Genomic DNA, 63,542 nt, shown 5'->3' on the forward strand with positions numbered 1-63,542 from the left:
TCATAGGTCGAAGTGTGCACTTTGATATGCACAGCAGAGCCTCCAGTGACATGTTCCTCACTATACAGTTTATTAAATGGAACAACAATATTATCTACAGATTTTATTTCTTCAAATACTCTCACTTGTGCTTATTTCTGCCTCACTGCACACAAGAAAGTCCCTTTGCTCTGTTTCTCTTAAACAGAGAATGGAGTTAAAAAGGGAATCTGTGGCTTCTGTTGTTTACTGTATTCCAGTAAAGTTCTCCTTTGAATTGGCAAGTGAAATTTAGTTACTGCTTGTTTTTGCCCAACCCCAACTCTAGCCCTAGGTACAGCAGCACAACCCTCAAGCCTGCACTGAGTTCTTAAAACTGTACACATTCCATAGCAAAACGATCCAGTGATCATTTTACCTAGTGATACATTACATTGTAATCTGTTAAAATTATAAGGCTATTGTGAGAGTAGTTTGAGACAACTGATCTGTAGTGATGAACTATACTTCTGCAACATTTAAATCCTTCAGCACCCTTCAAACATTCAAAAAACTAAAGGACACTAATGGTGTAGGCATCACTTTAAGCTTAAAAACCTTTTTATGCAAGAAATTAAGTCCTCATCAAGAAAATAACTGTTGAAATCTTAATACCTTTCAATGACAGCCGCATTTGAAGAGCAATTTTATAGCATAATGATCCTTGTTGCATAATTTGGGCAGACTATTGTTCTCATTTTAATTTCCCATACACTGCTTGCTTTAAGATCTCTCCTTCCCACACCAATTGAAGGGGAGAGATCAAAAGTCAGGAAAGAAAACACTAAGATTTGGGTCTGGAGTTAAACTTCTAAATGTTTCAGAACAGCTGAAACATGCCATGGTTATCTGACTGAAGCATTGGGTGCTTCATAGAAGACTGGGACAGCTGCATTCCACCTGAGATCCCACTGTAGACACAAGTCCAAAATAGCAACTTTACAATCCCCACTGCACTTTGACATGGGTGAGAGTGGGGGCTTTAGACAAAGTTTACTAGAGAAGCCCTCCCGTTGAGTCACAAAGTGCAAAAAGGACCCCCTTGCTCTCTAAACTCCTTCTTAGAGAAGAGCCTGGGTCCAGCTGGATCCAGTCTTAGACCCAGACTTTGTCAAAAGTTTAAGTACAACTTTTTCCTGCAGGATTATAGATGGCAAACTGGATATATTTATATAAAACAAATTATTTATTATGACAAATGATTAGACAAAGGATCATAATTGGAATTATTTACTACACAATACAAAAGCTGTAACTACTAGTAGTGTATAGTACAGTACAGTATAGTGCAGTATACCAAAGCAACTACTTACACAGATTTGAGAAAAGGAAACTAAAATAAACTAAAATTCCTATTACTTGGGTTTTATCCTGAAGTTTTAGGATTCACAAGATATCACGAGGAGACAGTTAATGGAAAAAAAAAAATCAATTTCACATTTATCTAGCAGGAAGATTATGAAAGGGATGTACTGAAAAAAAGAGCTTGTATTAAGTGCAATTTAAAAAGAAAATGGAGGGTGAGAAGCAAGAGGAAGAGATGTTATTTTTTCTTCTGAGTGCCACTATAGACCCTTGATTCAGACTTGGTTAGAGGAAAGTATTGTGATTTGGAGGGGTTTTGTCTGATAGCAACATTAAATCTATGGTACTGCATCCTTCTTCTCATTTTTTCTTTTTTTTTTTCTTCTGAAAGCAAAACCAGCATTCTCTTAAAAAGCCCTAAAAATTCTCCAGAAATAGTATGTCCAGTTCAGCAATTGTTCCCTCTGAAGACTAGAGGTTCCCTCTGAGAACCAGTTGTTGAGATGAATCCTATCCTCAGAGTGCCCTTTTAGAGTGATTACTTAAAACAGCACAATGACTATTATCTGTGCAGCACTAAGGAACTGCACAGTAATATATACAATACAATGCAATATATTGAAATCCATATTTAAGGAGTTTGGCCATGTATAGGGCCACAGAAATGATCATGGGGCTGCAGCACCTCTCCTGCAAAGACAGGCTGAAAGAGCTGAGGTTGTTCAGCCTGGAGAAGAGAAGGCTCCAGGGAGACCTTATTGCAGCCTTCCAGTACCTAAAGGGGGCTTATAAAAAAGAGGGAGAACAACTTTTTACATGGGCAAATAGTGATAGGAACTGTTTTAAATTAAAAGAGGAGAGATTTAGATTAAATGTTAGGAAGAAATTCTTTATTCTGAGGGTGGAGAGGCACTGGAACAGGGTGCCCAGAAAAGTTGTGAATGCCCCATCACTGGAAGTGTTCAAGGCCAGGTTCAATGTGTGGCACTGTGAGATTCTGGATTACTATATTAATTATTGGCTCGGACCAGCTTAAATGTGTGTGTCAGATTGGCTGGCACACCAGAAGTCCTGCCTCGGGGTAGGGGCAGATTGTCCCAGAGGGCCAGAGCAGATAAAAACAGCATCATGCAGCCATTGTGTGATTGTGATCCTGCCATCTCCTGGACTCCTGGTAGCTGGATCTACACTGGATCTGGGGTAATAGCTGTAATTGTCTCTTTTTCTCTCTCTTTCTTCTTCTCCTAATCTCCTTTCTTGATATTTGGGTAACTAAAAGCTGGATGGGTTGGATTTTGCTAAGCTGTATGGGCTAGCAGGTGTTAAGACAATGCTTTGTGAAATGCTTTATTTTGGTTGAATGTTGTCCTTTAAACTTTTGCCAAGTTCCCTTTTTTTCTAAAGTTTCCCAGTAAAAGTGTGTTATTTGACCTCTTGAGAAACATGTGCAGCATCTTCTCCCATGAGCTCTCTCAAGGTATGAAAGACCTGAAGGCTTTTAATAGATCTGGCGAGCAGATTTTTGGAGCTTTCTGTATTTTTAAACCGAAACCCCTTTGATGAGCTCATAGCTCGAACCTGGGATCTTACAGGCTCTGAGCAATCTGATCCAGTCACTGGCATCCCTAACCATGGTGAAGGGGTTGAAACTAGATGAATTTTAAGATTCCATCCAACCCAGGTCTTTCTATGATTCTATGAATTACTATTTTGCTCTGCCCTGAAGACCTCGCTTGAGACTGAATAAGCTATTGTTGTCCCTGTGTTTAGAGAACAAGCAGACTTGCAGTAGATACCTTGAGACCATGCTGGGGAGATCTGCAATCTTTGCTGATGCACAAAGAGATGCAGCAGTAGCTAATACCCAGATTTCCAAACAAGCTTATATCTCTGCAAGATACAAACACACAAAGCATTTCTGTACACTAGTGGCAGGGCAACTGTCATTATCCTACCTATATCCCTAGACTATGTTTGTAGATAATAGGTCTCGTAAGACCAACTGGTATAGGTAGGGAAAAAACAACCAGATAAGCCTTTAACCACTTAGACACTTTTTCAAGTCTAAAATAAAAATACTGGCTATAAAAGCTAGTCCCCCTTCACACCCCCCCTGCATCAACACACACTAAACCAAAACAACAACAAATCTGAAACAGAAGCTAGAATTTGTTTTAGGCTATTATTAAATAAATCTATCAAACCAGGATTTAAAACTGGTTTTACTTTGTGTTTCTTGGAAGCAAAAACCTAAACAGAGAATTGTTATTCTGAATAGAAACAAAAGACTGCTATGAGTATCTTCTCTGAGAAATGGAGCACCCTAAGAAAAACGAATGAGGGTAAAAGATGATCCACCCTGTGAGGACAGGTATGCTCTATACTGCTGTCATTTGATAAATGTTCCAAAATTTCATTAGAAAAACTTATTTGACTACAGCACTAGTACATATAAAAAGTAAATTCAATTACTGCTTTTCACAAAATCCAAAAGGTCTTAGAATATTTCAGACATAATACTGATGATTCTTAGCATGGAATATTTAAACCCGAATGAGCTAGCTTTGATAATCTGTTCCTGTGAAATCTGTATATGGAGCAAGCCCAGGTACAAAGCTAAAAATTTATACAATTGATACTAAGGTTTTAAGATCATCATATCTAGTTTTCTGCAACAGTCTCTTCAAAAACCTGAAACTTACCATCCTGAAACAGGTAAGCTGAGACTAATTCATAACCCAAGTGAAACTTGGGTTAAATAGGATTATTCTATCCTCAACCCATGGTTCAGAGGAAACTCATCTTGAACGTCAGTTTAGAGGACTCTCTCTCTAACCTTATTTCCTTACTTCAAATACACTTTAAATCCTCTTCCTTGATCTGTAAATAGTTTTCATCATGCTAGTCACAGAAGTAAGGGATATAGTTAACTTTAAATGTTGATGGTATTCAGCATATCCAGATTGTTTTGCCTCTGACATAATTCAGAACAGTTGCAAGTAGGGACAACATTGCATATGTCTGATCCCCTCTCAGTGCTTTCAGTCACGGGCCAAATTCTTTACTGAAGACAAGACAAAGCAGCAGGGAAAGTGGAAGACAGAAAAGGAACATAACTAACAGAAGTGCAGGCTGAACAACATGGAAAGATGACAGCGGGGAGTTGGAATAAATAATTCCTCATTAAGAGAGAAAGCCAGGAAGAAACAAGAATGAGTAAGGGTGTTCCGAATAAACTCTGCTAGTAGTCAAACTCTGAGGACATCAATGCGTAAACATGCCTTGTGCAGCTACTTTTCACAGTTTCTTCTGAATGGTATGGTCTGACTTTCTCCTCTCATGATTTTTATTTTTATGATATTTCTTCCCTCAGCTTGTTTGAAGAAGTAAGGCAAAACAAGCCATTGTACTGCCAGAACGAGGGATACTTGTACTCCTTCCCACCTTCCTGAGTTTGTTCAGGGAGGGGTACTTCAGATTAAGGTCTGGTTTTCGTACTCCTCATGTTTCCCTGCTTGTTGGAGTAGCTTGGTTTTGCTTATCTGGCTGATTTTCTGATTGGTTTGACCACTAACTGTTCTGAGTGGTTATCGAAATGAGACTATTAGTAAACATTTGACTTCTCTTTCAAAGGCCTCATTTCTGGTGTAGCTTCCACAATTCACAAAATGCCACGCTAAATGGCATGTAGGTGCTCATGTTTTGGTCTTTTTAGTTCCAAAATGTAAACATATACCTATATATGAATAATGCAAAGAGTCTCTGTGTCTGTATGTGTACAAATACATTTGTGTATTACAAGTAAAAAGAAGTGTAAGCCTGGCCCTCCTGATGACAAAAGAGAGTTATGTAATTTACTTCGCTCAGGGCAGGATTTCACACAGAGATGCTTAAAATTAGAACTATTTAAAATGCCAGAAGCTTGGCATATCAGTTCTGAGACAATCTGGGGTGAGGGGAGTGCAGGGGGGAAGAAGAAAAATAGCTGTTTTTTTTTTTTTTAACTCAATTTCAAACTAGTGTAATAGATTTGAGTTGGGATGCTACAACTGGTTCCAAAATTATAGTTCTTATTTTCAAAGTAATTTTTCCTCCTCTAGTCTCTATTCGCAAATAAAACAAATATATTAAAATAGTCACCTAAAGATATTAAAATATTTGACAAATGTTTTTAACAAAATTAATAGCTAATACTGTCACTTTAACTATCCTCTGCAAGATATAAAAAGATTATCTCCATCACTTTTTTTTGGTAAAAAAATGCAGCACATACTATAATAATGTGTTTTTTTCTTACATGAATATTGAACAGAAAATACTTGACTTGAAAACTTTTGATATTTTTATCAGATCACAGCTCCCTCTTGTGTAATTAATTCATCATTACTACAAAAAACTAAGTAGAATAGAGATTATTTAAATTAAATTCTATGGTACCTATTTACTTTATTCCTTCATTTTTATTTTTTTCTCATCAGTGATATTTCAGGTTTTGAAATTTCATATTTTCATGTCATTTCAATGCCAGGACAGATGGTAATACCTACAGTAAGTAAATACTTAAGTAGATACTTACGTTTTTTGCATTAAAGCTACATTTAGAGGAATATTACTTTTGCTCAGTGACTTGTGACATTCATAATCAAAATCCTGGAGGCTTACTTGAGAAAATTCATATCTAATCTGTTATTTATTCTTGCTGCTAGGTCTTTTTAGGTTTGGGGGTTTTTTGCTATTTATATTTTGATGACTTTGGGAAAAATTCTAGCTATTCTCTTTTTATTCTCTAGTTTTTGTGTCCGTAAGTGTTCAGAGCACTGTAACAAGCTTATTGTCATTCTATTGTCTAAACTTTGTGGTAATGTCTGTGTCTCAGTGAAGTAAGACTCAGTAACAAAACATGCATAAGGGAAAAGCTGGAAAGCTTATTTTCAGTACAGCACTTTTTTCTGACTCTACACAGAAAGACTGCACTTGATTGATTGGAGTGTTATTGGAACAGAAAATTAAAAAAAAAAGAAGCAGCAGCTCTTTCTATAACAACATAGTGCAAACCCCAAAATGACCCTTCAGGAATAGGTGTATGAGATCATTGTATGGAACAGGCAAGGAACCCCAAATTTAGAAACTCCAAACAAACCTGGCACTAATGGTTTAACTGCCACTTAAATTTAGGAGTGTAGTTTTGTCAAAAGAAAATGATGAGTCCCCTCAGAGGGACCTGCACAGACCCCGAGGCTGATGCAGGGCAAAGCGGTGTCTCTGACTGAAACACATGGGAAGAATCTCGACCTTTTTCATATGCCAATACACAACACCGTTGCAGTCAGGTTCGCTGGAAGAATCCAACTTACTCACAAAACTTTGGTGTGCTGTTTTAAATTGAAACACTCGCAGAGAGACACACTTATTTCCAAGTAACCAACCAACTGAACCATCCCCGAACTCGGCACCGTTGGCCCGACACCTCTGGGAGCGAGCGGCGGGCACGTGGTGGGGCTGGGGAATGAAGGATGCGGGATGGCGGATGGCGGACGCGAGATGCGGGACGGGGGACGCGGAATAGGGGACGCGGGGTGCATCCGGTCCCGCTGTTCCGCTCCCCCTGGCCTTTAGGTAGCCAGTACGATCGCCCGAAAGCGGCGAGCGGGAGCCCTGGGCTGGGTGAGACTAAGAGGCGGCGCGGGTGGCAGGCGCGGCGGGGCAGCCCTGGTGGGCCGTTGGGCGGGCGGGTCCTGATTTCGAACGCAAACGGCCCAATGGGAGGCGCGGGCGGGGCCGCGCGCGGTTCGAGCGGGCGGTGATGGTGCTGTGCGGGGTCTGAGGGGGGACGGGACGGGACGGGACAGGGGGGAGAGAGGGCGGGGGGCGCCGGGATGGCGGAGCAGAGGCGGCGGCTGGTGCGGCTGGCCGTGCTGGAGGAGCTCCGGGTCTCGTACGGGATCAAAGTGAAGAGCGGGAGCTGCCTGGCGGCGGCCAAGGAACCGGCAGCAGCGGCGGCGACGGCGGCGGAGGTGAGCAGGGTGGGGGTGCGGGTGCGCAGAGGGGCCGGGCAGAGCCAAAGCTCACGCGGGTCTGGGGCTTGCCTTGTCCCCGGCGAGGCCGCGGGCGCCGGTTCTGGCACCAGTTCCGTTCCCGTAATGCTGCGGCTCCCGCCGGCCGTGGCGGGGCATTAGTTCCCGCCGCGGGGAGGCCTCTTTCGTTTGCAATGGGGGAAATCGCTTTTTACCCTTTTCCCCAGGGAGCAATTGCTCCCGACAGTCGCCAGACAGCCGTGTTGTGATCCAGGAAGGTAATGGCTCAGTGATACTGGTGCCCTCGCCCCCAGCAGTTCAGGACTTGCGTGTTGCCAGGCGGGCCAGATGGTGGAGGGGATGTGTTCCTCTTTTGTTCGTATACTTGAGGATCTCTGAAATACCCACGCTTGCCTCTGATCTGTGCAAGATTTTTTTGCTTAAAGAGCATTATTTGCATGGTTTCCTAGTATAAGACATAACTATAGGTATTTTGGTGCCGACACCTCTGGCCTTGATTTGCCGGTGGTCCGAGGAATGAAATCTGTCCCATTATCTTAAATACCTATTTTGAATTTGTTGAAGGGAAAAAAAGTGTGTTTTCTGTCTCAGGACTCTTATTTAAAACTAAAGTATCATATGAGTGGCAGCACTGAAGTCCATTTCAGAGGTCTGATCTTCAGGTAGACTCTTAATTTATGAAGTGTGGACCACTGTCAAGTCCTAAACAAGATCCCTGTGCCAGTGATATGGCACAGAACTGAACATCCTCAGACAGAGCTTTCTGTTAGGCTGAGAAGGTATTACACAATGCTGCAGTAATCCTTGGTCAATATAGGCCAAAGAAGTTGTAAAACTCATTCTGGAGTTGGGTTGTTTGGAAAGGGACAAAGCAAGAGTTAATTTAGAATTAGTTTTCTCCCCTTTGTCAATATCAAGCCTACGGTTCTAGACTCTTCTTTTTTTTTTCATTTGAAGGGAAGGTAATACGAACTGTGAGTAATACATGCATATCTTAATAAAATATGTCTATGTTGCTGTCTGTAATACTTAAATTGTATGCAAGGAAGAAAATGTATATTTAAATAACTACTGAGTAAGGCAGGAAAAGCTACAGAATAGCATTTGTTTTGCTGGGGGCATTTTATTTCTGTTGTGAGGGAACAGACATGATTTTATTAACTTTATTGTTTGTCAACTATGAATTTAAGTCACAACTTCAGATACTTCACACAAAACCTAGAGAAGTGAGCAAATCAGTTAGGAATTGTAAATGTTGAATTACAAACCACTGGAATTCTCTATTATGCTATTGTGTAAATACAGGAAAAAAATATTATCTCTTGGAGATAATTTTCTTTTTTCTAGTTTTGGTAGCAACCTGGAACACAATGGCAGGTGTGTTGCTTCTCTTTCCTTATCGTGTTATGTTTGTTTTCTGTAGGACAGATAGGCCCAAAGTGGCCTAATGGGCTAGTTACTGATTAACTATTTTTCTAACATGGTCAGCACTTCAAGTTTCAAGTATAAATGACCAAGAGGTTGCATCCATCTCTAATAACAAGTTGGGCATGATCCCAATCCTCTTCTGGTTGGGAGAGGGACTGGCTTGCATGTTTTGTGAATAGAAATGAAAAAGAGGTGAGGTAAGGAAGTAAAAGTACAAGTTGAAATGTGGGCTTTTATAACTGACACAACTGTGTAGCAGCCCCAGAAATAAACCCGCATTTAAAAAACGCTGGAGGTGAACATCAGTAGTAATGACTGAAGAGATTGCTAATTTTCTAATATGTAACAGATACTTTAATGTCTGGCTAAAATGCTAAATATGAGAGTTCAGAACATTTTTCTAGATTATTCTCTTGAGTTTAATCCTCCCTGAAACAGCAGTTGTGAGTGTCTGAGATGAAAAAAAAAAAATACTTTAAAAAAAAAGAAGTTATTGTGATTGTCTTATGTTGATTTTAAGAAAAATGGGCTTTAGTTAATTTGAAAAGCTAAGGTGAGATTACAAAACAATCTGGTTAGTATCCTTACTGATTTGGGAGCCCTATAAGAAAACTGACTTCTTGTAAAATTAAAAGTGTAAAACATACTCCAGAAAACCTTTGTGCTCTTTCACAATCATCTAGGGTGTTACCTGTAACTAGAATCAGCATAGTCTTTGATATCTAGATGACAGTGCTTTTCCAGACAATACCATCTTATCTGAAAGGCACTGTGTTTTGTCTTAACTACCTTTATATTTGTGCTTGTGGAATGTGTGCTTTTTTGTAATATGCAGTTGATAATTATATCAACTTTTGAGTAATATTAATTGAATTTTATATTTTAGGGTAAAATCTTTGGGATATCTTTTTATGCGCTGCCACGATCACTTGTGCCAGAATATGGTTATATTCCAAGGTAAATTAACAATGTATATTTAGACTTTACACCTACTTTGCTCTCTTTGTAGTACTGAACCCTTGTCAGAAGAAGGAATGCAATATTTCTTCCAGGTCTGCTAAAGCTTATGGTGGATATAAGAATAGTTTCAACTGGGGAAGGAGGGATGCTGAAGTTAGATGGGGAATTCAGAGCCACAGCTCTCATTCAGTTGTATTTCTTTATACTTCTTGTCACTGGCGGAAATTATTCTATATATTAAGTTTATAACAAAACTATGAAATAGTTTATCTGGAAAAAACAAGCTTTATTCTGAGCATTGAATTATGTTACTGTTCTATTCTCAGCTTTCTGGTTGATACTTGTGAATATTTGGAAGAACATGTTCATACTGAGGGACTCTTCAGAAAGTCTGGATCTCTTGTTCGTTTAAAGGCTTTAAAGGTATTCTGTAAAGCTGCTCTTGTTTTTCTTAATAAGCTGCATTTCACTTGATCATCTGCATGTTTTAATATTTGGACTCTCTTCAGTCGTATTCAAGTTTTAATATTGGAAGTAGATTGGTAACATTACATGCTTTAGAAATGAGAGGAGATCTTGTCCAAAAACTGACAGGCTTCCCTTTATTTTTAAAATATTTTGGCCTTGTGACTGAACAAGCTAATTAACAGTTGGGCACACTGGATGCTGTGAGAATATTTGTTTAGCAGTGTTCTCCTAGAGGGTGTGTACATGGGAAACATGTAAATTACACATGTGGTCTGACAACATTGCCTGTGTCTCACTGTAGGTACTGTAGTTGGGTAACACATGACAAGGCTGAAACTAACTGTGGGGAAGATGTGATTGTCTTTTCTGACTTGGGCTAGAGGATTAATGCCTAAACTTAAAATGTGATGATCTGTTGAAGACTTAAAATCATGTTTCTTATGAAAAATTTCAGAGTAAACTGGATCAGGGTGAGAACTGCCTCTCAGCTGCACTGCCATGTGATGTTGCAGGGCTTCTCAAACAGTTCTTTAGAGAGCTGCCAGAACCCATCCTTCCACCTCACCTGCAGGAAGGCCTTGTCAAAGCTCAGCAGCTCGGAAATGAGAAGAAAACTGCAACTGTGCTGCTGTCGTGTTTGATGGCCGACAGAATAATTGAAACTTTGAGATACTTTTTCAACTTCCTGAGAACTGTGTCATTAAGGTGAGTGTGAAGAGAGTGGTTGTAAACAGGCCTAATTCCTTTAACAACTTCTCTTTCCAGGCAAGTGCTGTAACTTTCTGTGAGCAGTTTGAACTTTATTATCTGCAGACATTCATTAGAATTCAGTCATAGTCTTTTATTTCATAAATCTCCAAGCTGGAGACTTGACTTTGTTCAAGCTGTATTTCTCATTCTTCTTTGGAAAGCAAAATTACCATAATCTAACTGATACTTTGCATTCCCCAAAACTGAAGGGGGCCTATAACCTCTATCCTCTTGATTTCAGTGACATAGTTGTGCAGTTACCTGGCCTGGTATGCATAAATCTACACATTAATCTTGTCTTGTTATGTAAGCACTTGAGTAAATAAGTCCATTTTTATTTTTTTAACTGCATTTGTCTTATTTGGTCTTTTCACTGCTGATATCCTGATAACTTGTATAAAAAACCTTTTCTTGTTAAGATCCAGTGAAAACAGAATGGATAGCAGTAATCTGGCAGTGATTTTTGCTCCCAACCTCTTGCACTCAAATGAAAATGAAAAGATGTCAGCTAATATGGAAAAAAAAATTCGCTTGCAAGCTGCCGTTGTGGAAACACTTATTGACCATGCAGCAGAAATCGGTAAGTTGATAAATGTTTAGCAAAATGTCTCACTGCACCAACTCGTATGCAGCTTTTCTTTTCATCTTTTAAGAATAATTTAAAAAAATATTTCTTAACTAATCCAGGACAAGTACCAGAATTTATCTTGGAAAAGATTCCTGCAATGTTGGGTGTTGATGTCTTTCAATCTACTCCCTCACTGTGGGGCCAGGAAGACAGTGAAAATGAATCTCCCAGTGAATGTCAGAGGAGGAGGCACCGAAGTGTTGGGGGTAGGTATGTTGTGTGAAAGTTTCAAAACCAAAAAAAGAATTGAAACTTCAGGTATCCTGATCCTAAATGCTTGCTTTGTCCAAAAGCAGAATAGATGTCTGTGAAACTTGTTGAGCTTGACTTGCAAAGTCTATATAAGACTTCAGTAATCACATTACTTTATTTTATATTTACTCTGAGTTTATTCTAATGTGTCTGTTGTCTACCAAAAAATATATTTTGGTTTGTATGGATTTGTGAACCCAAATTAATATTCCAGCTTTTTGTTGAGTCAGCTGCAGATCCTGTTGCAAAACAGTAAAAGTTGAGTTGTTTGTTCTGTTTTGGTTAGGTTTGGGGTTTTTTTGCTGGTTTTGAAATGATACTTTAACACATACCTTGATAAATCAAGTCTTGAGGAAGTAAGGATACAAATGGCAGGTCTGTTTTTAATTAGAGTAGCTAATTTGTGTTTTGAAGTGTAACTTTGATATTATTGGATACTGTGTGCTCTGGTATCACGGATCTGGGGGTTTGGTGTGTTTTTTTAGTTTGGGGGGTTTTTTTGTTTGGTTTGGTTTTGGTTTTTTTCAATTTTCAGTAGAGTTGGGTGGAGGTTTTTTTGCCAAATGTGGACAATCAAATGGTATATCCTCTCTTCTGCACTCTCAGAGGAAACACTGTGGAATACATATGCTTGACTTGATTCAAATCCACTATAACACTCATCTTGTATGTATTGTTATAAAAATATAGGTATGTATTTAGCTCGTTTAACTGCAGTGTTAAACTTGACAGCAATTGAAATTAAGGCTGTATGATCATATATGTTTAACCAAGGCATGTTTTGTTGTGTAATATGCTTTTCCACTGAAGAAGGGAGACCATCCCAGAGTTGCAAAGTGATAAACACAAATGTTAACATTTTGAGGAGAATCAGTTAGAATTTGGTAGTTCTGTGGAACACGTTCCAATAGTAGGTAGATTCTACTCCTTTTTCAGATGTAGTAAAACACAGCATTACTACATTTTATGTTTCCGAAGATGAGCTTTTAAAAACTACGGGATATCCACCAGATACCATAAAAGTACCACAGCCTGTAGTTTGCTAAGCTTTCCTGTGAACACATGGAAATACAACTGTAGGTTGCAATAGCACTGTAGGTTTTGGTACACGAAACAACCATTTAAACTGATTTCCTTTATCTCTCCCTGAAAAGAATACAGGTTAAACTTGAGTTGAAAATAGAGCAAGACAAACTTCACATTTAAATTTGATTGCTTGGTGTGTCTTGCATTTCAGATATTGTTAGTGGAGCATTGAATAAATTTAAATCTAACAGAACACCCTCCACTACACCTCAACAAGACAAAAGCGGTAGGTATTGGTGTATTTGTACTAAATAAAGCCCATGCAGTATCTTCTATATTTGTTAACTATATTCCACAATTTTTTTTTATCTGAAGAATTAGAACTTATTTGAAGATAAGTGATTAAATTTAAATTGTTTAAAACTGTGAATATAGATACATATTTATTGAGGATACTGCATTTACTGTAATTCTTGGAGCAGCTACAATCACTGCAGCAGTGGGCTGTGTGGTTTACTTCTGGGATTACACAACCAAACTTGTGCTTTTTAGCTAATGCACAACACTAAGGCTTCAGTGCAGTAGTGCAGCATTTTATCATCTTGGGAATGAATTTGCCAGGACTGAAATTCTTTCACACTTACTCTGTCTCCTAAACTTATGGAATATGACTATACTTTTACTTCCTCCTAATACCTATATTAATTAATGTGTGGGTTTGCATTTTCCTTTCTGATACTCTAAACTTGCAAAAAACCCAACAAAATCAAAAACTGAACCCTAAGCCATACTGATTGCTTTGCCTGTTCAAAATGCGTGCACTTTGGCTAAGCTTTTATAACAATTTTCTTTCAGAGTTAAAAAACCCAGAACAACTATTTATTTTAGTAAACCCTGAAACTTTTAAGCTACTATTACAAATTTGATTTTCTTTATTTCAGTCCTTTCGTCAGTGACTCCAGTGGTTCTTACTCCAAGTACCAAGCGTAAACTTCCAACTGATTGCTCTCAGGGCTTGTCCAGCAAGAAGAGACGGTCTTTTAAGCATAGTTTTGCCTTTGAGTTCTTACCAACTAGTATTTTTAACAGCAACTCAACACCAGCATCAGGTACAGTGCCTTCACTTTTTCCTCTTTGCTTGGAGTCGTTGTTTGTGGCTTTTTAATTTAAGTGTACAGTCTTCTGTTCTTGTTAGGCAGTCACTGATGCTCATTACTTTAGTGTTCCTTGCACAACTTCCCCATCTCATTGCATAGTGTATGTTTATGTACATTAGTAGTGTCATGTCACAAGGATTGAGCAAAAGCACAAGTTTTCTATTAATCTCTGACTTGCAGTCCTGATGTCCTTTTACTTTTTCCTCCCTCTGTATCATTGAGGTTATACTCCTGTTTCTGTTTTAGAACACAAATCCATGCCTATGCTTCCAACCTCTTGAAAGTTTTTGCCTTCTGTCTCCTAAATGCTTAAATAGCCGATCTTAGCTCTATGTGAAATATGATTGTTGCTATTATAAAGGTTCTTTCATGTATCCAATCACTTCTTGTTTTCTCTAGATGCTAAATAATCTCAAAACTCGAAAGAATCATTTTTACTTTTGTTTGGTTGCGCTTTAGTACCACTTTATTCTACTAGAGCGCTTTCAGCTGTCAGGCTCTTCTGCAGATCCTGGTGGGTTTTTTTTGTTTGGTTGGTTCTTTAATGTCCTGCCAACTGAAGTTAGTCTGAAAAAAATTTCTAGATTGGCTGTTTGTTTTGCCTGAAGATTATTCCCCCCCCCCAAATGAGTGATCTTAAACTTACTGCTTTTGTTTATTAAATCATTTCATGTTCTCTGAAATTCTTGGTTTTGTGCATCAGCAAATCAAAACGATGACATTTTGTAAAGATAGTATAATGCATGTGTTTCATAAAAAAAGTTCAGCAGTAGAACAGCAACTCTTTTCTTTATTGTTTCTTTAACCGTTCTGGCTAGGTACGTAAAAAAAATAAATACTGCAAATAATATTGAGACTGAATCTAATTTTTCTTACTAAGCTCTTAATTTGAGGAACTGATTTGATGATAGCAGTGTGGAAACTTACTTGAGGTAGTGATATCAGTAGCATGTAATTGCATTCCAGCCACTTTTATGGGTGCTACAAGGAACAGCTTCATTTAATATTAAAGTGGAAGTCAAAGTAATTTCAAGCCAGCACTCCACAAAATAAGAAAACAAATCTTGTGCTGTTTAAAAACCCATTCTTCATTGTGTTAACTGTTAAGTCTTAACCTGAAAAAATGTGACTATTTTAAATTCATATAAATATAATTTTGTTCCTGTAGTTCACTTTGAAGCAAGTCCCTGTGTGTCTCTTGAGTCATCACAAACCTCACTGTCCCCTTCAACCATGGGTGAAAATCATCTGTCTAGTACAGGGAACAGAAGAAGTAAAAGACTTGCAAGCAAAAAATTATACAGGTAAATTTGCCTTAACTCTCAGAACATAAAGATAAATTGGAAAGATGGGTCTACACCTCTTGACTAATGATATGTAAAAGTCTCAATCTGTCTCTAAAATTACCTTTTTTGGTAGCAACTTGTGTAGTAATCTTAAAATGACCAGATCTTCCAATGTGGCAAAATGGAGCTCAAAACAAAATAAGAACTGGTATAGTACCTTCCTGTGCCTGGTAAAAAAAGGTTGGCAAGAAGGCAATAAAGTAAGTAAAACTAAAGGAAATAACCATAAATGTCAGGATGTTTTCACTGCCCTCCTGAAGAGTTTTTTTACGTGTCACTTCTTCCCCTCTCTTCTCCCAGGGCTGAATCAGGAAAGACAGGTTGTTTTTCTCCAAAGATAAGCCGAAAAGAAATGGTTCGTAGGTCATTGCGCTTGAAATTTGGTTTGGGGAAAAGCAATAGAGAAATGGTAAGTATTCTGCTTCTAACCCAGTCTTCTTGTTAGTGTGCAGATTTTAATCCAAAGTTTTGGGCACTGATTTTCAGTAGCAAGAAGGACTTATTTTGTAATGGAGGGGATCACAGCATTAACTGGACCTGCTAGCTGTCAAGTACAAGAAGCCCGAGGTTTATTTTCATAGCAGTAACTGATCAGCTTGTACTGTGTTTAGCTGGGATGGAACAAGAGGCTGAGGGAAGGGCAGCTGACCTGAATTGACCAAGGAGTGATTCTGTGCCATATAATGTCAAGCTCACTAGTAAAACTGGGATGGGGATAGTTTTTGAAAAGTAGCCACTTCTCAGGGGCTTGTTGAGAATTGATCTACTTGTTGTAAATGATGGCCTTTGTATGGTGTGGGTTTGGATTTTTTTGTTTGTTTGCTTTTGTCTGTGATGTGTCTGTGTCTTTCTTTTTTTACCTTTCCAATTCTCCTCCTCATTCTGTTGGGGAATGAGGAAAGCAAGCATGTGTCTGAATGGGACCTTGCCTGCCAGCTGGGATCAACCCCACCACACTTGTGATCAGTAGGTCTCACAGCTCCTGAACTTCTGACCTTGCAAAGCCTATGCACAGAATCACTCTGTTCAGAGTGTGATTAAGTCTACCTTACTGCAGGTAGGCTGTTCCCTACCTAGGTCTACAGAGAATCAAGGGAAGATAAAATGTGGCCAAGAAAATGCTGCTGTGGCTGATTTGCATAGCCTTTTCCTGGAGGTTCATCTTTAAATGAGATTACAAGTTTATATAAATGCAACTAACACTTTGTGTTTGTTCAAGAATATTGTATCAGGATGTACAGTTGGCAATAGATCTGAAAATATTGGAAGGCGTCTTGCAAGTCAGCAAGGTTTGGAAAACAGAATGGAATGTGGAAAAAGGGATGGACTCTTCAGCCCATATGCCAATGAAAAATTCCCTAAGAAAGGTAATTATCTTACTGAGTATATTAGATGGGGGAAACTTTTACTTTTGTTTTTGTAAAGCATAAGTAACTTTATGGATAAAAGTATAAAAGCAATTGGATTAGAAGTGTGCTTCTAGCTAAAGTTACTTTAGTGTTAGTGGCTTCTGGGGAAAAAGAATTGGTTTAGGATAGGCTTGCTGTGTTTGTAGTGCATTTTAGTAGTTCTATTTTGTTAGTTAAGTGAGATGCATGATTCCAGTTCTTAATATTGCAACCTTTTTTCACATTTCTGAAATTTAAAGGAGCAATGGTGTCTTTAAATTCAGTGCTGCTTGGACAATTAGTTTTTTAGTAAGAATTTTGCCTATAATTATTGTTAAAATCACAAGATACTCTTCTTAAACATTGATATTTATTTTAAGGTTCAAGGAATGCAAGCAAGTCAGAAGAAAACTTGCTAACTCCAAAATGTGACAATAAGGTAGTTCACCGAATGTCATGGAATAGTCCTGCTGTTATGGATTCTCAGGTGATCAGCAAGAGTGAGCAGATTCTGCCAGGACACCCTGAAATGAGAGTTGGCTCTTCAGAATCTGTTTCGTTATCTGGAAAGCCACCACTTGTTCCAGATGAATTCAAATCCACAACTGTAAGCAAACAAGACAACAACTTGGAACTTGTGCTTTCTGAAGAGGAAAGTAACTCAACTGCAGAAACATTACTGAAAGTTAAGCAAGCCTTCTCTGCATCTGGAAGTATTCATCACAATTTGATAGGTGATAAGTTTTCTCTCATGAATGTGGCAGGTGAAACATTAAATGAAACTCTATGTCCCCCAGGGCTCACTCCAGGGAAAGAATTGTTAACTGAAGAAGTTTCTGAAAATCTAGCAAATGTAAAATCCAGAGAGCTGTTGCACCAACTTAATCAGTCTTCTGCTGCTGATAAACAGCAATCAAAACCCCCTGAAATTAAAGTTTTGGAGAAAAGAAACTTTAAAACATCTCTTGAGATTGAACTTCAGGTCCCAAAACTAGATACAAAAAAAGTAACAGAATTTCCTGTGCCTCAAGTACTGGACAGGGAAGACAAGTTAACTGTTCAGAACAGTTCAACAAAAGATGACTTAAACAAATTAGATTTCTTTGGAAGGAAAGAGGAAATAGAATTAATACACTCACAAACAGCTGAAAACTGTGTGGTAAAATGCTGTAATTTAGAAGAAGGTACTGCTAAACTTTCTTCAGCAGGACAGCTTCCTACTTTACAGTTGCCTAAATTGCAAAATGAAGTAGGCAACAAATACTTGAAAGCTGAAAATTCTGCTAAAACTTTAACTAAAACATCAACTGTTTCTGATAGTGGAAAGGTTTCTGACCACATACAGTGGTTCAACAAGCTTTCATTAAATGATCCAAGTTCTGCAAGCGAAACTAAACCGCCTCTGAAATTTCAACGTACTCCAGTTAGACAGTCTGTAAGAAGAATGAATTCCTTGTTGGAGGCTAACAGACGATCTGTAAGCTCTCGGCCACTTAAATCAAGCAGTGTTTGTTCACCACTTGTTAAATCTTTGAGCTGTGATTCTGCACTATTCTCCTGCACAGAAAAGCCCTCAAAGAATTCCACGGTTTTGCCATGCAGGAGTGAAAGTATGTGTGACCAAATTTCTGTATCTCATAAGCAGCTAGACTTAACATCTAAATCACTTTGCAGGCCATCAAATCCATCAGAGAAGCCTGATGTTTCTGTCAGACCTGCTGGAATCCATGATCAAAAAGTGACTGTTCCTCCATCAAAATCTGTTCTAGAAGATCTAACCAATCATGAAACGGTTAAATCCAGTTTGAAAGTTAATGCAAATATAAATATTCAAGGTGCTGCCCCAGAAAAATCTACAATCGCAAGAAGTGCTCCAGGAAAAGAAAGAGTTCGTTATAGAGGTTCTCCAAAGAATCCAATATCTAAAGTGAAATTGCTACCAACTGCAAAGCCAGTAGACTTATAAGATCAAATATCATGTCTAAATGGGTTCATTGTAACTTGGTTAACCTTTAGAAAGATCTAAATTTTTATGATTTTTTTTTTAACTCTAATTATTTGTAATTTTTGATTTATTTTAACTGCGTGAGTCGTGGAGATGTACAAATATTAATTTGTTTTGTGTTGAGGTTTTCTTCATTTACTGAAACGTCTGTAAATGCTAGTCGGTTCAACTAAATGAATTTAACTTCTAAAACAAAAATAACCTGTTTCTACAAATGTTTGTGTTAGATCTCAAATTTGATTATTTAAGCTTCTAAAAACACGCTGCATCTCCCAAAACAGTTTTTGCAGTATTTAGATTAAGTACCAAGTTTAAAAAAACCCCAAACTTCTCAAATATTTAAAACAAAACTAACAGACATCGGAAAGAAAATATCTTGATGCTGAGTAGTGGTAGTTAAAGCTATTTACTTTTTAGTTTTAAGTGTGCTGTAGCACTACTCGGTACTACGAAGTTGGATCTTATATGAGCCTACTTCTTCTGAGACAATGTTTTTTATTTCTACTGGAGTAAATTGGGAGCATATTTTCCTTGTTGAGTAGGTAAATGTCAAAATAAAATTCGTGCGTGCACACACACTGGAGAATTATTAGAACACATGGAAAACAAATGTGAAGTTTATTCAAAAAGCAAAAAAAACTTAAAAACTTCATCCGGTGATGTGCTCTGCAATAGGTACCAAGTATTTTCAGTTGTGAGCAGTAAAATGTTTTATTTTAATATGAGAGGGGAGTTTTAACTTATTTTTAGAGCAATAGAATAGTGTTAACTAGATGGTGCAGAAGCTGGTTTTAGATGCCGAAAGTGTTTCAAGAGATGAATGTAAGAAGCCATAGTGTGTTAAAAGTTGATTCGCACAAGCAAATGTTTATATTTTTTAGAATGAAAACTGTTTATGTCTGTCATCAGTTGTAAAATTATTTAAGAGTAAACACTTGAAACTATTCATTAGCTTTTTATAAATGCGAATGGTTTATTGGCAAAATGTTAGAGCTGAAGCACTGGATATTTTGGTTTTAATAAAACCATTGTTTTTTTCCCTTTTCTGAACTTGTTCTTCTATAATGACTTAGAAAGTTAGATCATGTTGTTATATGCACACTGTAGGCACCAAAATTAGTAAGGCTGAGAAAACTGAAGTCAGAAGCAAATCTGTTCTGGCTGTCTTTTTTGTTCATCTTAGATACAGTTTGGTGATTCTCACAACTAACAAAAGGCATGGTGCAACACAGTTTATCAGCAGTAGTCTTCTGACCTTCTTAAGGAGTATGTTAATAAAAGGAATAGTTCTTTCTGTTCCCTGCCTCCTTCCCTATGTGTCTACCAACTTGCAAGCTGAATCTGTTCAGCTGGTTGATCTGGTGGAAACCTCCTCTCTCACTCTGTTTGCTACATTACTGTTAAGATCTAGGACTATGGAAACAGCCTTTAGAATATCTTAACAGGATTGTTTGGTGTTGTGGTTAAATATGGGAAGCTTCAGTTTCATGAAACAAAGGAGTTGATGTAACAGTTCACCACCATCCAAAGAGGAAGCTCCTTCTCTTGGCAACATGCTCTTACCCTCTGCCTTTAGCTGCTGCTGGTAGATCCTTCAGTTGATTAAATGCAGGCACCAGAGAACCACATTTTGTATCTTCTCACTGAGGTAAATAAGGATCAGCAAAACAACTGCCAGCTTTCATAGCAGATGTAAGGAGGTAGGAGCTGAAAATAGGACAGAAGGAAATGAAGGCAATGTCAGGAAGAAAATGAGATCTGACTCCTGTAATAGTGAGCTGTCATATCAATTTTTGTTTGAAAGAGTAAGTCTTGAGGTTTTTTTCCTGTTATATACCAAATATTTTGAATGCTAGTGCAGCTTTGACAAGGTGTCCCAGATGGAGCAGTAAGCTACTTTTGATGATCGATGCAAGCCAATCTTGAACCACTAGATTTAGGTGTCAGAAAGGGAGAATTTGGTAGGGCCTTGACAAAGAAAGCTTTAAATGCCATAAAAAAAATTGTCAAAGTTTAGGCTCTGTTTTTACAGGTTTTGCAGAACAGTTTGGATATATATCCATTTCTATAAAGTTGATTATGTTTTGCAGAAAGAAACACTAGATGCCAAGTAGAAGTCCCTACTGCTTAATCTTGCTTGTATAATGTACTATAGAACAGCAAAAAGAGAGAATAGTCTACATTTGAAAGTGTATGCCATGGTTCTCCTGGGGTTTATGTAGTATAATCTCAGAGCTTCTCTTTAGCTAGCTATCCTAAAATGGAATGTGACACATTCCCATCAGTAGCAGTGAAGATGTGATACGTAAATTAGCCTTTAGAAGTTACCATTTTGACAAGTGCTATTACGTGGTGCACTTCATTCTTTTACAGTTTTCTTCTTGCTAACCTTTGCTATGTGTACAGATCAGCTTAATCTGGGGACCTTCACCTATAAATCCTTGGAGACAGTTCCCATGTTGATACCTTGTAAACCTGTAGTTAGGTAAATGCTATCATTCCATAAGTAAATCATATTATTCTGGGAAGAGAAATCACAGCGAGAAGATGGATACAGTCCCAGGAATATGTAATAGTTTATTTCTGTAACTGTTAATCCATCACAACCCTTCAGTTTTATTTTTAGACTATTGTGTTTAGCTGAAAAGGGAGATCTTTAATATCTCCCCAAGCTTTGTGTCATCTTCTTAACGGGACGAGCCCACGCCACGAGGGCACGGTCCCTGCACGTACCTCGGGCAGCTCCCGGTGCGGGGGAGAGGCCGTGTCTGCGCACGGAGGATGCGCGGCCGCGGAGCCGCCGCACCCGCAGAGCCGCGCTGGGAGCGGGAGGTGAGCGGGGCGCTCCGCGGTGCGGCGGGGCCCGGCCCGGCCCGGCCCGGCCCGGGGGTCCGTGCTGCCGCAGGGCTGCCCTGGGGCCGGGTCACGGCCCAGCTGCCCGGGGGGGCGGCACAGAAGGGCGCGGTGGTGCGGGCAGCGGAGTGGCAGCCCTGCTCCTCTGCGGATTAAAGGGAACGTTCTGTAGAAAGCGGGCTTTCTTCCTCGATACAGAGGCTGCAGAGGCTGCTGAAGCGGGAGGGTTGCGAGGGGCGTGCGGTGCGGTGGGGGAGCCGCGCACAGGCGTAGCTGGGAATATTCCCAGCATTGGGGTTTTCAGCCATTTTTGCCTCAAAGACGTTTCCAGGTGCCTTGCGTCGAGCGGCTGGAGTATTGGAGCATCTTTAACTGTCTGGAGTGGAGAAATCAGACAGCTGTGCGTGTGTTAAGGACACACGGGAGGGCACCAGGGGGAGTGGAGGGGTTTTTGTTTATCTAAGGGATTGGAAGTGATGCATTTTAATTATTTTCTGATGTGAGGGGAAAAGCAGCTTTGAGAAAACAAGCGTTGTAATTAAAATTCAGCCTTTCGAAGAGGACAGTAAGTGGTGCTTGGTTGTTTTTCTTTTTGTTGTTGGCTTTGGGGTTTTTTTTCCTAATTAAACTACACTGAGCAGCCATTTAGTGAAAGGGATTCAAGGAAACAAACCAATTTGCTTCAGGTGGGAAAGATGATGCATATGAAGTAGGCAGCCTTTTGTTTTCAGCTGCAAAAAACCATATCTAGGTTGTTCAGAGGTCTCTCATTATTCATTTTGCAGTCAATGCAAGAATAGAGCTTGGAAAATACAGTTCCTGCCTGAATAGTTCTTAGTCCAGAGCTTTATAAAATAGCATAATAAGCATGGGGGGAGGGGGGAAGGGGAGGGGTGTAGTGGATGACGTATTCTCATTAAATGAAAAAGTGGATTAATTTTGTTTGCAGTGACTGTTAATGAATGTTATGGGCAAATACAAATCAGAAAACTGATTTCTGCAGTTTGCTACTTAATATTTCTTTTAAAAGGGAAGAACGAACCCACCCTGTTCCCCCCCCCAAGTTTCCACCTGGCTAGACTTTCAGCTGCCCCTAGAAGCTGTGGTAGTAAACTGTTATGTCCGGTGGTAATATCAGATGTTATTTCCACCATGTGTACAGGACTTTTTTTCCCCACTATAATTTATAATCAAATTCTTTTCTTTTTCACAGGATAAAAGTGGCTACCACTATGATAACTACCTTGTTTTGCAACATGATATTTCTGCTGGCATTTGGATTGGCTTCAGCGTTTAGCCACAGCCCTAGAATGCCTGACAGGGTTACTGAAGCAGATATACAAAGGCTCCTCCATGGGGTTATGGAGCAATTGGGCATTGCCAGACCCCGTGTAGAATATCCAGCACACCAGGCTATGAATCTTGTTGGTCCACAGAACATTGAAGGTAGCTGATTTCTACTTTGACTTGTGATGAATTTATTAGTATGCTTTGGTAATAATTAATATTTTGTTTATAGATGCAGAAAGAATATCCTGAGTTTAAAATCATGGACTTCTTCACCATGTTGTTGCTTGATCTTTGTTTTAATATCATCATTCATCTTCTACCTTCATTAATGTAATGATTTTGGCAGAAGTAGTGGGGTTTTTTAATGTACAGGCTTTGCAGAAAAAGTTACATTACCTTAGCAGTGTCTCATCTCTAGTAGCTCAAAACTACAGCTTTACTAAATTATGCCTGAATATTGTGCATAAATATATCACATATATGTTCTATAATAAACAAATGTGACCTATAGAGTCCAAATCTCTTGGATTTTTATAAACATTTGCAGACCAAAAGAGATCAAGTGTTTGCAGTGGCATGCAAGATAAAGGGATAAACCTTACATTGGGATTTTTCCTTCATGCTGCAGAACCCTGTAGGATTCTGCAGGATCCATTCTGGAGCGCACAGGGGGAAGCCAGGGCTCGAGATGCAGGTGGGAAGGATATGGGTGCTCCTCTCCCTGCATCTGTAAGTAGCACCTCAACACTGTATTGCTGTGATGAATGCTCTGGGCTCAGCTTCATTTGTTTTGGCCAATACCTCTGATCTCACACTGTGTAAGTTTTCCTTGGAATAAGTCTTTTATAGCTATGTAAATCATCTGAAATATCGGGCTCAAATGTTAGAGTATTGTGATAGTGTTACAATGTGTTGCTGTTTTAACTGTACAAACTAGCTTTTATTTTGGCATGACAGCAAAAGCTTGCAGGTATGCAACTCCAAATATTATTGTTTAAGTTCGAACAACATCAAAACAGAGCAGAAGCTCTCAATCTTTCTCTCAGAATTAAACCACTTTGACACAGTGTAGCAAGTCTCCACATTCCATAAGTCTATGTTCTTTATTTTATCGTCATTCTGATCTACAGACTATCCTATCCAAACAGATACAATTGCTCTAATGGAGGCTAAGGAGAGGATTAAAACTGAATAGGCATTTCTACCAGATAATTGCAGACCTAACTTTATAAATTTTCTAAAGAAACTTTGATGGACATATGTTTTTCTGCAAACTTAAATGACAGAGACTAGACTTAAAGAGTATAATTTGGTCTGTGCTCTTTTCTCCTCTTTTATGAATGTTCATAAATGGAGAAATTAGGACAGACTGGTAGAGTAATTTTACTCTCCATCTTCCTCTTTCCCCTAGACTTTAAAAAAAAAATCCTTAAAAAATATAAGCAAATCTGAGTATCTGGCAAATACTTAATCTCAGCTGTTTACCATTACTTTCTAATTACAATATTAGCAAAACCAAAATAGGAATCTCTTAATATTGAAAATTTTCTAGTGCCTGTGAGACTCAAATAATGCTAGTTTTTGTCATCCATATAGTTCTTCCAGAAACAGCAGGTTGACAAATTTTTTTTTTTTACCTACTTTTTTTCTTGTTTTCTCTCGTTTCTCTCATTTGGTTGGTTTTTTGATGTAAAAAACCCCCTGTGTATATAACAGAGTGAAACTGAAAGGTGATAAACCCAGTTAATTTATCATATTTAACACTCTCCTCTTGATCACGAGGACGTCTCTTTTTTTCTTCACGCGTACCATGGGTATTTAACATCCTATTGAGATATTTCTGCAAAAGAAAAATGGTCTTGTGAGATGACTGCTATCAATCAGCGTAGAAATAGACAAGCAAATCAGACCTTTGTAACAAATGCTGCTTTTCATGGAATGTTCTGCAGTAAGTTTTTCAGATAGTAATCACTTGCTCTTTCTTTGGTTTCTTTTGATGATATGTGTCTATTTATAGATAGATATCTCTTAAAGTATCTGATTAGAAACATCAGCCTACTGTTGGTTGCAGTTTCAAATGGTCTTTCATCGTTTCACACAGTGTTTTCTCATACTGCTTTTTTTAAAAAGTACTATAATTCAGTAAATTTTCACCATGAGTTTATCTTTAAATATAGACCATAGGATAGTTAATTCATCAAAACTTGCATTTCGTTCTATATGGGTGATTTTAACTATTACGTTGTGAAAGACTTCACAATTGAATATACCAATTACTAATCAGTTAACAAGGCTCTGTTTCATCCTCTTTGAATATTTATTTCTGCTTAATCTGGAGAGAAACCTGCATGATGGGTTTGACTTTCTATTAGGTATCTACTTTGGAAACAGAACTGCTAAAATGGCATGGTAAGACATCTATTCAAAACAGTCTAGTTCTGTAAGAGATACATAATGCTTTCATATATGGTATCTGCCTCAAAAACTGCAGTTTTTACTGTTTTCCCCACAACCTGCCCACTACTCAATTCTTGACAGGGGATTGACATCCCAGTGGCTCCAGTCAGCCAACATTTTCTGATCAAAAGAGAATAGAGCTGGATTCAGGCAAGGACCTCATTCTCTGGTGAGGAATGAGCATAGGAGGCATTTGAATGAGGAATCCTATGAGTTAATGACCTATGATGGATAAATTAAGTGTAATGCTCAGTACAGTAAAAACATAATGACTTTTCTGAATGGTGTTTTGCTTGTTCGTTTGTTTGAGAGGGGAGGAAAAGGGACACGGATCTTACACACATATTTTATGATATTCAGTCACATCATGCAGAAACAGAATTCTCTCAGAGGAGAAAGCACCAATCTCTGCTCTGTTAAACAGTTCTGCAGGATTTTCTGGATGAATGTTTTTGATGGTGGTACATTCTTACAGCTTGCTTGTGTCTCAGGTACTTCTTGGTCAATGCACAAGGAGTCGAACTGAGCAGCATGAGGAACAGTGTCATGGGTTGTAATGTTTAAGCAAAAGTCCTGTGCTCTTAGCACAGGTGTTGGCTGACAGGAGTAGTAAAGAGGATTGAGAGGGAACTTTGTGACTGATATTCCCAGTGCTGTCCATGTAAGAAATCAATTTATAGTTGAGTTATAGAAAAAATAAGTACATGTGTTTTTAAATAGCACTAGTACAAGATTTTAAAATTCTGAAGGATTCATCTATGGGACTTCCACAACATAGTCACACTGTTATCACTGGCTAATAATTCTGTGTGCGAGTGCTTAAAAAAATCTATGTGATAATAGAAAGGAAAACTAAGGCAGAAGGGAAGAAAGAGGTTTGACAGTTATTAGAATATGTCACAGCAAAACAAGTTTTTCATTCTAAATACCATCATGGCAAAGTGGTAATTCACTAACTACTCTCCTGAGGCGCTGTCTTCTTTGGGAATTTTTGCCTGAAAGTAGTGGAGAGTAGGATTGGGTATGAAATGTTTATTATTTATGAGAAAGTCTGAACTGCCAAGAATGTTGACTTCCAGATGTTTTTCAGATGTAGGTTTCAGTGACCAGTGACACTTTAAACAGTTTAAAACCAAGTTCATCCCGTGACAGCATCTTCATCATTAGTGCACTGACTGTTCTGGGGTGCATTTCTTTCTCATTTTGACCAGGTATTGCAACTCAGCATTAAAAAAAAAATCCTTTATCAATCAGAGCTTAATAAATTATGGTCCTACAGAAAATTGTTTTACTTAACAAAATGCTTTTGTCAGAAATAGCCCCAGCAGCATAGACGTGCAGCAGTGGTGATAGCTGTGAGTGCCATCAGCTTTAGCCAGGCCATGATTTCAGAAGTGCCACTCATTTTCAAAACACCAAGATTTCACCCATTATAGGTCTACACTTGCAAGCAACATACTGTCAGGAAAAAATTAATTTCTGTGTCTTTGGAATTTGAAAACAAATTTAGGCTGCCATAATATAGACAATTTTATACTAGCAGCCTGATTATAATGAAATGTTTGCAAATCTGAGTGATTATTATAATAACCTTTTCCAACTGAAGTTTTATATGCCACAAAAATACCATTGCTGTTAGTTCACAAGCAGATTTCCTAATTATACTCATTTTCCATCTCAGCTCTCTACATTTTTTCTGGTGTTAATCATCGTATTTTGACTTTAAAATGCTAGAAACTGGAGGGTAGATGTGTTGCAAGGAACTATACATGGTCATCTCCATCCTTAGCCTCACCCCCCCACCACCAAAAAAAAAAAAAATTTAGGACTGTATTGGCTGTAGAAAGTGAAGTCACAAACTTATTCTATACCAAGGACAACTGAAAATTGGACACTTTTCAGAAAATACATTTAGTAGCATGTGTTCTCTTTCTGAAGTGACCAGACAGTTTTCTTGATTGATAGAAAAAAAAATTTACAGTTTCTTAATTGAAATTGAAATTAATTGTTAAAATCTATAAATACATGGTTTTTTTATCTTCTCATTCTCTTTTCAGTTGTCAATTTACCTGTTCAGGTCAGGCTGCTAAAATAGGAGTAAAGTCTAGAAAATGCCTGATAAAAAATTTAATCTACCAAGAAAGTACTGTGAAGTTCAGAGAGATGCAGAGGCAGTGTGAGCTCTCCTCTGTTAAGTGGAATAGGACAAATATATCACAGAAATGGGAATTTGCTGTCTGATTCCCTATGCTTGTGTACCATAGCCAGCAGATGGTGCATAGCATGTTAGCATGGCAGAAGCCAGACATATCCTACAGGATGAGTGAAAATGTTTTAAATACCTGAAGGTGGTATCTTAGGATCAACTGCTTTTGCTGGCCACTTGAGTTTCTTTCTGTACACCCCCTGATTCCTAAAACTAATAAACTCATATTAACTACTCTAATTTCTCTAATAATATTCCCTCTCCTTGTTGATTCATCTTTTCAGAAAGCTATGTTGGAGTCACTTAGCAGTGTCTATAAAAAGAGGGGAAAACATGGAAAAGCAAAATAAGAATTTTTAATGAGTAGCTGTGTTTTAGTAGTTACTGTTTATCTTTGTCACTAAAATACTATACAAGCCCTACTGGGCTATATTCAGGCTTTCTGCAGATAAGAAGACAGCTGTATCTGTGTTAAAAGAGAACAATAGAATAAAATAAAGAAATGCATTCAACATTCAAAAACATAGAAGTTAATTTTTCTGCTTGGCAGGAATTTTACGAAGTAAGAGACTACTTTTTTTTCTTTCCTTGCATGCTTACATGTTTGTGCCAATATTTAAAGGGATTTGGGATTGTTTATTTATTTGTTTGTTTGTTTTCCTGAGGAGTGGAAGGGATTACATATATAATACAAATTTCAGGACTACTATACCATGCATAGCAGAACAGTAAAAATCTCAAACACATGGGGGCACCACTAGTTCAACTCGGGCAGTTTATAACACTTTAAATTCGTAATGGGAAATGTGAAGTCCTATTTTCATTTTGCAAATATCATTGTCTACCGTAAATTCAGTACCCCAGAAAGCCTCTTGTGTGTTTGATTTGGTTGTTTTGTTTTTATTTCTTAAAAGCACTTCAAATGAAATGATTGTTGGTAAAGGTGCTGATGTGACAGCCTAGAGTCTGAAGTTTTCCATCTCCAGAAGAGGCATAATGTTTTCAACCTCAGTGACAACATTAAATGAGGTCTCCTAAATCCTGATCGTTTGTAGGCATAAGAAAATATGAAAAATATGATGCCTCTTAGGGAGGCTTTTGACTCTCCTGCTGAGACTGCTTGTAGCTACTGAGAAAAGACTGGGGTTGGTTTGATTATTTTGAAAGGAAATAAATACCTGTTTATTGCTTCAGAAAAATGTTGATTGAGATTGAGATGATAAGAGAGTCTGGAACATTTTGCAAATATTTCTACTAACAACTGGTAGTTAATGACTTGTCAGCACAGACTCTGTACAAATAGCACTTTGCATGAAACCTACTGTCTGCAAAATTATGCAGATTAGTCATGCATGTTAATAATATATGTTTTGTGTACATTTTACTAATAAGAAAACTTAAGTGCTGTATAACTTTGCTGTCTGTCCTGTATCATACCTGCAAGACTACTACTTGCTTCCTACAAGGACAGTAAAATATTTGTATTAGAAAGTTGCAAAAACTTCTGCTGATGAATGCACTCGGTAAAACCAGTGCAGAAATGCGCTTTGCACTCATTCACTTTTGGGCTAATGTGTCCTATTCTTACACCCGAATATGTTTAGACTTCCTCAGGTGACTAGAAGTCAATGGTTATTGTGTGATATCTGGAGGTCAGCAAACATGGCAGTGTGATGTCTGTGTCCTCTTTGCTCTAGTTTACATCCTCTGTGCCAGCCTCCAGGGATAGCAGTGGAGTCCTGGGGCCGGCCATGCGGCTGAGCTGGGCAGACCTCCCACAGCCTGCCCTGCTGATTCAGGGCTGCTTTGTTAGTGCAAAGAGACCACACAATCATTTGGGATTGGGGTTGTTATACCTGTTCGATAGAGAAAGTCTTGCTGCAGTTAAGACATAAAGTTGTATTCACATTGGGACTGCTTTTGCACACGTGCCTTTAATCCAGCACTGTGTTATGGACCTGGCATTTAACAAACAAAATCAAACCCAGCATCACTCTGTTAGTCTCTGCTTTCAGGTTTTGTTGTTTGTTTTTGGTTTTTTTGGGGTTTTTTTTCCAAATTACTCAAATAGCCCAAGAAATATTGTTTCAAAATTTAACATGGACGTCTCAAGTTTGTAACATAAAATGAAAGTGGTAAAACTAATTTTTTATATATTAATATGGTAGATATCTAGATTTGTATTTTCTTTGTATTTTATTCTGCAAATTGTATTATTAAACATAACCAGAATTTGAGTATCAGGCAGTGGTGGTGCATGTTGAAAGAGAGGTACTTTAGAATTCTAATTTCTGAATTTAAAAGCAAATGACAGTGACAGATGACAGTGCTAGATGACATCAGTGATGCTTATTGTGGATTTTCTTTATCTGAATGAGTGATATGGCACAGGTCTATAAAGAAATTGCACATAAAATGTTTATACCTCTAACTCCACAAACAGGAAGATAATGAGGTGATATGACTTTACTTTTATTAAAGTCTTTGAAAATTTGGCCCATATTATCCTTGATTCCATATGAATTTATAAGACATGACAAGCAGTGAATAATAAGAAAGCCAAGTTGATGTCTGCGTTGCTATGTGGAGGTCATACCATGTTACCTCAATGTTTTTCACAACCTTCCCTCTTGAGGAGCAAGAGCAGGATCCAGTGAAGGCAGTAAGTGTTACCACTGTGGACTCTGACACTTCTCAATTTTGGCAACTGCCCTTCCTCTATGCCCTGCAGGAGGGGTGCAGGCACTATTCCTGTGTTCTCAGTGTGGCTGGGGAGATGTAGGGAAAATTCTCAAAACTACTGTTTTCATCAGAGAAGTCAGTCAGTGGGGAACACAAGAGGAAAAGTGTACTAATCCCTGTTTCTCTCTAAATCTCCATTATTTGCCTGTGGGTCTGACTAAGGGACCTATTTAGATTTGAGGCTTTGAAACTTTTTCTTGAAACATCATCTTCTGGTGACTGCGGAAGAGTCTGCAGGTGTCACATGTCTCTTCTGAGGAACTAAGAAGATAAAGAGGCTCCAACTCCTAAAACCTCATACTAACCAATGTTACGTGGTACAGACTACTGCTACTGTTCATGAAGTCATCTTTAAAAGATGCCATCAAAGGAGAAAGCTGTTTGAGATGAGACTCTTTCAGGAAAGAAAGAGGGCAAGTCTGCAGGGATTCAGAATTAAGTAGAATCTCCAGTACCTTAAGGTAATTAATCAATTAGAATGGGATTTGTAGCCCATACAATTACTTTTTTTGTACGTGTTACTAGAGGAAAAAAAAATCCAATACGAGAATAAGAAACTTGACAAGAAGAGGGAATATGACAGCTTCTATATTGTCTTATCCTTTATAGTAATTATGTTTTCTTGAGTTGGCAGATAGTATATAGAAATTTAATACAAAACTGTAAAATTTCATCTATCAATCAGTTATGGTCCCAAAGAATTTAAAAAATCTGCCAGTGAAGATCAGCCAAATTATGATGAGCTTTTGTTTTTAATGATTTCTTGTCTTTCACATAGCTAAAATGTTTCTAACTAATGACACAGCATGAGGAACAAACAAGAGGAGCTTGAAGATTCGGCCCAGTCTTAGAGATTTGATATCATTGGCGTGAGTGAAACCTGATGGGTTGATGAGACCTTTGACTAGAGTGCCCTGTTGAACAGTTACAGGCTCTTCAGTAGGGATAGGCAGGGCAGAAAAGGTGGAGGGGTGGCACTGTATGTTATAGAAGGGATAGAATGTATGGAGCTCACAGTTGGCAATGGCACAGTCGAGAGCTTCTGGGTAAGAATCAAGTCAAACAAACAGTGTGGGTGTCATTGTGGGAGTCTGCTATAGACCTCCCAGCCAGGACGATGATGGCAACAAATTATTCTTTGAGGAACTAAGGGACACTCCCTAGTCAACTGCCCTTGTCCTCCTGGAGACTTCAACTTGCCAGAAATCGACTGTGAGCACCACGCAGCTGGTACAACCTGGGCCAGAAGATTCCTAATAAACCTGGATGGCAACTTTATGGAACAGATCCTGAGGGAACTGACTCAAAAAAATGCCCTCCTTGATCTGCTGCTTGTCAACAGAGTGGATCTCGTGAGCAAAGTGGAGACTGGTGGCTGTTTTGACCACAGCGACCACGGAGTGATTGAGTTTTAAATCTCTGTTGAGAGGAGGAAAAGTGCCAGCAAAACCTCAACTCTGGACATGAAGAGAGAAGAGACTTCAGGCTGCTCAGAGAATTTGTAAGTAAAGTACCCTGGAAAGTGTTTTTACAGGTGCTGGAGTCCATCAGTGCTGGTCACTTTTTAAACATTACCACCTAAGGGCACAAGTGCAGGCAATTCCCAAATGTCAGAAGACAAGCAGGCTAGGCAGAAGGCTGGCCTGCCTGAGCAGGAATCTTCTCTTGGAAATAAGGCAAAAAAGAAGGGTGTATGCCCAGTGGAAGCAAGGTCAAGGGACATGGGAAGAATTCAGAGATGCTGCTTGCCGCTGTAGGGAGAAGATTTGTGTCGTCAAAGTTCAGCTGGAGTTGAAGCTGCCAGAAATGTGGGGGACAACAAAAAGAGTTGTTTTCAAATACATTAGTGACAATAGGCAATGTAGAAATATCATCAACCCCTTACAGGATGAGGATGGTCACCTCACAAACGGGGACAGAGACAAGGCAGAGGAATTTAATACTTTCTTTGCCTCTGTCTTCAACATGGATGACAGACCAAGGGGATCTCAGTGCCCTGAGCTGGAGGACCATGACCGTGAGAATAATCAACTCCCAGTTGACCTTGAAATTTTGCAGGATCTGCTGTTCCAACTGGATCCTTACGAATCTCTGGGACCCGATGGGATTCGACCAAGAATCCTCAAGGAGCTGCTGATTTCATTGCGAAACCTCTCTCGATTATTTTTGAGCAGTTTTAGGAATCCAGAGAGATCCCACCTGACTGGAAGCTGGCAAATGTTGTCTGAATTTTCAAGAAGGAAGACCCTGGAAACTTCAGTGTCTGGTAAAGTTATGGAGAAGATTATTCTGGGATTAAAAAACACCTGAAAGTCATCGGTCATAGCCAACATGGCTTCAGGAGAGGAAAGTCCTGCTTATCCAACCGGATTTCCTTATATGACAAAGTAACCCACCTAGCTGATCAAGGGAAGCCAGCTGATGTAATCTTTTTGGATTTCAGTAAAGCTTTCAATAATGGATCCTTCTGGACAAAATGTCCAGTCCACAGCTGGATAAACACATCATGTGATAGGTGAGCAATTGGTTCATGGGTCGAGCACAAAGGCTAATAATGAATGGGGTGACATCAGACTGGTGACCTGTCACTACTGGGGTTCTGTAGGGCTCCATCTTACCTTCAACATCTTCATCTTCAACATCTTCATAAATGATTCGGACACAGGACAGGAAGGGATACTAAGCAAGTTTGCAGATGACTCAAAACTGGGAGGAGCTGTTGACTCCCTCGAAGGCAGGGGATACCTCAACAAATTAGAGGACTGGGCAATCCCCAACCATATGAAGTTCAACAAGGGGAAGCGCCGGATTCTGCACCTTGAGTGGAAGAGAGAATTGAATGAGTATGAATGGGGCAATGAATAGGAAAATTTTCTGAAGTTCAGTGGAGCAGTAGAGAGAAAACATGGTCCTGTTCTGGATAATTCTGGTGCATCCATGGTTCACATTACAGGAGTGAAAGGAGGATTTTTTCATAAGTGTGTTGACATTGATGGAGCATTTGGACTTCTCATGCAGCTGGTGTCAGTGCCAGTGAATAAAGCGTTCCAATCTTTCATTGGCACATTTACATTTATAGAATTGAAATACTGTCCCATCCCTCGTGGGATAAAGGGGGTCACTGTTTTCCAGTAGTTGCCCTGTTTCCCTGAGCCGTGCACTGCACACGTGGTCATTAGTGAGGTTGTGCTGTGGCAATGACAGGAGTGTGCTGTTTGCTGGATGTGCTTTCCCTCACTCTGTTGATGCGGGGTGGCTGGAAGTCAGAGCAGCAGAGGGGCCCGTGGCTGTGTGCTGCATGTTGCACTGTTTGTAAAAAGGGTAAGCTTGTCCACACAGTGAAGTGTGAAAGCTTCTGCTGAGACTGAAGGGCAAGTAAATATAGTCCATTAGAGGACTGTTCAACCAAGGCAGGCTTAAGAGATTGCTTTTTTCACTTTGTCAGCAAGTGAGCTGCTGGATTTTTTTTATTGTGTATACAATTTGAATAATGACATATAAGCTACTGTTATAAATTTATTGTGAGGGGCATGGGCATTACTTTGGTCCTAACCATTTCACAGTAAAAGCCTTTCATATCTTAAATATTTGTACTGTTTGTAATTAAAATATGGGATAAAATTGAATTGTTCACTGAAAGCAAGATCAGTAGTTGTATGGTGTGTGTGCTTAAGGCTTTAGAAAACACATTGAAAGGAATTTGTCCCTCTGCAGAGAAAAAGAAAATTAGTCTTCATAGTTTCAAGAAACTTGGGGTCATTAAGAAGAAGACAAGCTGACTCTGGAATCTGGGATGCCTGAGCATGTATAGCTGTAGTGTTTTTGGGTTTCCTGAGGCATGCTCTTGAATGGTTAAGGAAGTTGGCTAGGTCTGTATTTTTCCGTTCTTTGTTCTCCTATGCTTTTTCTCCTTCCCTATTCTCTTATTTAGCAGCTTCTGTGGAATAGTCACAATGCGTTAATTTATATTTTTTTTCAGTGCTTCTCATTTCCTGTGCTTAATCAATCTCAGTACATAGAACAAATAGTCCAGATTAACAAAAGATTTTGCAAAGTAGCGAAGATGGTATTGCATCTCTGATTAATAATCTGTTTGCTCCCTCAGAAATCTGAGGCAAATAGGATAATGTATACCAGGCTTCTCTTGCAGCTCATATTTGCTTGGAGTTAGGTTAAGATCATAAGAGGTACAGTTTTTCTCAGGGAGAATACTCCTCTGTGCACCTGGGAGGGGCTTGGACACTAAGACTAAGGCATCTAGTATGACTGTCTAAAGTAAGGGGCTTTAATTTGGGATCTTGGATTCATTTATTCACAACAGATACTCGTGATCCTTTCTATTTTGTATCTCCTTGTTAAGATTGACCAAATTACCTCTTTTCTGAATTTGTAAGTGGGGTAACCCTGTCTTCATTGTTACGTGGGAAATGGTTTCAATCAGACTGAAAGGGAAATTCATCCCATTATTTCTCTTTAAATGTTCCGCAATCATTTTACACTTTTGAAAATCCATTCTCATTGACTTTCTTGAACTGACTCTTCTGGGGGACAGCATTGCCTGTTTGAATTTGATGTGGAGGATTGCTCCCAACAGCAGATTTGTTTCAGCTGTGCTTTATGCTACCAACAGACAGGTGCCAGTAGCTAGAACTTCAGCAGACTAACAGCATTTCCATCGGATGTGTTCGGTCAGGGGAATATTCAATACTTGCAAGAAACTAGTTGCTTGTTGTGTTTCTTTTCCTTTTATTTTTTTCTTTTTCCCCTCCAAGAATTGAGTGGTTAAGTTGTTTGTATAGGTGGGAGACTCATACAGACAGTATTGCCCCTGCAAAGAAATGAGCTGAAATGTATGCAGTTTAAATTTTTAATCATTCCAAGTATTTCCAATTGAGATGATACCAGCAGTTGATGAGGTAATTAAATACTTTTCCAGAATTATAAGAAAGGTGGGGCATTGTTCCAGTTTTGTTTTCCACCCAGCAACAGTTCCAGACCAGTGCCAGCTGATAACATATATGCATATATTTTAAGTGGAATCCAAAGCTTACTTAAGACAATACTGATCTCATCCCAAGAGACCTAAACTTCTAATTTATCCTGTAAAATACCTACATACTCACACAGAAATCCTGCATGGGAAAGGAAGCTGATTATTTTGGAGGGATTTTTTCTGGTAGAATGTGGCACAGAAAAGCCTGTTCATATGAGGAGTAAGGAGAGATGGGAAAAATATCTAGCCCATCCTTTTTCAATACAAGAGTGTTTGTCTGTACTATTCTGGATTTTTGCTAGTCTAGGTTTGAATAATTTAACAATGGTGTCTCTCATGGTTTCTTTGGATAGGAAATTATGAAAAGTTCCTCAATATTTAGTTGTCTTGTCTTTTTCTTTCAGACTCTCCCTGAAGGTTCAAGAGACCCATCTTGTGCTATTTTTGTAGCTGACTGTATATGTTTGTATCACAATATTTTGACATGGTAGCTGCAGTGTATTTAATCCTAATAAGTTTCTTCAAATCAGTAATGTTATAATACCAAAACTAACGCCGCTTGAGAGTTACTGTACATAATACCCCTATTTGGTATATCCATAGCATTTCATTTTTATTATTGTAGTCTTTGCTGAGTGCACTATTTATCAAAGATTATAAGGAATGGGTTTTGCTGATGCTATTAAATCACTCAAGTGTGCTAAATTATGGCACCAGAGCAGGTGCTATTGTCTCCAGCTCTTCTGGAAAGAAGGGAAAGGAAAAACCCTGAAATGATCCTGGACATTTATACCTAAAGGAAACAATTCTTTTTATTAATATAAAAAGATTGGTTTGTACTCACTCAAGGGAATTCTTGGCAGTCGGTTTAAACTTACATGTATATATAGCACACTGGAGCCTGCTGAGTACCTCTGTTTTCTTTATGGATGGAGCTTTGGTGCCAAGAGGTCTGCACCACATACAAGCGTAGATAGGCTTCTATCTGATGGATTGTCCCATAGTGGACCACATTGTATACAGGATGTTCAAACACGTATTGATTATGCGGGTCTGTAGTTTACAGCAGAATCATAAACTGATGCTTTTAAGTACATATATGTAATCAATCTTTATGTGAACGAAATCAGTACAAAAGAGAAATGTTATGCTATACATTAGACATTATATTAAATTAAATTATGTTGCATGGATGTTATACACTTTTTAACCTAATCACCATAACATTATTGTGTTCCAAGTATCATCTTTGTGTGGACTATGGACTGTAAATGTATAAAAAAGTTCATAGTGTGTATAATGCTATTCTGCTTTTAGTGCTGTGTCTCATGGTTAGCTCCAAATGAAAGTCCCATATAACAGAGACGTAAATTTTTTATAGGGGTACTTTAATGTTTGTTACATATCTGTAAAACTTTTTTGCAACACTGTATTACAGAGTAAGAGACTTTTACTTAAGGGGGAAAATTAGCACATTGATTAGATTTTAGACGGTTGTGAAAATAAAATAGAAATATACGGGCTTATAGACTAACTTGTTTCTGGTAGCAAACGTCCAACTGATTATTTACCAAATATAGACAATTTGGCTCAACTACCACTTTTAAATGGAAAAATGAATACAAAATTCGTGTTTTGTATTTGACTGCCTTATGTTTGCAATTTTTGCAAGTGATTATGTTAGCTTACAATGTTTAGCTGTATAAAAGATGATTTAGGCTGGTCATGTTTGTTTGTAATTTGGGACAGGAGTACTTGAATGATTCCTTTGGAGCAGCTTTCATGTTCAGAGGCTTTATTCCCGTCTTCTGGATCTATGAAAAATATATGAATTGAAAATAAGACTATTTGGTGATAATATGGTGATTATGCTATTTACCCAAACAGTTATGTCTGCATTCACGCTTTAACTCATATTTTCCAATTGGTCAAATTCCTTCTCATCTCATTCATTGTTAGTGGAATTTATATGTTGACTGAATGTTGTTAGCCCTCTTTATATAGCGTTTTAAAAAAATATTGTGCTGCTGTCACACAACCATCTCAGTTGCTGGAGTGTGTGTGGTGGCTGTCTTATGTCAGGGAAAAAGAACATGCTTGAAACTAACTTTTTATTTGTCTGAAATTCAAAAGAATAGTGTATAACTGCTTTTACAAAACTCCACAAGCAGCTGGGGGTTAGCCTGTGGATACATTTGGTCAACAAAGCGTGCAGAAAAGATCTGGGGCAGATAAATATTTGTAGAGAGGCATATAGAGAGAGTGGCCTGAGCTTGTTTCCCAAATCTTTGGTGAAAGACCCTACTTGTCAAAGGCAAGGCACTCAGCTGAGATGTGTGGAAGAAGGCCATAGCAAACCACTTCTGTGTGCATTTACCCAAGAACAGTGGACCCATCATTGTGTCCTCTGCCACTGAGTTATAAAACCTGCTGCACAGTGCTGTTGTAACCCTGCAGTGATGGTGATCTCAGTCCCATGGGGCAAATATAAAAGCCTGCATCTAGAACTGATCTATTAAGTAAAGGTGTAGAAGTCGCTGAATGTGATGTTTTGTACTAAATTGACTACTGTGTATGTATACATGCACAAGAATTCCTATCAACAACAGGGACTCTTCATCACTTTTTACCATTACTGCAGGAAATGGAAGTTTACATTTAAGAATTGATTTGAATTAAAAATAATTTTTCGAGGTTTATACAACCAAATTTGCTAAAATACTCTGGGTCCCCAAGGACCTTAACGCCCTAAGTCCCCTTGGGACTAAATTTATTAATGTATTTCTAGGCTGCGCAGATAGTGTTATTTTTTTCTACAGTGTCATTAACTTTGTCTTCTTGCTGATGGTGTCTTGGCATATCTTCTGTTATTAGTTTCTACAGTGAACAGTATCAGTGACTGAAGATGATTGTACAGCAAATGTATCAAGTTTCATTATTGTCTCCCGTTCGTTTTTCTTTGCATTTTTTTTTGCCTAAAACTTTCATTGTTAAGGAAAAAAACAACCCTAAGAATAATAATATGTGGCTGATTTTGTTTCCTAGTTTCATTTTTCATTATCTAAGTTACTGGATTTAGGTCACATGGTTACATTTCTAAAAGAGATGCTTAAAATCTAAACTTGGATCTGTCTCTAAAACAATTACATATAAGAGAGAGATACATATATTTTAAATAGAAGTCTGGATTACTTGAAACCGCTAAAGCACTTACACTTTTAATCTTGTAAAAAGACAGTGTGTATAAATTGTCTTTGCTAGGTGGTGCACATGAGGGTCTCCAGCACTTGGGTCCTTATGGCAATATCCCAAACATTGTGGCTGAGCTGACAGGTGATAATGTACCAAAGGATTTCAGTGAAGATCAAGGCTATCCTGACCCTCCAAATCCCTGCCCTATTGGAAAAACAGGTAATTTGGCTGTAGCCTTTGTACCTCTGTCTTCACTCTACATCTTCCAGTCTTTCAACTGGGTGTTTTAGTGTTTTTAGATGAGCTTTTTTTTTTTTTTTTTTAACATGTGCACCTTCTGTATTGCTATATGACTGCTGGAGAAGGTCATGTGAAAAAATTATATTGACCTCAGAGTAGAAGATAGTGAGATTAATGATAGCATCTTGTTCCCAAGGGACTTCATTTTCAGGCTGGCCCCTGAAAAAAGTTATCTTTCTGTACAGTCCATTATTTTAGAGACTTTCATTGTGCCAAGAGGAATGAAACTGTCTGCCCTGATCTCCAACCCAGACCATGAGTCAATATTTAAGATACCTTGGCTCCAATCCATGTGTCTTTATAGCTCACTGAGGGTGCCTGTCTGCCAAGAAATGGAGAACTATGTGGATGTACCCCAAGATGTTGCATGCAGGCTCAGTCTGGCAGAGGAGCAGTGCAGCCTCTGAGTGCCAGAGAGGTGCCCCAGACACCCAGTGTGTCCCTCAGCTCACAAGTGCACATGTACCAAGCCCTGCACGTGGCTGGTGCTGAAGGGTCACTAAAGCAGCACTGCATGTGCGTAATACAGACATACTCTAAAAGAATTGATCTTTTTCCTGTTATTTGAGCCAAGGAATGACTTCCAGTACTGAAAGTAGTAGTAAAACACTCATTGGCTGCCTTGGGAGCTCAAACTGGGAATGAGCACTCTATTTTTCTCTCATTTTTTATTTGTGAGCTAAGATATCCTTTAAAAATGTTTTCTGTTTAGTCTTCTTTTATGTTATTTGGATAATGCAGAACAGTTGTTTGTATTCTTGTTTAAAAATGTTCTAACTAGCTTAGAATTCATCAAAAAATAATATTTGTCATGAAAAGTTTTGTGAAGTATTTTTACATTTCATTCAAAAATTTGACAAAATTTCAAATAGCCCTTCCTTACTGTTTTCTATTACAGCCCATTTGGTGATGATGCCTACATCTCTTCTGAAATAATACCTCCTCTTCTAGTTTTTTCAGTATAGCTGTTTGACAGGTTGCAAATGATGGGTTTAGGTTTTCTCACACACACAAGCACACACACAGACTTTCTATCTTCTGTGCTTGCCCGTTAGACTTCTGTTAGTGATTAGATAAATAAATTAAAAACATGGCATCCAGGGAAATGCCTTTGAAAATCCCTCCAATTTTTCTTTCTTAGGCGAAATAATAGTTGTTAGCTAAGCTAATACAGTCAGATCTGAACACAGGGGGAATTCTTAGGGAAATGCTGCCTGCTCAGATAAATGGCTCTGTCATAGGTATGCCGTGAGTGAAGATAGTATCTACTAGGATTAGAGTAAAATGTTTTTCAGAGCCTTAAATGGAAATTCAAGTGCTGACTGTATTATGCATACAAATTACCAGAGACTTTCCTCAATCAGGTCTGTGGATTTGCTTAATGGAAACAATTTTTCCAGTCACTGTCTACATATGCACATTCCACAGCAGGAATACATAAGCCTGGAGCACTTGAGCTTGAAGACTTTTAGATTAGCAGTCACAGAGGGCACACATATGCCCAGCTGCCCTTTGTGTTTTCTAGCATAAGACACGGATACTCTGAGAAGATTGACCACACTTCTCTTGTCACCTGTTTCTCTCTTGAGATAACCTCGTCCCCGCTGGGACTGAAATAATTTTTAAGTGCTTTAGTGATATCTGAGTTACTTAGCCAATATATATAGTTTTCTTCTGTTTTCTGTTGGCAACTTAATTTTTTCCCCATCCTAAGGAGCAAATAGGGAAAGCAGGATCTGTTGAACTCAGAATAACCTCCTCAGGTCATTACATCAACTCAATTTTAAGTCAAGCCTTTATTGTTTCCCACGTCTAAGAGAAAAAAATAATCCATCTGCAAATCTTTTCACGTGATGACACACAAGGACAAAAGGGAAAGTCCACGTGTGTGCTCCAGAGTGCCTGTGTTCTGGCAGATGTAGCTGCTTGGATGCCCAGCATCATGCCCTGGCTGGAAGGATCTTCTTCGGTGTGTCTGAGAGGAACTTGGACTGCAAGCTCCCCATGATGGCAAAGCAGAGGGAGCTCCAGGAGCAGACTCTATCTAAAAAATACTCTGGCTCCAAGTTGCTGAAACTTTGTTTAATCTAAAGATGACTTGTTTTGGTAAAAAGACTGTAAGTTGATTTTTAAATGGGTATTATCTTGACATGACACTCTCTACAGAACCATCCATTGTGGTTAAAGGAGGTTTCTAGACCAATCAGACTAGTTACCAATCTGCAGAAATGTCTTCATCATAAAACTTCTACCACATTGCATTTTTAGGAGATCTTATGATGCATAAATGATTTTCAGCCAATTTGAACAAAGTAGCAAACCAGAAATGGAGCTCCATGAAGAGCTGCTCACTGAAGGAAATTAAGTCTTTGTTCACAGCACTGTTTTACCATAACCTTCAAAAGTATTGCCTAAACCATTTCTAAAACTACCTGTGAGTATTTAAAAAAGAAAAAAAGATCCCTTCTGAATAGGAACAGGATACAGTTCTACATAAAATCAGTGCAATAATGAAAAGAAAAACAAAAAGGAGGAGGAGAGCTTGGAAAATAAATTTTGTTTAGTTTTGAAGTTTCATTAAGTTGCAAGGTTTTGGTTTTTTTTAAATTAAATACATCCTGACAAATTCATTTCAAAAGAAAAGAAAACTGGTATTTTCTAGTCATCCCGTTCTTTATTTTTTTTTAACTGCATGATTGCATTTAAGAAATTTGATGACTAATGTGGCACATATTGTGTGTTTCAAAGTTACTAAGTACTCAGTGCTTTCTAACATACTTTTGCAGTTGATGATGGGTGTCTAGAAAACACCCCTGACACAGCAGAGTTCAGCAGGGAATACCAGCTGCACCAACACCTTTTTGATCCAGAGCATGACTACCCCAACGTGGGCAAGTGGGTGAGTACATGCTTCCTGCTTATTTTTTTGCATGTGAAACTGGGTATTGTCTGCTGTGTGTGACACTATGAAACCACAAGGAAAATATTGTCTTTATTGCTGGAAAAATTATCACCCTAAGGGAAACCACTCAAAAAAGGTAAACTTGCCCTGAAAAATACAGAAATAGTGCTTGCAATTGATATGCGCCCCAGAAAAATAGAAAGTAGAAATCCTTGTTTTATTACCTGTCCCAAAGCATGACAGCTATGTATGTACTTGATAAATGCAACAAACCACATTTCAAACTACAGTGAATAAGTAACCAAAATTAGTGCAGATCTTAGGACAAGATTTCAAAACATAACAGGACCCTAATCCAAAAGAATATCCAAGTTCAGTGACTATTCATAGTTCAGCTACTTAGATAAAAAATAGCAAGAAAAGAAAAAAAAGATGGAGTGCAGCAATCCCTAAACACCTTAAAAAATCCAGGACCAGACAGCTTGCTCTAAGGAATGCTCTCTGCCTTAAGGATTTTTGAGTACTTGATGCTGCTTCTTCCTCTGCTCAGGTTGTGCACTATATTGAAAATCTATTTGACACGTCACATATAATAAATACAGTGAGATACACTAAGGGCAAAAATCTTGTTCTAAGCATGCAAAGACTATAATAACTGCAGCTAGACTATTTCTGCAGGCTAAAGGCTCCAAAGAAAGCTCAGCTGCTTAATCTTAGATTACATCAGTTAAAATGTCCAATCCCAAATCTGTCTTCAGGCGCCAGGAAAACAATAACAATGATCATAATTTATGCTTCTAGAGCAAATAATGAAATCTCATTTTACATTGCTATAACACTTTACTTAAGGTTGCCCTAAACCAGTGCTTTGTAAGCATATATCGATAAATGGACATGTTTGGCAGCCTCTTCTCCTGCTGTAATTGTGAGACAATGATTCATCATTCATAATCAAGCCAGTGTAAGATTTATAGTCTTAATTACTTATGTGAGTGCTAAATTTCTGGAGAGAATCATGCCAAAAATCCAAATTTTGGAGACTTGTGTCAGTAATTATCATCAAAGGTTTTCATCTAAAAAACACCAGATGGTGAACTTTCTTATTTTTGCCAGATAAGGTTGTTAATTTTCTTATTATTCATAAGTACTTTACTTTCATAATACCATTTTGAAGACTATAAAAGCACTTCTGTAAATCTTTGGCGTCTAGTACTATTTCAGAGTCAAGCGTGTTGTCATTAGCAACATATATACGTAATAAATGGTAGTTAATCATTAGTGAATCCTGGACTTTTTTCATATCTCCATCCATCACTACTTATTCAGGGGAAAAAGCTGCTCATGCATGGATTAAAACAGACTCTTAGGTACTAAATAGTAATCACATCTAACTGCAGCTTAGCAAACTCCAGATCTTTCTAATTAGAGATGAACCAGCTGGTCATGTGCATGAGCAAATGTTCTGCCGAGATCCAGGAGAATTGCCTCATTACCTCGTCATTGTATATTATTACATGTTAAAAATATAAATACAGTGGTATCTTTTTATGACTGGTTTTGTTATTTTTAACTCTCTGGAAAAATCAGAGAAACACTCTAAAAATTATTTGTTTGAGACTTGATAAAAGAGAGAGATCAGATCTTTTAGGTCACTCACTGTCATCTGCATTAGGTTGTAAATGACCAGCACAGCTGGCTGTGGGCTGCCCAGGTGGTAACTGTGTGCATCCAATCCTCCCACTGCCCCCAACCACCAAAATTCCCTCTGCCCACCAACAGCTTGTTCCTGTTTCTTGTGTCGAAGAGCCTAGGACTAAACACCACTAGGTCTGTGATGGCTGTCTACTTACAGACTGTGTTTCCAGCAGCTCCTACTGGCACACACCCTGTAGGTGCAAGGCTGTCACCACCATCTGAAGCTTTCAGGGCAAGTGTGTTTCCTGGACCCATGTGGGCTGCCATGTGCTCTTGGGAGAGCTTCTCTCCTGCCTTTTCCTTCCACAGTGCAGTTTAGGCACTGTTACAGTTCCCAGTGACTTGTCCTTTCCAGGACAAGCATAACAACAGTAAAACCTTAGAATTCCTTAGCATAACAACAGTAAAACCCAACTTACATTAGCAGGTCAGGAAAAAAACCTGCTTGTCTTAATGGGACAGAAGCAGGTTGGTTGGTTTGTTTTCATGATAGACTGTCATGCTTGCAAAGTACGAGACCTCTGCAGTACCCTGTGAATAACAGACACACTTTATAAGAGTCAAGCAAGTCTAGAAGGTGTCTCATGCAGCAAAGTGTATGGTTCCATGTAGATGCTAAATATGGTGTGTAAATATTGCTAATACATATGAAAATATAAATATGTAAATCATGATAAATGTGCACTGGGTTAGGAGTGGGAAGAAAGAGGAAGAATTTTTTTGTCTTTGGAACAACTCTCCATATGTTAATATGCTGACCTGTGGGAAGTCTCTGGAACAGATTCTGTTTATAGAATGAGATGCACAGCTTATACTCTCATCCCCAACCCCTAAAACTCTTTTTTTTTTTTCTCCTCATATGTGGAAAACGTAGAGGCGACAGTGGGAATAGTAAGATGAGGGACTTTTGGAGGTTGCTACCCTAGTGTACTAGTATAGTTTCTAAGATTTCAGGGGGTTTTTCCCCTCGGTTCAGACTTTTCCTTGCAGGACACAGATATTTTCCATTTGAGTCTGCCTTTTTTGCAGCTTATCTCTTTAGATGGTTTGAAGACGTGTTGTTGGCATCCAGAAAGACTTTCACAAAGACCATTTACAATATACAATTTACAATACAAATCTAAAAACCACTTATATGTAAGTTGTTATTTATTGAAACCCAAGGTGTTAACCAGTACCACATGCAGGGGTTAAAAAGAGAAGGGAAGTTAGCTGTGTTTTCTGACACCAGTATCAGTACAAACAGAAAATTAAAAGCAACTATGTTTTTCAGCAACACTCCTTTGTACTGAAGCAATGGATGACATTTCACTCTAAGGATAGAAATAATGTCGGTTTTGCTTATCAGTCACAGTGGAGGGATCCAAGGCAATACAAAGAATGGCAAATGGGAAGCAGGGCTTAAAATATTCTACAAAGGTGAAATCCTTGTTAAGAAGTTACTGTGTGTGGCTTCCTAATTTTGATAGAAACCTGAACTAGTCACTCAGAATTTATTTTAATCCAACTACAGTTGTAATGAGCAGCCCTAAGTGTATCTGTCTTTTCCAACTGATATTGCTAAATATCTGGATGGTAATGGTGATTATTAGGATATGTTATGACAGGTCTAGTCCCCCTCTTCAATTTTAGACAGTACAGATTGTATAATTCAGTGTAGTATGCCTGATGTAATAGAAATTGTCATGCCTGATATTCCTGGCAACACTGGAACTTGACTCAAAAAAAAAAAAAAAGCCCTCCTGAAAGGTTGCAACCTTGCTAATGCTTTTCAGTTTTGCTCAATAGTTGTGAAGATGCACGTTACAGAATTGCTGATTAATACTGACTTGAAGATTCAGTGCAGACTGAAATACTTCAAAGAGTAAATCTCTCTGGCATTAGTTAGTTGGTTGTAAACATTTTAACTTCTGATTTTTTTCCCACCCAAATCCCAGCCTGTAGCATTCTAATCCAAGTAGCCAGGAGGATGCAAAGGAACCTGCAAGAGTGATAGGAAAGTAGCAAATCATGTGCAGCATGTCTCCAGATGAGCTATATCTTTAACTGGACAAACTCTGTGCCTTCATTCCTAACAACCTCTTGGTGAAGGATGGGCACTGCAGAGGGAAATTTTGGTGGCTGATGAGATCAGACCATTACGCAGTGGAACATATTTTCAGGATTGCTATTACCATACAAGTATGTTCTTAGCTCATGCTCCATAACTTTATTTGCTTTGTACTCCACATAATGCTGTAGTTATGGTCTTAAAAGATTCCCAAGCAGACTAAACAAAATATGATATTCCTGGTTCAATTGTGAGGAATTTTTCTGAGTGACAGAAATGTTAGGTCCAGTCGTTAATTCTTTTTATTTCAGAAACACCATTTTTCCTTTCATGAAAAGTATAAGGTCAAAGAGTTTGCAAAGAGAGGCTTTGGTGGTGTTTTGTTTCCTAAAGAGAATAATTCATACAAATGTGAGTTTCCTTAAAATGTTAAATTTAAGTTTTCCTGAAGAGAATTTGCATAAATTACTAGCCAAGAATGTCCCTCTTGGCCAACTTCATCTCTGTTCCCTTTTGGCACAGCTCAGGCAAAATAACTGAGGTTGGGCAAGAGAGAGGCCTTGTGAATTTGGGGTTTAATGAACATGAGAAGTACAAAACAGACAATTTTGGCAGATTTCATTGTAACACTCGAAAATGTTTGTTTTTTCTCATATCAAGGCTGCAGAGAGGGTAGAAGTGTTTGGTGAATTTGTTTTGCGTTAGAATTACACTTTCTATTTATATAATCAATGTTAGGTCAGTTGTTTATAGCAGAATTAATGGCCTTGTTTATACAGTCTTCTGCTTTTATACATGTAATTCTTCTCTTCTTCCATGTTCAGGTTAGGGTTTGGTTTTGGTTTTCTTCATAATGTACAATTGAAACAAAATGTGGTGAACATGTGTGTGTTATTCTAGACTTTATTAGAATTCACTACTTGTAAGAAATACAACAATATGTGGATGCACTTATGTAAACTATGGTCAGAGGGGATTTTTGTGTTGGGTCTTTTTCTTTTTTCTTTTCTCATCATCATAACTTTCTTTTCTGCCAAGATGTTTCTGGCAGTTTTTAAAAGGTTTGCCATTAAAAACGTTATAGACCAAATGGGTTTTAGAAACTTTATTGAGGGCACTACTTAAACAAAGGAAGAGTTGGCGCTGAACTCCTTTCAACAGAACTTTGCACTGGGAAGTGTTGATATCTGGAAGGGAATAAGCAAAGACAACAAAACAGTAGGAATGACGCCTATTGCTGTTTTTAAAAGGCATTAGAAAATCCCTCATAAAGCAAGTATTTTTTTGCTCCTGTTCTTCTGTCACCTCAAATGCATAAAAAGATATACCAGAGGCCAGAATCCTGCTTCCTCTCCCTCCTACTTTTTTTTATCTTTTACCTTCTGCCTTTTTTTAAAAAAAAAAGTCTATGTGTATTTATACCATGTATCATGTGATGGGGAACATTCAGACCATATCATTATACCAGCATGTACTTAAATCACTTATTGCCTTAACACAGTGATAACATAGTGCAACATAGTGGAAAATTACTGTTACTGGCTTTTAAATTGTTAATAAGGCTGTTACTGCTCCTGAAGAACTTCACATGTTAGCAGGAATATCCAAATATTTATTTGTATTTTATCTTTCCCATAAAACTGCGCACCCCTCTAAACTTGCTAATATTTAACATCAAAAACAGTATTTTAAAAGAAGAGTGTAATGAATTTGATGGCTGGTTTCTTTTTTTTCCCTTCCAGAGCAAGAATTTACTCTTTGAAAAGATCAGTCGTGGTCCAAAAAGAAGAAAGAGGGTAACTATTGGAATACTTTTTAGCCTTGTGTAATCTAGAGAGAATTAAAATCATATTGTTAAAATGAAGAGTTAATCTAATGTATTCGTATTATACCTTAGATAATGTGTAAAGTCAGGGAATCTCTGTGATAAACTACTATAGCCAGCTTCAGAACTGTACACTGGCTACAAGATTTATTTTTCTAAATAGCCTGCTACTTTCAGAAGATGCACTTCAAGGCAGAACATTAATTATAAAACTTCATATTACCTGTGTTTTAAAATTGATCCTATCTGCATAAAACCATTTAAAATTATTTAAATGTGTCTAAAAGAGAATTTAAAAGTTCCCTCCTAAAAATATTAGTAAATTTAATTACCACTGTCCATGCATGTGCATATGTTCTTTGGGTGTAAATGACACTAGAGGTAGTTCTTTAGCAGAGTTTATCTTGGATGAAACTCCTATCTCTATGTCCCACTTGCTTGAAAGACAAAGATGACTGGGCTCTCATTGTTCTGCTCCTGGAACAAGGAAGGCAATCCATGTATCACAGAGAACCTCTGCACAATCTGCCTCACTACCATCTCTTTTTTGGTAGCGTCAGCCTTTCTTTTATTAAAAAAAAATCATTTTCAGGCAGAGTCAGAGTCTTTAGCTTTACTGCTGGCATGCTGTTTTTCTAAAAAGTCTAGCTCTCTGCCAGAAAGTAGCTTTTCAAAATATGACAGCACAGTTTATACTGCAAATGAAGTAAATTTAATTTAAAATAACAAGCATAAGTGAAGATTGTTTATTTATTTAGCTCTCAAACTTCTAGTCTTCGCTAGAAAGGGAGAAGATAAGTTGATTTCTTACCAATTCACACATCACTGGCAATCAACACTGTTCAACCATGAGTAATGATCTGACCTGAACTTAGTATCTGCCTCCTGCTTACATTTGATTTTTGAGTTTGTTAGTGGAAAAGGAAAAAGGGTAGGCATCTGATTTTAATTTTTAAGTTTCGTGGAATGTTTATTAATAGCTAGAACAACATGTTAAAATGGAATTCATGCAATATATACATGAGAGGAAAAAAAATGAAAAAAGAAAAAGACTTTCTGTCTGTGAAATGACTGATGTAATTGAATACAAAATAAGCAATTGCTGGAGACATGACAGCTGCATGGCCAGGGGTAGCCCAGAATTTTGAAGATGAAGCTTCAGTGTCTTGCTTTGCAGCAGATTTATTCTCCTAGCACAGGCATGTCACCTAATGGTAAATTCATTAGAATTTAAGGTGTTTTAGAGTAACACTGTAATGATTACTAATGCTTTAATGAACAATTCAGAATTTTCACTTCATCAGCAGAAGGGTAACCTAGAGATGTCACAGAGAAGAGTGTATTTCTCCAGAAAGTGAAACGTCCACTGCATTCCATTGCTGCCTTCTGTGCTCCCTGCTACTCTTCCAGACCCTTCTGCACAGACATAGAGTTTCAGAGTCTTGCAACAAATTGGTCTTTTGGGTCTGATTGTCCCAATTTTAGCTTAAAACAAGTCTTATGGAACGGTGTAGGTAGTAACTCTGTTGTATCTATACAATGTGTAACAGTCACAGAGGCACTACTGAGGTCTAGAAAACCACAAATTCTAAGTATATGTTGCATATTCATATATTTATAAACACACATGCAAGCACATATATACATAATCAGTACATACAGCAAAGGTGTGTATTTACCATTTGCTACCGTGTTATTTTTTTTGTAGCACTTGTAGTGCCAGACAAGGAAGCCTACATGACATCTAATTTTAATTAGCCATCCTCCCTTTTTTTTGCATTGCTATGCATGAGCATAGTCCTGTCCAGAAAATAATATAATATCCCGAAGTGTCAGGAGCTCTTCTGTAATCACTGAGTCACGTTGCTGTGGGCTCGGAGCTGTGCACAAAGGTGCTTGGGAACTTGCATTGCTTTGAATTCTGCACAGCTCTATAGGATGAAACATTTTTTAACCAATCAGCCAAAATATTTTACATTATATTTTGTTTTCTTTTGTCTGTTGAGAAGGATTTACATTTTTATGTAGTTTCATTCCCTTCTACTTTATTTCAAAAAGTAGCAAGCAAGTACCATTCCAAAAAGAAGACCAATTAATCTTCCTAAGAATCTAAAATAATTCCTAGAAGTTTATGCAACAGTTGAATTTCACTAAATTAAGATTAAACAGAACTTCTTTAAACAAACACAAGCAAATCATTTACATATGTCTTATTGCTAACAATTTAAAGCATTAAATTAGAGTTAGTTTATTTTCAAGGATTTTTCCACATTCATTTCTGATTCTTAATATTTTTATGTTTTTACTTGCAGCAGGCAAAACACTCAAAAACCAGTGGAAGTAGGCAAAAGGGCTGCTCTGTGCTATGATTAAGTATTAATGATAGCATCCACAAATCTGGAGAAATCCAAGGGGTTAAACTTGAAGGCAGACAAACCCCAAGTCTTTTCCAGAGATTCAAGAAATACCTGGGATATTTGAAAATAAATATTTTGTGCCCATTTTGAATGCCTTTTTTTTTTTTATTATTCCTAATTTTTGGTGAAAGAACCACAGAAATATCTCAAGAAAAGTAATTTCTGTAACATAGTCAGCCTGACAAGAATCAGGAGATACTGGAAAATTTGCATTCCTCCACTTAAAGCAAACAATTTTTATGGCACCAAAAACCTGCACACTAGAAATTTTGTCTATATCTGTGAACAAGAAAGTATATACTTGAATTTTGTTTATACAGACACTGTAACATGCCAGAAAGCAGGTGTAAATGATATTTAATACCGAAGTGCCACTAAACTGCTTGCTATTTGTAAATAGAGTAAATACATTTTATTACATTGATATAGATAAAATTCGAGCACAGGCTTTCTATGTTACTTCATCTGCAATCTCCAAACAGTTTTGAGACAGGATCTGTTCATCTTCAGCCTCACATTGTGCTGCTTGCATAGTGCAAAGTGAAGTTAAACCCTCTCTAGGGATCTTCTTTCCAGCATTCCCTTGTTCTGGCAGTGGTATGAGAGCCATTTTGTATGCCAAAACCTTGCTTGGCTCCGCTTCTGTGCCAGCAGTTATTTTATCTCAGCATCAAGAGAGGAAGCAAGGAGGGGTTTCCTGGAGAGGACATGGGCTGAAGAAGAGACTGTGGTCAAAATGATTTGGTGGTCTCTAACTTGTCTCTCAGCATAATGTCCATCAGCGTCTAGTAATTTAATCTAAAGTTTACCTGTACTTCTCTAGCAAGTTCTGTCCTGCCTCAAGAATTAGGGAGTTAGGTCTGCTGTGGTTTCTCTGCTGAGCTGGGGAAAGGGGGAATGGAGCAAAAAGGCAGTGTTTAATTCAGATTGTCCTGTATTCTTGCAAGTCCTCCTCCACTTATATTCCTTTCAGTGGATTGAATTAAAATCTTTCACAAAAAAAAATTGTAGAAACAAAACAGTGATTGACTTTTAGATTTAATCTCTGGAAGCAATTTTTTTTTCCAGTCTGCAAGTGTTTGACAGATAAGAAATGCATAAATACATTTACTAATCCTAGTTACCTTTTATATGTTTCCCTGTTTCTAATAAGTTTAAATCATTTTAAACTTTTTCAGAGTGTGAACCCCTATCTGCAAGGACAGCGACTGGATAATGTTGTAGCAAAGAAGTCTGTTCCACAATTTTCGGATGAAGACAAAGGTCCTGAATAAGTACAGTAAAAACGAAAGATAAAAACTCATGCCATCCCCTGCTAGATTGTAATATTGCTTATATATAATCATCTATGAAAATCCTTGTGAATGGCAGCATGCTTATTATTTATACGACTGTAGATGAAAAACAGCTGTATTTATAACAGTATGTTCTAGATAAGAAAAATATGGTTCTGCTTTTTGTTAAGTTACGGTAAAAGGACATTTCTGTTGTTTTTATTTTAGTCATGGAGCAAACTTTAAAAATGTTAGTCATTTTAATAGCTAATGTGAGGTAAATGGTCCTAATGAGCAGCTTGTAAATAGAAAGATGAAGAAATGCCCAATCTGACTCCAGCATTTAATCTTAAATGTTACTATGTTTGACACATGAAAATTTCAGTTTTATGTTTTGTTCGCAAATATTGTTACTTAGCAAAGACAAAGTATTTATTTTACCAGAGAATTTTGGCTTTTGGTCATTTTAATAAACATTTAAGCAATCTACAAGGTTTGCAAAGTGACATTTCCAAAATATTTCAGAGGCTCATTTGTCTCTATTATTGCTGTGCAAATTTAAAAATTAAAGAACTGCTTTTTGACTCTATTCACTGGCATATTTTTCTGTTAGTTTTAATCATTCCTTAACTTTCCTGAACACTTGCACATCTTTCTTCTTTATCAATGAAACTGTTATGTTGAATCTCCCCCACAGTTCTTTGTCTGAGTAACAGCAGAATTTGTGCATTATAGTGTTCTTAAATTATGCTTCCAGGGGATATTATAAATGAAGATGGAGACATTTGTCTGTGTTAATAAGGTTGTATCAACAACCTGAATCTAAATCCAGGCTATGAAGGTCATTACAGTTGATCTTCTGAAAAATTATGCTACTCTAATAACACTGGTAGCTATCATTGCTCTTAAAGTTGTTCCAGGAAGCTTAAATTGCCTTTTTGCCCCTAGGAGATTGAAGAACTTTGTATTCCAGAGTTCTCCCTTTCTGAAAGAGGAGAATATAAAATTACCTATTTTTTTTTATTTTTAGAATACATCTGAATATTTAAAGCCATGTGCACGAAGCATTGGAATTACGGAAAAGAGCCTTAATTTACAGCTTTGAACTTGAAATCTGTGGAAAAAGAAGTAATTTCCTTTCCAATCCTACAGAAAAACACAGTAAAATAATGATGACCCCTTAGAAAACAAACAGATAAGAAACTAAAGTTCCTAGCTACACGAGATTAAAGTTAACAGGATGGCACATATATGACTGTCAATAGCATTTGCTTTTTTTGTCCCACCACTTGGTAATAAATTATGTATATAGAGAGTTGGCCCTCTCATGTCATCTATGGGTAGATTGTAAAACTGTGTGACATTTTAGGATGAACTATCATGTCTTTCATCATAGATACTTTTTTAAAAAAATCTGAAAGAGAAGACTAAATAGTATGTAATGCAGTGGGGTTTATACTCGCACATGACACAAAATTGAGGAATTTCTATGAATCACAGAGCTGCCTCCTACTGGCTGGAATACAATGGGATCAATTCATGTGACAGAACTTGAAATCTCTGCTCCTTAAGCCTACTCCTTTTATCTGCACTCCTGCTTAGTCTTCACCCAGGTTTTGAGAGTTGCAAACTTGCAAAGGTTGTCTCCAAAACCAGCAAAAAGTATATATATGCCGTATATATATAAAAATATATAACTATATATATATAACTATATATATATATATATCTGTCCTTATTAGCTCCAATAAAATCCATTTTGATCACAACAGTGAAGCAACCATAATGGCAATTAATTCCATTTTTTAAGCTCTTAGTAAGGACCAGTACATAGTAAAAGGAGGTATTTATGGTAAACAGGGGGCTTAAAAACAGAGGGGCAAAGAAACATTGTTTGCTTAATAGTATCAGTGATCTCACATCTAATTTCTTGAAGTACTTTAGGCCACTACACCCTTTCTGGGGATGATGTGATAATCCAGAACAGCAAACTGGCCAGAACAGGAATCTTTGGATTCTGCCTGTGACCTGGGTGGGGCCAGAGGAGCTGTCCTCCTGTGTATGATAGGTCTGCACAGCACAGGCAAAGGAAAAATATCACAATTCAGAGGTGATTTTTGTCTTTAAATGCAAACAAAAAAAAACGCAAAAACCTTTAGACTGCACAAAACGATGTGTCTTATAGGAATTGTGTGCTGGAAGAAGTCAAATGCATGGTGGTGAGCAGCTTCTGCTGAGTCCATCGGGCAGCTTGAGTGTTTCACCAAGAAGACTCAATAGCACTATTATGAAATTTTAATAAAATATAGCTCTTACACCGTGATAATGAGATTCATTATTCTAATTTCAGTTTCATACTAGAGCTGTCTTACTGTACTAGGATTGGTAGTCCCATGTTGATTTAAAAAAAAAAAAAAGAAAAAAACAAGAAAAAAAACCCCTTGTCCCTTCTGCTTCTCCAACAAGAGTGCTAACATGTATATGGAGTTTTTATTAGAATCATCTTTCAGAGTCACTGAGTAAAAATACCAACTATCCCCCTCACTAAGAGCTCACTTCACCAAACCAATAGATAAAAGAATTTAAATAGCTGCACAGCTCTTGCAGGTGTGATTGCCCTTTTACATTTACGATGCATGTGAATTAAGAAGCATGTCTGTTGATACTGTTGTTTAGAATTTTCATTAAATTAAAACCTTTTTAGAGTATTTTAAAACTCGCAACTGTGTTAATTACCTCTGATGTATTTGAGACACAATGTCCTTGAAAGAAGCTATACAAAATAAAGTGTATTGCCATGCAACATTGATTTTGTCTAGTAAAGAAATATTTATTACCCTGGCTTAAAAAAAGCACCATGTAACTGATCATATTATAGTATTTGATTTGTGACACAAAACTTACTCTGGGAGTGCAATGTGTGTATGCACACACACACACACACTAACATGCACTTTTTAAAAGATAATATATTCTGATAATAAACTCAGTAGTGAAGAATATAAATATGTTAATCCACAGAAGAAAGTAATATAAAAATGCTTAGTGAATTACTAAGGAGGGGAAATAGTGATATGCTTCTATATATTGGCACATTTGCATTCACCTAACAAAACTGTGTTGCTGATCTATTCAGCAACTCATGAGCAGTCCAAAGAAACTTGGAAATAGTTCCAGGAATCTGATGTCAGAGTCCCAAGAGTCACAGGGTTGCAAGTAAAGCTGATCTGAAGCTTATTTTATGAAAATATGATGAAAAGTTCTTCATCTGTTAAACTGAAGAAAGGCACAGGCAGAAAGATGACTACTAAGTCAATTAAGTTTTTGGCTTTGTTGTGGAAATGTATCACTCAAGTCCCTTTGTTTCAAAATGTCAATAGCTGAGGATGAAGACAGGTATTTTTTTGATGATGAAGAGGAGACTTGAGTCCATGCCCTCAAACCAGGTCTCTAACCAGTAGCTTTGTGGAAGTGTTGAAAAACTTTGTTTTCATTTTCATGCTGTGCAAAAACTAATTTTTGAACATTTACATTTGTTGGAAAAAGCCAGTAATAACATCAACCCAAAACAAACTTGGAATCTTCTGGCCTGTTTGCTGGTAAACTCACTAAACCAACTCTAACCTTATTTGTAATGCTGTTAACACTTACAGTGTGATAGAAGTTTTATGCAATTGCTTCTTTTTTATATATACACAAATCAGCAATGTCTGGATCTGTAGGACAAAGAGTTCAAAGATAACTTTTCAGTCAAAGTCACACACTTAGATTTATGGAAGGAGAAGGGGAAGGTAGGAGGATTCAGATGATACCACAACCCCATAAAAATTGGAAATGTCTAAGGAAAGTACAACTTCACATGATCCACAGGGAAAATGAGTATGTTCACTATTTTATTAGCTAAGTGTGCTAGAGGTAAGATTTAAGGTACCTCTCCATCCAAGTCAGAAACTATCAGGGCCATCAGGGAAAGAGAGGACATTATCTCCCATTTTGAGACACCTAAATCCAAGGTTTCAGGCTAATGGAATTGACAATTAGATTGAACTATATTTCTGCCATATTTGATACAAATAAGAGGGCAATCTAATATGCCCTAAATGAAAGACATCAACAATAAAAACCAAAAAGAACATATTGACTCCATTGCCACATGGATACATATGCATACACTTAAAAATTTAGTTTTGTTTGAAGACATGCAATTACCTTCAATACAGTTAAAAAATAATCTTATTCAGGAATTATCTCAAACAAGAAGTCTTCTTTTTAAATAAAGAATTATTGTGTCCCTTAAAAGGTCTGCCTGTTTGTGGTACCTAGTGTCAATGACAGATTCCAAGCATGAGCAAAGACAAGTTCTCTTGAAGGGTTCAGCCACTGACAGTGAGTGGCTTACATGCAGACTACATAAAAACTATAAGGAAATGTAGGTGAAGGAAGTGGAATTGCCATCATGAAGGGCCTCATGAATCACAAATGTAGCTGACTAGCACAGGATTGGGTCCTAAGCCAAGATTTTCATATACAAGAGAGCAAAATGCTCAAATGAACCATTTTCCAAGTACACTCATGGTCCACATCTACCACACTCGAGCCTTTTGCTGTTAGGTGAAGAGTGGCATTGAACTCCAGTTCATCGTCCTAATTTGCATGTAGGAAGGAAGCATGTACTTTCAGTTCTTATGTTCGCTTTATTTATGATGCCAACTGCTTTGCTCTGATTACATGAATTCTGATGGTTGGAAGAGCCTCTAGCCATGTGTTCAACACATGGGAGCATAACAAATGTTAAATAGGAGTGTCATGGCAGTAGTGTTACCAGTTGGAACTAAAAGAGCTTAAAAAAAAATCCTGTTTGACTATCAAGGTCTGTATTTTTATGTGCAGCAGAGGTAGAGATGGTAGGAATTGAGAATGGCTTCAGACTTTAGGTAGCTCTAATCACCTCTTTTTATTCTTTCCTGTAGTTCCTGTTACCAAAAGACATGGAATGCAGCTCCTAATGCAATGTATGGTCTTTTACATTTAATCACTATGTTTCTTCATCCTACTCTTCTCTCCAAGAAAAACAGTGGTGGGAGTCAGTGGCTAAATTTCATTGTAAACTGAGTGAGGCAAAGGAGAAAGAAAGAACAGAGAAAAATAATGTGCTACTAGTCTCAAACTCTCCCTCATTCCCTAACCAGCGTCATTTATTCAGAGACCATTAAATGTATAATGGGGCCACTTTCCTGGGAGCCACCAAAGATCTCCATTAGAGATGGTAAGGGTTTTTAGGTCTGGGCATATTTGTTAGATCACAGAAGGTGCATATGACTTCAATGCTGAATTGAATCTTAGCCTCTTTTAATTAGTTCTTTATTCTGTAAAACGAAAAAAACCACCAAAATCCTAGCAGTTCTTCAGTGCAATATATGCATTCTATTGCCCCAAAGTCCTCTAAAAGTGGTTGAAATTCAAGTGGGATAGCCCCTATGGGGAAATGTGGTCCTGATTCCTCAACACAGTAGAGAACACCTTTCTACACTGGGAAATAAAATATCACACTGTGACATTCTGTATTTCTAAATGGACAAAACAGACTTATGAAAGAACACGTCAGGCCATCCAGAGAAACACTCGTACTTCACCGTTGGTTAGTTTTTTCCCTTTCTTTGAACAACATTGCAAACAGTCACTAACTCAATTGCAAAACTTTGATTCCAACAGGTGGTGCAATGGCTGTAAGATTTATGGGCTTGAAAGTTGCATTATTACAGTTGAAGTAAGAAACCTATTTTTAATGCTCAAATGATCAAATTAAAAAATAGTCATAACTGATTTAAGTATGTAAAAGTCGGTGTTATGATAAGCATGGCTGTCATAGTTTGTGCACAGACTCTGGCTATTGGTTAAATTCCCAAACAACTCTACTACTCAGCTGCCACAGGAGTCTGTGCATGTGTGGGTAATGTACATGTGCACAGTTAAAAAAGCAGAAAAGTATGTCCTGCTTCTGATTCCTTATAGCTTTCTCTTGCTACTCCCACAGTGTCTCCAGCTTTGCTTCAGCCTTTCTGGTGGTTACTGGTCTGAAGCTATGGTGTCTTGAATATTTGTTTTCAGGGACTGATGAATGCAAAGTCTTCCAGCATGCAAGCAGTAGGTGCCAGAATGTTACACATTTCTTTTGGTTTAAAATACGTTGATTATTTTCTGCTTTAGTAGTTGAGGCTATTTTGTGATTTCTAACCATATTGGCCATTTTCTGCTGTGTTTTTACGTTCTCAACAGCAACCTATAAGCCTTTAAAAGAACAAGAATTATCCACAAACTTGAAGATAAGACCTTCATAGACTTCCTGTAAAATACCAGTTGCTTGTTAAAAAACACTTTGTGTCTATTTAGTTGTGTATCTGGAGGTTCTTGATCTGGAGGTTGACAAAACTGGGAATTACTTCCAATTAAAAGATGGGTGAACAGTTGCAAAGAGGTTGAGGGCTGACTCCACTAAAGGCCAAAGTACCCACAGTTGGACTTGTGTCCAATGCAAATATCAAAGTCCAAGCACATGCTCCTCAAACTGTGACTCCCTTTCCTATAGCTATAGGCTATACACAACTATGTTTTCTTGTAATCATGTACCTCAGGGGCCTGAACTTCTACGTCTGTGCATGCCTAGGACTGTTTGAAACTTGGTGAACCTGCATAGCTCTACATCTCTCTCAGTCCTAAACCCAGCCTGAACCCACAAACTTGGCAATTCCTGCCCTATATTCCCTGGGGAACCAGCCTGGCAATGAGTCACCTCACACATGTCTATAGGAGCAGGCACTGAACAAAATACTGCAGCAGACACAGACAATTTAATTAAAAAAAACGGTGCCTGTAAGAGGTATGGCAAAAGAATCAAAGCTCTAATGACACCAGAGAGGGAGATCAAGAATAAACACAAATTTGTCATCTAGTGGTTCAGACGGCAGGCTGAACACAAGGAAGGACAGAGTAACACCTGGGCTCTAGCTACTCCTCAATGAGTGTTTCGGTAGCTGGGCAGACACTTGATGAAAACACAAAAATAGTCTGAGAGCATGGCAGAAACAAGCCAACCATGCACCCCCATCCTTCCCAGTAGATGGCTAATTTTGGCTCCCTGTCTTAATTGTTTCCTGAATTGCTGAACAGCCTCAGCAGGGAAGGTACAGAGCCCTCTCATACAAATAGGCTCCAGACTCAGGGCTAAGAGGCTGCACCTCTGGAGGTGCAGGTTTGCATGCCTCCAGTGAATAGATAGACACCACAACCATTTCTTTTCTGATTCCTGAAACAACACCAGCTTTCTTTCACTTACTTTTAATGTATTGTTTTTTCCAGGAAAGTTAGATGTATTTAGTTGCTATCCAAATTATTGGAAGAATGTTACATTTAGCAAGACTTGGAAACTAGCAAGAGTTAATTTGCTTGACTGTGCATTCTTTATTGTAGTAACTTTAAAAATATCTTACAGATCATTTTGCATCCTTTGAAAAGGAAGCACTTAAAAACCCCACTTCCTTACTCACTATTAGTGTTCCAGTGACAAATTTGATCTTGCTATCATTGTCATATATGGGATTTGCTGACAAAGAGCTCCAGTGAGCCTAAGGGATCCTGTTAGCGTTGCTAACACACCTCCTTATAGCAAGAAGTGTCTTATTGTAAGTATTTTCAGCACCAAAGCTAAGACATAATCTTTTTCTCCACTCCATCACAAATAATTCTGTTCAATGTGCTTTCAAGTGGAATTTGCCCTATTAAAACACACAGGGCCAAATACTGAAGGGGTTTCCAAAGCTTTTCCATAAGCTGGTGGCAGTACAGTCAAAGCTAAGAGGGATCTGGACCCCAAATCAAACAAACAATTTGACTAGAAAGACTAAAACATAAAAGTACTTGGTCTTACAAAGTACTTCTCCAAATTAGAAACAAAGAAATCACATTTCATCGTGGTGGCTTTTTTTCTACTTGGGAAGAAGGTTTTGTTAGACCTGACTGCAGTAGACACTCCCCTCTAATGCACAGAGGCTTTTGAAACAAATCGTCCTATCTCCACTGGATAAAAAATGCTTTTTGCCTCCAGATAGCCTGTGCCCTCAGCTGGGTTAATTTCAACTAATTACATCAAGATAAAACCCACTGCATTTTGTTTCTTCTATGCTTTTACTTCATAATAGCTTTCTCAATGTAAAAACTTCAGCCTACAGTAAAGGCATAGTCAAAAGAACTCATAAATTCTGAATCCAAGAATTTACTATATTAAAAAGGAGGGTTCCTTCTTTGCCTTGCAGTGCAAGAGAATATCCTGTTCATTTCTGTTTTCTCTTTGGTCAGATCAGAAGAACAAGAAATGGCTACAATGATTTTTTTCTTTTTTTTTTCTAAAAATGTGTCTGATAACTTTTGGTGATGCCAGCTTCCAAAGACTCTTTCCTCTTAAGTGTTCTAGTATATTTTTCAAAAGAAAAAATTGTTATTTTCTTACTATGAATTCATATGCTCATTTTGAAACCCTGGTAAGAAATAATAATACCTCCTTCACAAGGAGTCTAGTTCCATCTGGTTGAGAACCAAACAGCCTTGCCACAGTCTGATCTGGAGTGTAATTGATTTGATCACTTGCAATTTAACTTCTTCACTTACGTCTTTAGTGCATTAAGACTTCCTGGGGAGGGGAAAGAAAACTGTTTACATTTTTAGACTTTTTACAAGTGCATCCAAAAGCTCCAAGTGTTTGGTGCCTGATTAATTACAAACACCTAAAGGACTGCTCGCAGTCCTATTTACAGAATCCCTCCTAACATCAAGTGACTTAACGCTTTCCCAGGCACTTTGAATCGTATGTTCTTTGGGGGGGGAAATCATTTAATCAAACTGCCAATGAAAGCAGCTAGTGCAGAATTGCTGGGCAGTGTGGTTAGTCCCAGAATTTAAGATGACAGCTCTGAACACCTCTACAGAAAGGGAAGAGTGATATCTGTTGTAGCTTGTTTGGAGAGTAAAGTAAAAGGACTTGAAAAATGCTAATTAGAATTCAAGATAATGTAAGAAAGGGAAAGATCAATGAATAATATCTAACTGTCCTTAGCCAAATAGGCCAAACAGGATACTTTTGACAAGGAAACAGAAGAAGTAAAACAGAGCAGTTGTTGGAAGTATCAAGAAAAGAGGTTTGGCCCCAGGCTTGCCTGTATGGTTTCCCAGAAGTGATTTTTTTTTTGGCAATTTTTTAAAGAGTAAATTTTTGGTAACAATACAGATAAAAAGTAGACTATTTTTGTATTTTATTATTATTGTATTTTTAATTCTTAAGTTCGTAAAGTTTAGCGTTCTAGTATGCACGTCAGCTAGAAAGTCCTTTAACAGGGGAAAAAAGTATATATAAATTATTTTTAGGTCTTTTAGAAAGGCTTGCCTGACTCCAGTCTCTTGGATTGTTGTGTGTGCTTTATACACTCTGAATAGTCCCACCGAAAACAAAGTCAAGCATCTGGCCAAACAAAGTCCCTGCAGGATTCGGGTCCAAATCTAAGTTTAGCAGAAAAATGAAGTATGTGCACAAATCCACCTTTCTTACCAAGGCACTTAACTATCTGTTTGCACTTATGTATATAGTTAAAATGGTATATAAGACAACCAGCAGTTCTTTTTAGATAATGACAACTGGTTAAACACTTCTTTGCCTGCCTTTAGATTTTTTTTTTTTTTTGTCCAGAACAGTGAAAACTTGGCTTATTCACTGGATATATCCTTTTTTTTTTTAATTGAGGAGAATTACAGAAGTTAAAAGGCCTTCTTCCTTCTTAAAAGCATTTAGAAATTTCAAAATGGATGTATTTAAGCATGTAGACAGAAAAGAGATGAAAGTTAAAAAAAGTATATTTCATCTTCCCAGATTAAGTGGAACTCTCAATTTCTCTTATAAATTGCTTATTTCATGGGAAGTTAGGTACTCAATTAGCTTTAAGGATTTAGGCCAAAATTATTCTGTCTCCATTGAAAACTCTGTTCCTTACAGCAGTTTTATAGGTGGGAAAATGGAGTCAAGAGAAAATCAGTGGGAGTAAAACAAGGTAAAAGATGAAGGGAGAATGCACTTGTGCCTCTTATACCTCTTCTTTTTGCTGTAGAGACCATCTAAATAAAAAATGTCAGTGAGAAGACTTTGTTTTCTTCCCACCTGCATTAGTATTTATTCTGAGAAGTGAAGTAACTGATGCTGAAGCAGGACAACTGTTTAACAGAATTCCTTCCTTCCTGTAACACAGCAGTCATTTTTTGTGACACTGGATTTCAAGTATAAAATGCAAAAATTCTACACAGTCTAAGGAAGTTGTTGTCTCAGACAAAAAAAAGGGCTTCAGCTCTTTCATTCCTGCAAAGCTACTTTTTTATCTGGTATTCTGTTTTACATGGATATTGCCAGGAAAAGCGAAAAGAACAGATAAGATTTCCATTTTGAAAGGAGGACAATGGGATATTAAAAAAAAAAAAAAAAAAAAAGGCAAAACAACCCCCAAAACCCCCCCAACCCTCAACAAAACAAACAAAAATAAAAGCCTTGCAAAGCTTCTTACGTAATAAAATAGCTCTCTTGCCTCTCTAACTCTTTCTTTGTTTCACTACAGACATAAGTGGCACAGTCAGGAGAAAACCCTAGACCTCTTGAGTGCCTGCTATTTACCTTACCTGCTAGACTGTCATTGTATGCTCTGTAGGTGTTGCACAGAAGCCCCCACAGGTAACACTCCGAGGTACAGGTGGTCACACAACAACAAACTGCCTTCCATCACAGCAAGAAAGGAGAAAAAGGGCCTACTTTGCCAGAACTGTGTACAAGACATCTATGTATGTCAAAAAGTGTAATTCGTCTAAGATGGGATGCAGTAAGGTGTGAGAAGGTAGTCTTTTACTTTTGCAGCAAAACTGGAAACTGTATTTCATAGTTGTCATATCCTTGGAGGGAAATATTTATGTAAATAATACAATGAGCTCTTTAGATGCCTCTTTCCATAATTCCCAGTTATAACTTCAGACTGTATGGGCTTCTTATGTTCATACAACCTCAGTTTGCTTAGCTAAGTCACTTGTATCATTTTGTTCCAGAGGTGCCATGAAAGCAAAGTGTCAGCAAACACCTCCTACAGCTTCAGGAGACAGAAGAAAAAGAAAAACAAAGGCATGAGGGTAGAGGAATTTTTCATGGGTATTTTATGGCTTTCATTTTCTTGGTAAATTCTTTTATAGTCATCAAATACATAAGATGCACCAAAAAAAAAATTGTGAGAAGAGTTATAAAAAGGTTAGCTTGACAAATGATATTTCTTCATTTGGCATGAAAGTTTATATTTATCTAGCAGTCAAACTTCATCCTAATAAAATAAGCTTTTGTAAATCACTTCTGAAAAAATAGTCACATATGGATTCGATTATGTCAGTAGGTATTTTGAGGCCACAAAACATATTTTTTGTTCTATGTCTGCAGCACACAGCAGAGTGGAATGCTGGTGGGTGACCATGTCTCCTAGGTGTGGAGATGACTACAAGCCTACAACCTGACTCTACATGCATTATATGCTAAACAAGAAAGCTTTTCAAGCATACCAGGATATCATACTTTTCAGAGCAGAATCCCAGACTTCAAGCTTTTCTCTCTAACTCATTTATTCTTTTGATGTCCAGTATCTTATTCCTAAAGATGTGCAAATTATTTCTAGAGCAAGCAATGTTTTGAAAATAAAAAAATGAAAATATTTCATTCTCAAAAAAACCCCAGCCCTAAAATAAGCATTTTTCCATACTTAATTTTCTCTCATTCAGCTTATGGAAATCTATACATTACAATGTTGATGTTCTGTCAACATAAATCTAAAATATTGTTTTTTTCAGTAAGTACAATATTATCAAAATCTTTCTTGTCAGCCTGTATGGTGGAGCCTCCATCACTCAGACATTAATTCTAAAACAAAAATAAGATTAAAAATCCTTAATTAAACAGAATTTTGCCAAAGTTAAGCACAATCTCAAGCTTGATTCTCTAGTAGATTTTATGAGAAATGTAACTCAATTCAGACTAGCCTCAGTCTTTTTTTCTGGTACTATCTCATGTGGCTTGATATGAAGTTCAGTGCTACTTAAAGGAGCCACAGGGAACTGGATTCTTTGAGTATCAATTCTTTTGTATGACAAAGTATGTAGTCTTCTTCCCCTATATAGCAAAGAAGCTCAAACACCTGGGCAAGAATTCCATGCATGGTCCATCCAACACACACTACATATTATCTTGCTTATGCCCCAAGTCGTGAATAACTTCTGAGACACTGCTCCTCTTTCCCATCAAGTCAGGAAGATAGCAGTGTACACCACCAGAAGCTCAACAATATCCCACAATGTAAAGATATCCTTCATCTCTGAGGAAGAAAATGTACCACAAAATTTGTTTCTGAAACCAGACATCTCTGCACACATCTTTTGTCACATCAGATAACAAACTTTATAGCCTCACACCTTCACTGGACAGCTTCAAACCCCCCGAGGATGGCAGGTGGCAAGCAGCAGACTG

General features: G+C 37.8%; 2 protein-coding genes across 5 annotated transcripts; both read left to right on the forward strand.

Moving 5' to 3' along the window:
* Positions 1–7,156: 7,156 nt before the first annotated feature.
* ARHGAP11A (Rho GTPase activating protein 11A) lies at positions 7,157–20,063 on the forward strand. 2 transcript variants are annotated; one of them, XM_017827381.1, is made up of 12 exons: positions 7,157–7,337; positions 9,673–9,743; positions 10,073–10,169; positions 10,669–10,919; positions 11,384–11,544; positions 11,652–11,798; positions 13,082–13,156; positions 13,812–13,979; positions 15,196–15,331; positions 15,674–15,782; positions 16,593–16,740; positions 17,142–20,063. In XM_017827381.1, exons 1-12 carry the CDS (start codon positions 7,200–7,202, stop codon positions 18,725–18,727), a joined length of 3,087 nt encoding a protein of 1,028 aa, XP_017682870.1. In that variant the 5' UTR covers positions 7,157–7,199; the 3' UTR covers positions 18,728–20,063. The 2 variants fall into 2 exon arrangements, with proteins under 2 accessions (XP_017682870.1, XP_017682872.1); XM_017827383.1 differs by lacking the exon at positions 13,082–13,156 and having other exon boundaries at positions 7,158–7,337.
* A 1,413-nt stretch (positions 20,064–21,476) lies between these two features.
* On the forward strand, positions 21,477–53,436 carry SCG5 (secretogranin V). 3 transcript variants are annotated; one of them, XM_017827386.1, is made up of 6 exons: positions 21,477–21,598; positions 22,833–23,065; positions 38,569–38,718; positions 41,586–41,698; positions 47,189–47,242; positions 50,867–53,436. In XM_017827386.1, the coding sequence occupies exons 2-6, from the start codon at positions 22,852–22,854 to the stop codon at positions 50,960–50,962; spliced, it is 627 nt and encodes a 208-aa protein (XP_017682875.1). In that variant the 5' UTR covers positions 21,477–21,598; positions 22,833–22,851; the 3' UTR covers positions 50,963–53,436. The 3 variants fall into 3 exon arrangements, with proteins under 3 accessions (XP_017682875.1, XP_017682874.1, XP_017682873.1); XM_017827385.1 differs by lacking the exon at positions 21,477–21,598 and adding an exon at positions 21,855–22,019; XM_017827384.1 differs by lacking the exon at positions 21,477–21,598 and adding an exon at positions 21,956–22,184.
* The last annotated feature ends 10,106 nt before the right edge of the window (positions 53,437–63,542 follow it).

The sequence above is a fragment of the Lepidothrix coronata genome, unplaced genomic scaffold (genome assembly GCF_001604755.1).
Source record: "Lepidothrix coronata isolate B3197 unplaced genomic scaffold, Lepidothrix_coronata-1.0 Scaffold138, whole genome shotgun sequence".
Taxonomy (NCBI): domain Eukaryota; kingdom Metazoa; phylum Chordata; class Aves; order Passeriformes; family Pipridae; genus Lepidothrix; species Lepidothrix coronata.

Coding starts and splice junctions, on each gene's coding strand:
- ARHGAP11A (XM_017827381.1), top strand. CDS start 7,200: ATGGCGGAGCAGAGGCGGCGGCTGGTGCGGCTGGCCGTGCTGGAGGAG. Junction 10,170..10,668: donor TTCGTTTAAAGGCTTTAAAG/GTATTCTGTAAA, acceptor GAAAAATTTCAG/AGTAAACTGGATCAGGGTGA. Junction 15,332..15,673: donor GCAAGCAAAAAATTATACAG/GTAAATTTGCCT, acceptor CTCTTCTCCCAG/GGCTGAATCAGGAAAGACAG.
- SCG5 (XM_017827386.1), top strand. CDS start 22,852: ATGATAACTACCTTGTTTTGCAACATGATATTTCTGCTGGCATTTGGA. Junction 23,066..38,568: donor TGGTCCACAGAACATTGAAG/GTAGCTGATTTC, acceptor TGTCTTTGCTAG/GTGGTGCACATGAGGGTCTC. Junction 38,719..41,585: donor CTGCCCTATTGGAAAAACAG/GTAATTTGGCTG, acceptor ATACTTTTGCAG/TTGATGATGGGTGTCTAGAA.